Source organism: Nomascus leucogenys, chromosome 10, assembly GCF_006542625.1.
Source record: "Nomascus leucogenys isolate Asia chromosome 10, Asia_NLE_v1, whole genome shotgun sequence".
NCBI classification, from domain to species: Eukaryota; Metazoa; Chordata; class Mammalia; order Primates; family Hylobatidae; genus Nomascus; species Nomascus leucogenys.
In genome coordinates this window covers 81,388,344-81,460,432 of record NC_044390.1, presented here as the reverse complement: position 1 = coordinate 81,460,432, position 72,089 = coordinate 81,388,344, and positions in this window count along the sequence as shown.

Genomic DNA, 72,089 nt, shown 5'->3' with positions numbered 1-72,089 from the left:
CAGAACATAGGCCTGTCTATTGATTGTGTTTTTTTTTTTTTTAAGAATAAAACAAAGCAGTTGGTAAAACAGTACATGCAGCAGCCGGGCACGGTGGCTCACGCCTGTAATCCCAGCACTTTGGGAGGCCGAGGCGGGCGGATCACGAGGTCCGGAGATCGAGACCAACCTGGCTAACACAGTGAAACCCCGTCTCTACTAAAAATACAAAAAAATTAGCCGGGCGAGATGGCGGGCGCCTGTAGTCCCAGCTACTCGGGAGGCTGAGGCAGGAGAATGGCGTGAACCCCGGGAGGCGGAGCCTGCAGTGAGCCGAGATCACGCCACTGCACTCCAGCCTGGACGACAGCGAGACTCTGTCTCAAAAAAAAAAAAAAAAAAAAAAAAAAACACACAGAACAGTACATGCAGCAATATCTAGTGTTTGTAAAAAAAAAAGTATATGTGTGTGCGTGTGTGTGTGTGTCTGTGTAGACACACATTCAGAGGCTAGAGAGAAGACATCTCTTAAAATGTTAGAAGTTATTTCGGGGTCATAAGATAATAGATAATATTTTAAAATTTTCTTCTTCATGGCAAAAAATATATTCTCTTTAACATACGTAATAACAAAGAAAAAAAGAAAAAGAGTCAGACAAGAAAATGCGCTGCCTAAATGTCAAATATCTTCTGCCAACGCTCACACTTCAGACTTAATTACCAGCTAGGTTAATAAGGTTCGAAAGCAAATGTTCACTCCCGTAGAATGTGATTCCAAAAGAAAAGTGTGATGTGCCAAGCATAAGTGTGCTGAGCTTTCCAATTTTCCCCCATGGCTCATACCTGCTTGCCCATTCCTCATTCCTTCCTTGTTGGAGGTTGCAAAGCAACCGTGCTTTCTTCTTTTTCTTGGAGGTCTGTGATTGTCTCCTAACTTTTAAGAGGCCTGCTGCTTTTTATAAATATTTTGGAAGCATCTAAAGCTTTGAAAAAAAGCCACTTAGAAGAGATGCATCTTGACAAATTGAGGATTCCATGAGATCATCGTCCAGGTTTTTATTGTATTTTCCCCTACTCTAGAAAGTGGGAATACATCCAAACCAGAATGTGCACTACCCTGTTATATTTCTGGGAGAATAAAAGGAATTTGGCCGTGTCCTGCAAAGCATCTGACATTCACATATTTTTCTGTTGGAGACATTTTGCCAAACATCAATGTTACTTGTTTTTATTTTAATCTGAAAATATTACTCCTGTGAATTATGATCTTTCCCTGGTTTGGGTATTAGAGTGGGAATCAGGGAATCAGTGAAAGTTTATTCAGGCAAGGGAAAAATGAACATTTTGGAAAATGCAAACTTAAGAGGTACCCGTCAAAACATTTCTTGCAAAAATATATTACCCCTCTGCTCATTTTTAGAAACTTTTTCTTAGAGGCTTGGAGCCACCAAGGCTCTTCCTTCGGGGTTTAATTTTTATTAGAGTAAGTTCATACAGGTGGGACTGGAAATATAGGCAACTTAAGCAACAATGTGTGACAAACGCTTTGTCACATGCTGGGACGCATAAATGCACAAAGTTCCTGTTGTTACGGAGAATAGAAGTGAGCACAGAATGAACAATTTAATGATGTCATAGATACAAAGTGTTTTGGAGTATGTCCTGGGTGTTATGGGAGCATATGATGGTTTTAACCTAATCTGAGGGGTCCTGGGAAACTTCTAAGAAGTGGTGACAATTGAGCTGACTTACGTGAAAGCTGAGAGGATGACAATGGAGTTTGGGATGGACAGGTGCCTTAGGCACAGTGAATAGCCTACATGAGGGTCCAATGGTGGGAAAGAACACGGCACATGCAAGAAACTGGTTGCTTTCTGTAGGGTTGATGATGGGTAGCAATGATTAATTATCCTTTAAGAACTGTATGGCACTTAAGTATATGCATTGTAGAAAAGTGTGTGCACAGCTGTAGATTTCACAGCCCAGGTCATTCTCTGTTTAACATCCAAGAGGGGGAAATCAAGCATCTTCGTGAATTTTGATTTATTCCTATTTCAGTTTCCAATGCTAATGAAATAATGAGACATTGTAAAACAAAAGCTGTAGATTTTTTTTTCCTAAGAGGAAGTGTGAACTCCATATAAGCTCCATGTGTTTCTTCTATTATTTCAAAAGCTGAGGGAATCACTGTAAATCGGAGAAAAAGACACATGAATTGGCATTCTTGCTTGGGAAAGAGCAATTCTTTACCCCCACATGAATCTTAAAAGACCTGACTCCCCCATGCTCAGACTCTGGCCTCAAGATATTTAGGACTGAAATCAGAGAGTGTAAAAAGAAATATTAATTGAGCACCTACTATGCACAGAAGCTTAATATACACATCCCTCTTTAATTCTAACTACTATATTAAGAAGCTATTCTATTACGAAGATATTATCATTTCCCATACATATTGGAAAACAAACCTTGGGCTATAAAGCTTGTGTGTTTTTTCCCCTCCTTTAACTATTTGCCTCTCCTTGATTGGATTATCCATGAACCACCCTGAGCCCCAGGAGTGTTGATCTTCCCTGTATGCATCTTTGAATGATGTCTTCTTTTATCTCCTTTTCATCCCATCTCCTCCTCACACTAGGTTCTTTCTGAAGTCACTGGAGGGAGCAGAAAGTGTTATTCAGGGAATGTTTCAGAACCAACGATGCCAAGAAGCAAGATCAGAGAAGTCTCAGCTTCTTCACTGCCATATATGTAGCAAGGAGATGGTAAAAAGTTTGCTTCACTTTGAGTGTAATTGGGATATCAAACAAGGCATGGATGAAGGGGTGGTCATAAAACAATTTTATTTTTGTTTCCCATTAGTCTGTAAAATGTATTCAGAGTGTGTATGTGTGTGGGGCTGGGTGGGGGAGGAGTTCTCCCACTGTCCCTAGGTGAAAGTCCATGCAGTTTGATGCTCTTCCTACCTCTTCCTTAATAATAAAATCCTCTGGTTGCTTTAAGTCACCAGACACCATCTCATTACAGAATTTAGGATGCACAGTCCCATCTAATTTTCAAACTTCAAACTGGACTTTTAAAAATTTTTATTTAGATTTAAGAGGTACAAGTGCAATTTTCTTACATGGATATATTGCATAGCAGTGAAGTCTAAGCTTTTAGCATACCCATCACTTCAATAGTGAACACTGTACCCAATATGTAATTTTTTAGCCCTCATCCTCTTCCCACTATCGTATATGTTGGAGTTTTCAATGTCTATTATTCTCCTCTTTCAAACTGGCTTTAAAATTAAACAATCTTTTTTTTTTTTCTCTCCCAGGTAGGACCTGCCAACTGGACTCTCTCTTGTTTCTCCACGTTTCGGCCCTAACTAGCTAACTTTGGCTTCTGGGTTTGAACAGGTGGGGGCCAGGCAGGGAGGAGTAAGGAAAGGAGTATGGAAGTTCTTGCTTGACTGATACTGTCTCAAGATGGTTCTAAGCTCTCTGCACTGACTTGTCCTCTCATGGGCACTTATGTAAGTTCCTTGGAGTTGTCCCATCACTGGGGACCCCTTATCTGCCTCTGTTTTGACTTCTGCTCAAAGAGCACAACCCTAGCTCATTGCTTAAGCCTTCAGGAGTCTCCAGGAATTATGCAATACTTTGGCTGCTCTCTGCTGGGACCTGTGCACCCTTCCATGTGTCCCTGTTGACTATAGGTGACCCACACCAGCCAACAGCTCTCTCTCACACAGTCCACAGTGGGTTCACAGGATACACTCACAATCCTTGGCTCCAATAAAGTCTGCAAGTGAAGATCTTTCCTAAGGCAACCACTTCTGTTTCATCTGAGCAGATAACCCATCTATTTTTTTGTCTCCTATTTCTCATATGGGAGCCAGATACAAGTTCACAGCTTATCCCATACTGTGGGGTCTTATATGAAATTCTCTGGGTAGTTTTCTTAAAGTTCCCTTTTTTGTCCTGGAGTAAAAAATATTATCTCCACCCTGCCCCTTAGGGGAGGTAAAACGTCTAGGATAAATCTCTAAAAATAAATATATTCTCCTTAGTTCTTCTTTTCTGACCCTTACATATCTTTGATGAGGTGCATGGTATTAAGAGTCATCTATTATATTATTAGTTAATTATATTAGTTAATTATTAGTTAATAATATTAATAGTTAATAACTAATAGTTAATTCTTGGACAGTTGCTTTGGGATTTTTGTGGCACAATCCATGTGAAAACCACCTTGTTTTATATGAACTTTAAAGCAGTTTTTTCCAATTCTGTGAAGAAAGTCATTGGTAGCTTGATGGGGATGGCATTGAATCTATAAATTACCTTGGGCAGAATGGCCATTTTCACGATATTGATTCTTCCTACCCGTGAGCATGGAATGTTCTTCCATTTGTTTGTATCCTCTTTTATTTCATTGAGCAGTGGTTTGTAGTTCTCCTTGAAGAGGTCCTTCACATCCCTTGTAAGTTGGATTCCTAGGTATTTTATTCTCTTTGAAGCAATTGTGAATGGGAGTTCACTCATGATTTGGCTCTCTGTTTGTTATTGGTGTATAAGAATGCTTGTGATTTTTGTACATTGATTTTGTATCCTGAGACTTTGCTGAATTTGCTTGTCAGCTTGAGGAGATTTTGGGCTGAGACGATGGGGTATTCTAGATATACAATCACGTCATCTGCAAACAGGGACAATTTGACTTCCTCTTTTCCTAATTGAATACCCTTTATTTCCTTCTCCTGCCTGATTGCCCTGGCCAGAACTTCCAACACTATGTTGAATAGGAGTGGTGAGAGAGGGCATCCCTGTCTTGTGCCAGTTTTCAAAGGGAATGCTTCCAGTTTTTGCCCATTCAGTATGATATTGGCTGTGGGTTTGTCATAGATAGCTCTTATTGTTTAGAGATACATCCCATCAATACCTAATTTATTGAGAGTTTTTAGCATAAAGAGTTGTTGAACTTTGTCAAAGGCCTTTTCTGCATCTATTGAGATAATCATGTGGTTTTTGTCTTTGGTTCTGTTTATATGCTGGATTACATTTATTGATTTGCATATGTTGAACCAGCCTTGCATCCCACGGATGAAGCCCACTTGATCATGGTGGACAAGCTTTTTGATGTGCTGCTGGATTTGGTTTGCCAGTATTTTATTGAGGATTTTTGCATCAATGTTCATCAAGGATATTGGTCCAAAATTCTCTTTTTTGGTTGTGTCTCTGCCAGGCTTTGGTATCAGGATGATGCTGGCCTCATAATATGAGTTAGGGAGGATTCCCTCTTTTTCTATTGATTGGAATAGTTTCAGAAGGAATGGTACCAGCTCCTCTTTGTACCTCTGGTAGAATTCGGCTGTGACACGTATGTTTATAGCGGCACTATTCACAATAGCAAAGACTTGGAACCAACCTAAATGTCCAACAACGATAGACTGGATTAAGAAAATGTGGAACATATACACCATGGAATACTATGCAGCCATAAAAAATGATGAGTTCATGTCCTTTGTAGGGACATGGATGAAACCGGAAACCATCATTCCCAGCAAAATATCGCAAGGCCAAAAAACCAAACACCGCATGTTCTTACTCATAGGTGGGAATTAAACAATGAGAACACATGGACACTGGAAGGGGAACATCACACACCGGGGACTGTTGTGGGGTGGGGGGAGGGGGGAGGGATAGCATTAGGAGATATACCTAATGCTAAATGACAAGTTAATGGGTGCAGCACACCAACATGGCACATGTATACATATGCAACAAACCTGCACATTGTGCACATGTACCCTAAAACTTAAAGTATAATAATAATAAAATAAAATTAAAAAAGAGAAAACCACCTTGTTATCTGTGATAACGCACATTAACAGCTTCCCCTCTTCATGCTCCCCAGTTTTCATTCCCTTTGCCAAGTGACTTTGAAGATGCCCTCACCAACAAGGCAGAGTCTATTTCCTCAGCCCTGAAGCTGGGCTGGCTGCATGATCTGCTTCAGCCTACAGTGAGAGCATGTCAGTACTGAGCCTCGACATCAAAAGGCCTTGTATGTTTCCTCTCTTTCTCTCCCTCTCTCTCCCCTTCTGCCATCACTGTGAGGACATGCCCAGGCTAGCCTGCTGGAGGGTGAGAGACAGGTGGAGCAGAACTGAGTCCTCCCAATTGCCCAGCCAACAGCCAGGCATCCCCAGTCATGTGATCAATCCCAGCCAAGATTAACAGAGTCATCAGGCTGCCCACCCCAGACACATGAGCAATGGGCATTCAATAGGCCACTAAGGCTTTGTGGTTCTTGATCACACATCACTGAGTCGGCATCAGATAACTGAGAAGTATCTGATATCTATATCTTAATAGATGTATTTTAATATATCTTAATAGATATATTTTAATCTAATATATTCTTAGGACTCCATTTGAAATGTTATATAGTCACAAATATTCTTAAAAACTCCAAATTAAAAAGAAGTTTATTCATTTCCTCTCTTCTTTCCTTCCTGATACCTGAAAAACAAAACCAAACTCATGGCATTTTGCTTATTTTAAGCACATGTAATGATAATACAGATTTCACAATGTGTGCTCCATGTAAGCACAATTCCCTGAAATGTTCCATGATGTGAGAGTCCCAAGGTTATGTTTCACAGGGTTAGGATGAGGGTGTAGGGAGGAAGGCGCTTGCCCAGGGCACAAAATTTGCAGGGGTACCAAAAATGTCAATAATCAAGATGACTAATATTTTAATGAGCTATTTTTAAAAAATCAAAACTCATATAAACATCCATAACAAATATCAAAATTTTAAATAAAGACAAGATCATTAACTGTGCCATACCAAGCCACATTAGAGCCTGAGGCAGAAAGGGTGATACCTCTTAGAAATACATGTTGCCCCCCAGGAAAGTTCAAGCAATTGACATTCCCTCCAGCAGTGTATGAGGGTGGAGGGTTCCCACATTTGTACCATGCTGGCTGCTATCACTACTTTTCCTCTTGGCCAGTCTCACTGTTTTAATTTTCAGCCACAAGGTTTGCAGTAGGGTGTGCCATTTAAAAGGTGTGTCATTTAATAAGTGGCCACAGGTCACCTCTTCAGGTGGGTGGGTTCCCTAGGATCAGGTTTGGCAGTGGCTGACTATGGAGCTGAGACTCCAGCTCCTGTGATTACAGCTCATGATGAACCAACCCTGGAGGGCTCAAAGCCTCTTTCTCTCCCTCAGCAGGCTCCATAACAGGTGGAGACCAGAACTGGTTCTTGTGCTAGATTTGCTACTAACTTGCTGTGAGACCTTGAGCAAATGACTTCCCCTCTCTCAGCTTTAATTTTTCCAAGTGCAACATAAAAGAGAAGAATAGATCTCTAAGGCTTTGCCAAGTCATAAAATTCAGTTTCTATTATGCAGGTTCCTAACTTACGTGCTTTCATGTCCTTAGAAGCTGAAAGAGATAGAAACCTAATGAAGAGGGAGATAAACTCCACCGTGTGAAGGATATGTTGTTCTTTTCCTTTTAAGACAGTGGTTCTTAAAGTGTGGTTTCCTGGTCCAGCAGCATTGGCACCCCATGGAAACTTATCAGAAATGCATATTCTCAGTCTCTACCCCAGAACCCATGAGTCAGGAGCTCTGGGCTGGGGTCTATTTGTCTGTATTTTAAAGAGCCCTTCTGGTGATTCCAATGCACGCTTAAGTGTGAGAATCACTGTTCTAAGTCGCCTGGAGCTCATTTCCAAGAGGGTCATTGTCGATCATCATTAGTTATTGTCAGCATCACTGTGTGCTGACCATGTGAAAAACATGTGCTGAGACTTTACATACATGTCTAAATGAATCACCACAGACCCTATGAAGAGGGTGCTATGATGTTCATCCCCATTTTACAGATAAAGAAACTAATGCACAGAAACATTAATTTGTCATGTGTTCCTCTGCAATTAAGTGGCAGAGCTCCAGACTAGAATTTAGATCTCTCTGTTTTAAAGCACGTCATCTACCTGCCCCTCTTAGGGAGATCTAATTGCCAGCTCCATAGCACAAGGGAAGGGGAAATAATTGGATTTAGCAAGATCATGAGACTGGTCTTGGAAACTCACTTCTGTTTAAGCATCAGAATCCCCTGGGGAGCTTTTTAAACTTCCTCATGCCCAGGCATCACCATCTCTGGACAGGGGACCTCAACGCTGCTTCCAATGTGCAGCTAAGGTTGAAAATCACAAATATAAGAGTTTCCTTCTCAGTTGGAGACTGGCTTCTATTTCCTTTCATTTCTGCTCAGTGCTGTACCCACCAGTTCCTTAGAGGGTATTTCCTTCCATGGGAAGAACCCACAGAAACAGCCATACATTCATAAATAGATCCTCTGCAGTTAATAGAACTCTAACCATAAAGTTCACCATCATTTTACAAATTGGGAAACAGAGGCTCAGAGCGGGCCAGTAGATTTCCCAAGCTTGTACAGCAAGTTCTTGTGGGAGAAGGTCTCTTAATACCCCATCCCAGCAATTGAATATTCCTCAAGCTAAACAGCCCCCCAAAGCCTTAAACCCTTTCACTTTGAGAGAAGCTCTCAAGTCCTCTTGCGGTTTTGATTCCTCTTTTGCAATAGCACTTTGCATTTTCTCCTAAATTCCTTCCAGCTGTCAGGTAGGAGAGCCCCCTGATAAGGATTTCCCCAGTGTGGGAGAGAAACATTTACCAGAGGTAACTCAACACACCAGGCTCCCTCCCAACAGTTTGCAAGCATATGGAATATATTGTGGTCGGAGGGAAATATATTTTAAGAATTTCTCCTGCATCTTTTCAGATACATTCCATCAAGGATTACTACAGGTGTCATGAAAAGTAGGCTTTTGCTCTTTCCCAGTAAGGAGGGGGCAGACTTTGGCAGCAGTCAGCTCCATGGGTATGGGAGCCAGAATCAGCCTCAGCCAAATGCTGAGCCCTAGATCTAAACTCTCTCAAGTTCCAAGGTTGGGTTGCTTCTCTGTTTTCCCTGGTGGGTGTGTCAGGGTAGAATATTAGTGAGAATGATAAACATTTATTGAGTGCTATAAAATTAGCATCCCCCTACTCTATCCTCTTACCATATATTTTTTCCTTCTAACCTATTATGCATTCATTTGGATTTTTCTTTCTTTGTGGTCAGCCTTCCCCGATGAGGGCAGCAATTTTCCTTGTGTTGTTCCCCCAGCTTCTAGAATATCTCCTTTCACATAGTTGGTACTCAATAAATATTTGATGAATGGATGGGCTAACCTTTTGACATTCAGTCTATCACTTAATGTTCACGACAATCCCATAGGGTAGAAACTGTTCTTAACTTTCATTTTATAGGTGGGAGGAATGAAACTCAGAGAGGTTAAGTAACTTGGCACAGGTCACCTAGCCTATGTCTGGTATATCCTAGATGCAAACACAGGTCTAATTCCATAGCTCATCTTCTTAACAGTTCATGGGAGAGACAAGAAAAGCTTCAGGAGGCCAAGCCTGTGGGTAGATAATCTAATGCCCAGTGTATGTCAAAGCCCAGGCTGTGTAATGGTGAATAAGACACAGTTGCTGACTACAACGAATTTACTATTAATGGAGAGAAATGAGTCAGTAAGTAATGGCAATGCAGTGTGATGTTATGATAGGGGGATGTTCACGGGACCAGAAGAGTGCAGAGCACACATCTTTGTCAGAACCAGAGAAGGATTCCCGTAAGAAGTGGCATGTCACCATCATCATCGTCTTGTCTGTCTTCATCATCATCATGGTCCTCAAAAGTTATAATTTACTGAGGTCTTTCTTTGTTGCACACAGCATGCCAAATTCTACACATTTTTTTTTTTTTTTGAGATGGAGTCTTGCTCTGTCACCCAGGCTGGAGTGCAGTGGCGCGATCTCAGCTCACTGCAAGCTCCAGCTCCCGGGTTCATGCCATTCTCCTGCCTCAGCCTCCCTAGTAGCTGGGACTACAGGCGCCTGCCAACATGCCTGGCTAATTTTTTGTATTTTTAGTAGAGACGGGTTTTCACCGTGTTAGCCAGGATGGTCTTGATCTCCTAACCTCGTGATCCACCCACCTCGGCCTCCCAAAGTGCTGGGATTACAGGCTTGAGCCACCGCGCCCGAGCTCTACACATTTTTAAAACATAATTCTCCAAATAACCTATCAAAGATGAATAAACTGAGTCTCAATGAGGTTACATAATTTGCCCAAGTCCCAGAGTAAGAGGCTGGACTGGGATTGGATCTCAGTTTTTTCAGTGCTACAGTCATTGCCACCCCAGTGTGTTGTGGGGAGATCTCCCATATAAAGGGGAGGAAATGTGTCCTATGCAAAGGAAATGGCACAGACAAAGGTTGAGAAGTAAGAGAAGTAGACCTCTAAGGCAGAGGTGAGAAGAAAGTTTTAGAAGCCTCACCCCAAGGCCCAGACTACAAACTTGGGTGACCTCACCTGGGACATAATAGACTCTCAGACATGTGCATGGGCTTCTGCCAGGTTTAATCAACAGAGGTCATGAGGTTGGCATTCCATGGCACAAAATTCGGTTGCTCAGATAATAGGAGTTATGGGCAAGGCTATTGCCTGCGACCAGAGTGGGCAGAGGCAGGCAGTGATAATGCAACATTTCATTCAACCAACTTTCCAAGACCCATTCCAGGTTGGACCCAGAGGTTACATCATAATCGCAGTCTTAGATCTCAGACCCTGTGAGTCTTACTGGTTGGAGGCCCTTCCACCAGATAGATCTATCTTATTATAGGAATAATCAAGGGGCCCTGATATTCAGATGGGGGTATAGCTTTCTTTTTCTCACTGAACCTTACAGAGCCCAATTCCCTGTTCCCCTTCTCTACCTCCAGCACTGTGTCATCATCCCTTATTGATGCAAGATCTTTGTAATGGCTTCATTTTTCATTTGTCTGGGGTGGGGGAAACACTCCCTGCTGGTTCTGTCCACCTCTTCAGATGTATTCAGATGCTGAGCTCATAGCTCCTGGAAGAATCCACATCCACATCTAGGCTACATGGGCAAGGAACCATGTGGTGTCTTTCTAATGGACCAGCTGATTTGATCATGTGATTCCTCAACCATAGCTGATTGGACCAGCTGATTTGATTATGGTACAGCTGGTTGGGTCGTGTGATCTTGTCAGCCACATGGATAATTTAAAGGACAACAGTCCACTGTTTGACAAGATACCTATGTGGACAGGCTAACAAGAATGAGTTGGTTCTTCTGTTACCACCTTCTTTTGTGTTATATAAATATTTTAAGTGTAACTTTTAATTCCTCTGTTGTTATTTTTACTATATTTTTCAAATTATTTTCTTAGTGATTGTTTTGGGATTATAATATAACCTTGATTTGTTATAGTCCACTTCAGATTAATAGTAATTCAATTCTGGAAAAATATAAAAAGCTTGCTCCAATATAGCTCCATTTTGTCCCCCTCTTTATACTCAATTCTCTGAAATCTGCTTGTTATACAATGAAAAAATATATATAACACAATCATAAAGTCGTTAAAATATACTGAACATTTCTATGATTCAGTTTCTATGCTAAGCACTTATGTGCAATATCATCTAATCTTAAAAACAAACAAAAACAAAATCATAAGGTGATGCTATAATTACCTTCATCTTAGGCATAAAAAATAAAGCGTAGAAATGTTTGAGTGATTTGCTCAAAAACGCATTGCTAGCAAGTGATAGAAATGGAATTCTAAGTTATCACTTTCAACAAACTTGGTAACAAACAAAACTATTTCAGGCCAGATTAAAAGATGGTGACTGCAGATTCACTTTGGGGGTAAGAGATGAGAAATTCAAGGTTGAGTTATAGAGCCTGAAGCCCAGAGCTATAGTGTGTCTAAGATTCGTTAACTTCTTTCTTTTGAGCAGCATTCAGTTTAAGAGTTGATCAACACTTAGTGAACCTCCACAATGTCACCAGGGATGGCAGAGTGATGTCACAGATGCATCTGTCAGAAGCTCACTGTACCCTGACCACTTTTCACTTTATATCCTCTACTCTCAACCCCTCCCCCATGCATTCATTTGGAAGACATTGGATTGTCCCAGTAAGGGAGCATTAAAAATGCAGCCAAGTGCAACTTGCATGTTTTCCACCTTCTCAGCGAGCCTGAATTAATAGGTCAGTCCAAAGTGACTCAGAGGAAATCAATACTCTTCCCCTGGTCCCTGAGCTCCACAATGGACCTGACTCAACTGCCTTCTTTTGTTTAACCCTTCCCTGTAATGTTGGCAACAAAACGTATATGATGACTCACTAAAAGTCCTTTCTCATGTGGCAGAAACTCCTGTGTTTACTCTCCCCAGAACTCTAGCTGAGACCACCTCCCCCTTTTTCATTCCCCTAATCCCCAGGCATATCTGCTTTGAATCATTGCCAATCCAGGGAGCAGGGATTCCGCTTTAAAAAAGGCAGAACTTGACTTCAGAGCTGATTCAAGCCTTGGGGTAATTTCATCCCTCCTTACTCACTTGAATCTAGTGGAAGTCAATAAATAGAATGGTGAGGAAGGTGTTGATGGCTCTGACCACCATCCTAAGGACTCTTCACACACCCCATCATCTTCTCCCGTGAGACAGATCTGTGTCACTTAGCCAGCTTTCACAATTTGAAAGCACTTTCTTCTCTGGCTCTTAAACCATTGTTTCAATTACTATCAAACAGATCCCACCAATCTCTCTGGAAAGCTAGTATGTGACTGAGCCAGGATTTGAACACGAGGTGTCTGACTTCAGAGCTCAAGTTGTGTCTTGCTGGTACCCATTACAGCCCATCATGGGGCTACAACACCTGCCCCTGCATGATGCTGATGACTATTCTGCCAAGAACAACCCTGACAGCAGGAAGATAACTGCATTTTACAGAGGGACAAAGTGGAGTGTACGAGGGAGAGGAATCTGAGCCAAAGGATTTTAAGATGGAAGAAATAGAAATGGAAGTTGATGTTCCTACTTACTATCCTCACCACTCTCCACACACAGATGCTTTGAGAACTTTCCTTCCTATTTCCAAGCAAAAACGCCCCTGACTTAGTTTGACATCTGAATTAATCAGGATACAGTTTCAGCTGCTGATACAAAGACCCAAATTGCCAGTAACTTAAACAAGATAGTTTGTTTCTCTGTCCTGTATCAGTCCATGTCTAAGCCATCCTGGGCTGAAATGGTGGCTCTGTGTTGTCATGCACTCAGGCTTGTTCTCTCTTCTTACAACTCATTGGCCTGTACTTAGTCACATGACCCAACCAACTGCAAAGGAGGCTGGGAAACATGTCTTTAGGTAGAAGACCACTTTCTTAGCTAAAATTTGAGAGATTTCTTTACTAAGGAAGAGGAAGAGAATGGATAGTGAGAGGCAAATAGCAGTTTCTGTCATAACATTTCAATAGGTACAGTAGTTACCCCTTATGTGCAGCTTTATTTCCCTTGGTTTCAGTTATCCATGGCCAACTGCAACCTGAAAATATTAAATGAAATATTCAATAAATAATACATATGTTTTAAATTGTGCACTGTTCTGAGTAGCATGATCAAATCTCACACCATCGTGCTCCATCCTAGATGTGAATCATCCCCTTGTCTAGCATATCCACTCTGCGTTTGCTACCCCTCCGTTAGTCACTTAGCAGCGAGAGCCACTGTCATGGCATTGCAGGGTTTGTGTTGAAAAGTAACCCTTATTTTACTTTATAATGGCCCTGAAGCATGAAAATGGTGACACTGGCATATTGCTATAATTGTTCTATTTTATTACCAGCTAGTGTTGTTAATGTCTTACTGTGCCTCATTTATACATTAAACTTTATTGTAGCTATGTACAAGAAAAAAGCATAATATATATCTATATATAGGGTTGGCAGCTATCCACAGTTTCAGGCATCGAATGGGGGTCTCAGAAATATATGCCCTGTGGATAAGAGGGGACTACTATATTCAAGTAATTTTCAGTGTCATATGTACCTCTGTGCGTGTGTGTCTGTGTGTGTCCTATGTATTTACATTCACACAGATAATCATAGATGATATATCAGTCCGTATTCACTCAGGAAAGTAGAACCACTACGAGTATTATAGAATAAGAAATTTATTACAGCAGGTAGACCTTACACCATTGTGGCAGTTGCTGGGGAAAGTAAGGTCTGAAAGGAGAGTTAAAACAGCAGAGATGGGTCACTTACTAGTCCTGAGTGAATGAGTCGAAGCTTGCAGGGAAATCTTAAGCTAGGTCGTTCCCATTGCTAGAGTGGAATTGCAAAGGAAGATCACTGTAGAAGTCTATGGAAGGTTGTTGGTTCTTCATGGCTACCATTTCTATGAGTCTACAGCAAAACGTTTGGCCATGGGCTTGAGGTGGTTTTTGGGTCAGCAGATCCTTTGAGAAGGAGAGCTGGACACAGAACAGAAAAGAAGGAGTATAAATTGGAACCCATGGGCACCTCTGTGTCTGTTTCCTTCAGCCTCTAACCAACAATGACATTCAAAGGGTAATGGCTGCCACCTCACTTTCACCTCCCATATCTTACCCAAGTTCTAATCTAGAAAAATATGGGAATAGAATTCTGGGAAATGTAGTTCCTAGCACAATCAAGTTGACAAAAGAACAACCCAGCACAAGTGGGGAGCCATTATCACCCCCGATTCTGAAGTAGTCAACTAGGACCTGGAAAGACAAGCTATGTGAAGAGGGACACGTCTGCCAGGTGTCACTTGTCAACTATAGATGGAGAGACCCCACTAATCAATAGCAGCACTGCAGTGAGGAGGCTACAAGGCTAGGAGAATTAACACCCTGATTTTATTTTCCTCCTGTGCTCTGAACTTCTGCTGGTATCATGCACTGGAAGAACTCAACAGGAAGCCAGAGGGCAAGGAAGCATGTTGATGCAGTCCATAGAGTCAGCCCCTGGGACACATGGCAGGATGAGGAGATGGGGAGAGGCTCTTCAGGGGCAAATGGGAAATTTTCAGTACACAATATACATGTATAGACACTTATTAAGTATCAGCACTTATTTGAGCCTCTATGGTAAGCAGGCCTTTCCAGCAGTCTATAATGGTATTATAATCAACTGGAAGGGGAAAAATCCTGAAATCACTGTGAAAAAAGGAACTGAGTCTTTTGAATCTCTCCCAAGCCCTCATCCCTACTGCCCAGCTGCTGCTCACTGCCAATACAAACGTACTGGTTGTTTTGCTGCAAAACAACTATGGTGGTGTTTGTGGGTAGTAACACGGATTTTTTTTTGGAGTCAGACAGGCTCCTTCATTCATTTATTCAATCAGGAGCCACTTGTTGGAAGAATGGGAGAACAGCATGTACAAAGGTCCTGAGGTAAGAAACTGTGTAGAGTATTTGGGGAATTCAAAGAAGACAAGAGGTTGAGGTACAAAGGGTGTGGGAGGTATGTTTAGGGAGAAGTGGCTACAGGATGTTGGTGCGTAGTCAGAAGCCACATAATGTGAGTCCCTGCAGACCAAGGTAAGGAGTTTAGAGTAACTTACACGTCCAAGAATAAAGGAGATTTGAGTAAATTCTTCTAGAATCAAGTGATTAAACTCAGGGCAATCATTCAAAATCATGTGATAGAAAAATATTTAATAATATGAGAAAATGTTTACAGTATATGAAAAAGTGAAAAGACCAGCAGTAAAACATTATGTGCAATTTGATCTCATTTTCGTAAAAAAAAAATATTGCTTGTATAGCCATAAAAATATCTTGGAAGGATATTTTACCATTGCCATTATAGAGTGAAATGATTATGGATCAATTGCATTTTTTTCATTGTACTTTTCTGTGTTTTCCAAGTTTTCCATTTGGAACGTACACTTTTGTAACAAATCTATATTACCTATCTGGATGTATGTATATATGTGCTTATATATATCTACAGAAGAAAAATGTGTGCATCTTGTTTAAGTGCAGTGATTATTTTTTGTTTGTTTCTCTGTATGCCTGATTTCTTTTGGGAGTGGATATGAGATAGATCGTTTTGAAACTAAAGACAAGTTTCAATCTTCTACTCTCACTTATTTGCTGTGTGATCTTGGAATGGCCACTTAACCTCTCTGAGGTTATGTTTATCTGTCAAGTGGGAATACTTCCACCTGCCCTTATTTCCTCTGAGAGCTCTGATGGGAAAGGAATGACAAGAAGAGGGGAAATGTTTTCCCGGAGAACAGAACACTCTACAAAATGGACACATATTGGTGAAACCCAATCAGGGATTCGTAATCCAACATGCCCTTAGCGCTTTCCTCTTCAAAGTTAGCAACTTCTACAAGGTCAGCTTAGCCAGGAACCAACTATGTATTTGGCCCTGCCCCAGGCAGAAAAGTCACAGCAGGCTCCTCACTATGCCCTTCAAGGCCCCATGTGAATTAACCCTTGGCTACCTCTTCAGCTTCATTTCCCTTGCTTCCTACCCGCCAGCTACCATGGCCTCTTTCTAGTCCTTGACTAAGCTGTGTTCATCCCCACCTCCGGTCTGTTGCACCAGCTTTTCCCTCTGTCTAGAGTACTCTGTCCCGAGTACTCTGTCCCCATACTTCCCATGACTGGCTCTGTTTTGTTTCATTTTGTTTTGAGACGGAACCTCACTCTGTCCCCAGGCTGGAGTGCAGTGGCACGATCTTGGCTCACTGCAACCTCTGCCTCCTGGGTTCAAGTGATTCTTCTGCCTCAGCCTCCCAAATAGCTGGGACTACAGGCACGTGCCACCACGCCAGGGTAATTTTTGTATTTTTAGTAGAGACGGGGTTTCACCATGTCGGCCAGGATGGTCTCGATCTCCTGACTTCGTCATCCTCCCTCCTCGGCCTCCCAAAATGCTGGGATTACAGTCGACTGCCTCTTTTATACTCTTTTAAGAGGCCTCTACTTAAATCTCACCCTCCTCCCCTAGAGAGACTTTCCAGGAACACTCTGTCCAAAATAATCCCTATAACTCTCATTACTATATCACCTTGTTATGTAATTTTAGCAGCACTCATAATTCTTCTTTTAAAACCTTGTTCGTTTGATTACTTTTTTTTTTTTTTGAGACAGGGTCTCACTCTGTCACTCAGGCTGGAGTGCAGTGGCACAATCAGCTAACTGCAGCCTCCACTTCCTGGACTCAAACAATCCTCCCACCTCAGCCTCTTGAGTAGCTGGAACTACATGTGTGCACTACCACGCCTGGCTAATTTTTGTATTTTTTGTAGAGATGGGGTTTCACCATGTTGCCCAGGCTGGTCTTGAAATCCTGGGCTCAAACAGTCCTCCTGTCTCAGCCTCCAAAAGTGCCAGGATAGCAGGCGTGAGCCACCACACCCAGCCTGTTTGTTTACTTTTTTAGTCCACGCAGTAGGGTGTACATGCAATAGAACAGGGACTTTGTTGCAAGAATGGCATCTGGGACCTGTTAGAAACTAAAAAATATATTAAATGAAAGAATCAGGATGCCTAAGAAGTGAGGGGAGCAAAATATGCATTATTAGCTGGTGGGGAAGGACAAGTATGTATAAAAGATATCCCCATTCAATTACCATAGCAGAAAATGTTCGATCTCTCTAAACACCTCTCTTCCCTTTCCTTAGTAATAGACCCTCCAGATTTAGCTAGACACTTGGCTAATTAGAATAAAGATGACATTCTCTAGCCACCCCTGCAGCTGGATGTAACAATGTGATTAAGTTCAAGCAGAAACGATGCCTGCCACTTCAAGATAATGCCCGTGAAAGGAAGAAATGTGTGCTGACCTTCCTACTTTGCCCTTCTCACTGGCTGGAATGCATTCTTGATGTCTAAACCCGGGGCAGCCATGTTGGGTTACAAGATGGATGCCACACATTAGTGATGGCAGAGCCACAGATGGAAGGAAGGCATAGACCATGTAGCCAGGTTTCTACTTTCATAAAGAATAAACTTTTATCACGTTCCAGCCACTGTATGAGGGGTCTCTTTGTTAAAGTGGCTTAGTCTATATCTTACCTACCTACTTTCCCTGTAATTTCATAGTCGAATCATTTATATTGCTATAAAATATTTCACACTTGAGTTTTCCAATCTCCTTTTGATCATAGTCCTAACAACAGCTGGAAAGGCCCCAGTTTTGGAAGAGTTATTCACAGGACCTGATCCTCCTCTCCTCCACTTTTAGCTTCTGACAGAGACAAATTTTTTTGAGGTTTGGTTTCTCCTGGGATTTTTGAAACAGAGTTAAGAGAGATCTTCCCTCCCAGTTATCTGTGATCCCCTCTTTGAAGCAAGATGCTGGTTTTTGGTTTGCTACCTTCTCAGTGATAATTTATCTCCTCTGTTTATGAAATTCAGGAAATAGATTCTGCGGATGTTTCCTAATCCTAATACACACTTGGTGTGTATTTTCCCCTGCAACTTTCAAATTCCCATCAGAGAAGACAGCATGTAAATTTAAACCAGAACTTGAAATCTCTGTGCCTCTGAAGTGGGAGGCGGGAGGACTTGCTGGCTCTGGGATAGGTTTCGTTGGAACACATTTGGAAGTTTCTTTTAATGAGATTGTTTGGTGTATTAATTTTTTTCTTTATAAATGGACACATATATATTTTCCATGGGGATTCCTGGAAGCCAGAGCAGAATTCCTTTTTTGCATAACCTTGATTTTATTGCAAAGTGTGGGCTGCTCATATTTAATTTCCTTGGAAAAAAACAGAGCCTGCCATGAAACTGGATGCTATTCCAGGGTGGAGCACAAAGTCTGGGAGTCTAGGACTCCTGTGCCAATGCAGCCATTCCTTAGTGCACACATATAAGGGGCTCGACATTGTGGAACACAGGTAGATTTACTGGGTTGCACAGACGTCAGAGTCCCCAAGACCCATAAGTCCCTTTCTGTGCTGGGGAGGGCCCAGCAGTGTGTGCTCATGGCCATATGTTTTGTAAAACTTGTAAAAGGAAGAGTTAAGACCCTTTTCTCTTTCTACTCCAACTTCCTCTTCCTCTTCATTATACTTTCCCTCCTGTCAGTTGTGGCCTCAGGCATTTTGGAGTTCCATCTAAAGGGAAGCTGAATTGGTAATATGTTTAGTTTTGGTTTAGTGGTATATTTTTCTGTGGTTTGCAGTTATTCTGTGTATAGTTAAGTTATTGCCAGGCTGTCTTAGTGGCTTCTAGGAATATGCCTATTGCCCAGTTTGTGGTATGAACATGTTCTGTGTCACCTCACCCCAGAAATACATGGGGAGTGGAGGAAAAATCTTGTTAGAGGAAAGGTTAAATTCTCTTGCGTGAATGATGTTAGAAAAGTAATAATTGTTATAGGAAGAGGCAGAGTATGCAAACCTCCAAAAATGTAGAAAAAATTAAACAGTGTGTCAGGCAGTTCATTAATAAAAACTTTGTGTTATTTTAATGGATTTTGTGCCATTTATGAGATTTGTGAGGTTTCAAAAATTTGTTGTAATCTCTTTTCTCATGCTAAATAAATGGTTACTTTTATACCTAATTTCGCATCCATAATTTTGTTTTCTTTTCCTTAAGTAGCCTGCTGAATAGTATAAACTTCAAGCCCCTCAACCCAGAATATGACCTTGGGTATGAGGAGGGCACAGTGGTACATGAAGATAAGACAGTGAGACACATTATTAAGAATTGTATTTAGTAGAATTTTTATTTTACAGTAGAATGGATTGACACTTTAATTCTCTATGACAGGAATTGATAAACTATAGTCTTTGGGTCAAAGTGGTCTGCTGCTTATTTTTGTAAATAAAGTTTTATTGAAACATGGCCATGCTCACTGGTTTGCATGTTGTCTATAACTGCTGTCACATTATAATGGCAGAGTTGAGTAGTTGCAAACAAAATCATTTGGCATACAAAGCTTAAAATATTTACTATTTGGCCCTTTACAAAGAAAGCTGACCCCTGCTGTATACCATGGACTCCTCACAGAGGGCTAATGACAGGTCAAGCCCATAAGAGGTTTGGTTAGTGTCTTGCCCATATAGCTGTCATGAAGAGTCATGAGGCTCTCTCATGGACCACACCAAGCCAGGAAATGTCCCACTAAAACCACTATTTTCCATTCAAGCCTTGGTTATGTTCCTCGTGTCCTGTTCAATAACTTTTGATGGCTCCCCAGTGCCCACAGGACTTTAGCCAGGCATTCACACTCTTCTCTGATCAGGTGACATCCCATCTCACCAATATCCTCCCCTTACCCTCCCACATATTCCCTCTCCTGACCCCAGGGGTCACGGTGGGTATTTCTGTCTCAGTATCCATTGATCATAGGAAGAAAGTTGAGGAACTGGAGTCAGACCCTGGACTGCCTGCCTCCAAAATCTACACTTTAAACCACCATATTAGACTGCTGCACTGGCAGAGAGTTGCTTACAAAATCCTAAGCAGCAGGTGGCGTCATGGCCACCCAGATAAAAACTATATTTCCCATTGTCCCATGCAGGTATCCATGGCCATGTGACTAAATTCTGGCCAATAGGATGTGAGAAGGAATAACATGTATAACTTCTTGGTTGTATTACCAAAGAGCAGGGGTGTAACCTCCACTTCCTCTTCCCCCTTCCCCTGAGTGAACATCAACCTTCCTAGACCATGGTGGGGAAGACATATGTTGAGTTTGGCAGAGAAACTTAAGGCAAAGAGCCTGAATCTCCCACTCTGAAGAGCAACCCCAACACTGGATCACTATATTCAGACTATAACAGGGGAGAGAAATAAATTCATATCTTATTTAAGCCCTATTTATTTTGGGCTTTGCAATAACAGCTGAACCTCAATCTTGAACAATTATACCCAACAATTTTGTTTGTTTTGTTTTGATTTTCTGAAGCACGTTCCAGGAGAGGCTGGTACAATGGTCCCGTGGGCTACTAAGTCTTCGATGTTACTTGCAAGGCAAGGACATGAACACCCCAAACTCTCCCAGTGCCATCCACTTTCACCAAGTAGCCACAGTTGCATTCTCAGATCTCAGATCCAGATCTCAGGGCAGCTGCCTCTGGAACACACCATTTTATCCAGTGCTCATTCCCTTGGCCAGGGCTGTATTACAGGCAAAATAAACAGGGCTGACTGTTTCCATCGCAACTTCACGCTTTACAGGAAGGAAGTTGGAACTTGGACAAGGGACAGGTTTTCCTCAAGGGGAAGGGAACAGCCCGTTTTGGACCCTTCTTGAAGTGGATTAGGTTGGCTCCATCTCAGCTGAGATTAATAAGTGTCATGCTTCAGGACAAATAAACTTGGGATTTGCCTCATGGACTCTGCTTCTACTTGGCTGTTCTGGGGTCCTTCTTCCCCACTGGTATCAGTGAAGTGTGGCAATAAGTGGAGTTGTGCAGGAAGGCTGTACTCTACCACAAAATATTTTTTCCAACCCAGGGGTTACACTGCCTAATATTCTACCAGCAAGAAATGAATAACTTTGGCTTAAGCATTACTCTCTTCCTCCCCAGTCTTCATTTATGGGGAAAGAACAGCTGGCCCTGTAAAAATAATTGGAGCTACAATTTATGTTGACTAGGTTTCAACTTCTAAATTCTGCACAGTGCTTGGTGGAGAAAGCCAAGAACAGGATCACTCCTGTTCCCCAGCAGAGTTTGGGAATGGAAATGCCTTTGAAAGAAGCAGAATGTGGGTAGCTCATTAGTGTCTCAGTGTGAATTGAACTAACAGACCCAGTTTTCCCAAGTAGGTGAATTTGCTCTTCTGGCTCAAGCCTGGGGAATTTGAAGACTATCACGCTATGGCATTTAAAGATTGACTTGATTTAAGCCCATGAAGACGTTCAGCATATTGTTTAGCCCACAACACAGGCTAAGTAAATTTTGTTGAATAATCCATTCAGGATTATTTCCCAGAAGAAAAAAATGCTGTCACAAATTGGATAATTTGAGAAGAGTTTAATAAGAAGACTACTTAATAAAAGTGTGAGCAGGATGTAGGAGTGCTATAAGTGTTACGGAATGTTTTGTGAATAATAATAGCAAATTTGTGAGGGGAAGGGTGTCCTATGTTTAAAGAGATGAGAGGAAGTAGCAGTTATTGGAACTCATGGAAAAATTCATGTGAAGGTGGCTACTTGAGAGGAGCGATGACCCTTGGTTGAGGTCACATTCAGCCCAAGGCAAACTCCCCAAAGTAAACATCCCAATCTAACTCTATTCCTATTTTCCTACTTCCCACTGGAGGTTCCTATTGGCTGAACCCAACCAGAAGCTGGTGTGTGTGGGAGCCCATTGGTGCTATCTACACAAGTTCACCTCCCAGGCACAGAGCCAGATGGAGAAGGGTAGGGAGTAGACCTAGAGGGCACATGGAATATATCTGTCCCAAGGAGATATGAGCAATGCTCAGATATTATTAGAACTTCTTGAAATGACTACCATTCAGCAGAACCCCTCCCACCATGATGTGTTCGGGGGTAGAAAGCCAGTCAAAACAATAATAGGTAACAATTATTGAGTGCTTGCTGCATGTTAAGCACTGTGCTAGACACTTTACATATATTATCTCAGTTAATGTTCACAATAAGCTGATGAGGTAAACCCTCTTCTCACCCCCGCCTTACAGAAAAGGAAACAAGGCATAGAGAGATTAGGTAAATTGTCCAAAGTCAACACAGTTAGTCAATGTTGCTGGTTGGGCTGCCTGAAAAGCCAATTCTAAGACAGAGTTTGTCATGCAGAAGTTTGTATGAGAGGATATTCTTAATGTCAGTGGGAGGGAAGAGGCAGAGGATGCAAGGGTAGGTAGAAGTTGAGCTGTGCCTAAGGCTCAAAAACTTACTTGACTGAATGAAGGCTCTGGAGTAAAATGGCCCTTTAAAGTTGTCTCAAGTTGGGCCCAAACAGCCAAGCCTTTATACTCCATCTGTCATTGATTATTAGATGCTGGTCACTCTCGGAAGAGTGTGATCATAGGCTCTCTGAAGCTGATGGGATCCCAAAGGGGCTGGCAGCTGAAGGCTCTCTGTAGCCTTTGCTCCCAGCATCTAATCATCGCAGCACCCACCATTGCAAGTGACAGAGCCAGGGCCCCCACTTCATAGAAGCAGTGCTAAGCACAGTGCAGCACTTTCTTTAGAAGAAGATGCCACACAGTCACACCAAGCCTCACGTGTGTCAGCTGCAGTCAGACGCTGACAATTACTTCATGAGGTAACCTCATCTGCAAAATCCATTTCCAACTTGGCAACCATTGATGGTTTCTTCCCGTTCCTGGGCTGGCATAGGAGACTCTGGGGTGCTGCTGAATGCACTGAGTCATTCTAGGGATTATACCGAATATATTGCATCTTGGGGTATCCCTGAACATTTTTACAAATCCATATATAGTTATCTACCATCTCTTCCTCTTCATTAAACCTGTTTAGCAGTCTCTTTGAATGCAATGGGCACCTTCTAAAATCAACATGACTCATGGAAATTTCTTAGAAAGTACCAGTTTGGTCACCAACATATATTCTCCCAATCAGGCCTAACAGGTTATTTTTCTTCCCCAGAGTTGGACTATATTGCTTTTTGTGTGAGCATCAGTGAAGCAATAGGCTTGATAAACTTCGGGGTCATGTTGTATTACAATAAACATCTTTAAACTCTTGAGTCATACTCAAACCCAATGAGGATCACAAGAGGAGAGGCCCGTGCAAACAGAGAGCTCATCAGGTCCATCCTCACTCTTGCCCACTCTGCTCTCAGAAGTTGACCACGATGTCCTGAGAAAGCTGGACTCCCTTGACCTCTGGCTTCTGATTAAATTTGGCCAAAAGGAGTCACCAGCAGGAGACCAGATGCATTAAGTAATTCCTCTCTGTCTTGGAGGGTGGGAGGGAAGAGGAAGAGGGATATTTATTCCCTCTATTCCCTGCCTGGTGGGCTGCGGTTTGGCAGTGGCCGCCTTCCAGCAGCTCTGGCTCTCTGTGGGTCCTGGTATCACTGTTCCTTTCCTGCCTCTTCCGACTGAGGGTAGTAACTGCTCCCCACTGTTAATAATCCCAGGGTGCATTACCTCCCTGTGTTGTTTTCCTTAATCCTGCTCACTTTTCTGCAAACCCTTCCTCATTTTAACTCCTTTCAAACAACCCCTAGGTTTGTCATTGGTTTCTTGCAAGGACCCTAATTGATACATCTCCCCTCTTACCTTCCCACTGGGTGGACACTCAGTAAATAGAGAGGTGGGAGGAACCAACTGTACTATTCAATCTGCTTTTCTCTCTCTCTTTCCTTAACCACACACAGGAGAATTCTTGTAATGCAGATCTGATCTGATTCCATTTAACTTTTTCATTTCCCACCTTCCTGAAAATGACAGTGGCTGCCTGGCTAGTCTTCTCTACCCAAGGCAAAGCCATTACAGCCACCTTCACACATATCACAAAAGAATTATGTAACTGAAAAAGAATATTTCACCCCAAAATATGCTCTTTTTTTAAAAAACATATTTTGAGACAGCTGGTCAGAGGGCCTGCAAACAGAAGAAGGCCTATAAACCTGTCTTCTGGGAGGGGACATTTGCACTTGTACAGAAAATCTGCATTGATGCAGCCGGGTCTTCTCTGAGGTCTTCCCTTCTCTGAATCTAGGAAAGATGAACTGAGAGTCTGTATTAGTCCATTCTCACACTGCTAATAAAGATATACCCAAGACCGGGTAATTTATAAAGGAAAGAGGTTTAATTGACTCACAGTTCTGCATGGCTAGTGAGGCCTCAGGAAACTTACAATCATGGCAGAAGGGGAAGCAAACATGTCCTTCTTTACATGGCAGCAGCAAGGAGAAGTGCCAAGCAAAAGGGAAAAAAGCCCCTTATAAAAATATCAGATCTCATGAGAACTCACTATCACAAAAACAGCATGAGGGTAACTGCCCCCATGATTAAACGACCTCCCACCAGGTCCCTCCCACAACACGTGGGGATTACAGGAACTATAATTCAGGATAAGATTTGGGTGGGGACACAGCCAAACCATATCAGAGTTTGACAGCTTTTAAAGGTCTGAAAGGAACATCTGCCATCCATTTTCTCTGAGACCTGCTAACTGTGAGGTTTTATCTAAACAGCAGGACCACCTATGATAGCCAGGCCTCCTCTTCTTCCCCTCCCATAATTTGTTGTGCCATAATCCAAGCCCCCATTCTTTCTATAACCTTAAGATAGTATATAAGCTACTATATCCTATTGGGGCGTTGTGAGTAATTACTCTGCATTTCTCCCCTGTGTTCATGCTAATAAATTTGTATGCCTTCTCTCCAATTAATCTTCCTTTTGTCAGTTGATTTTTCAGTGAACCTTCAGAGAGCCAAGGAGAAGCTTTCCCTTGGCCCCTACATAAGCAATGGATCTAGATGGGCCACATCATTCCTTTCTCAATGATAGCCAAAGTGTAATTTTGACATTCATAAATTTCAATGTTTATCTTGGTTTAAAAGTCAAGCTTCCCCTTCAGCAGAGAGGTGGTATAAGGTGTTTTAGATCGAGGTTTCTTGAGCCAATTTATTTTGTGGATCTGGATGAGTTTTATAATTTATCTCTGCCTTGATTTCTTTGTCGGCCACATGGATATTATGGTGATACCTACATCATAGGCTGTCCAGAGGATCAATAAGACAATGCTTATCAATCTTAGAACAATTTAAGGGCCAAAAAAGTGATTGATACTTCTTATTAATCACTAGTTACCCCAATGAGGCCTCTTTCTTCATTCAGTCCTCCTCCCCTAATAATTAAATTAATATTTGCATCTCTGCTGTGTGCATTGTTCCTAATTGCCTCTAGTGATTGGTACCTAACATTTATGCAGCTTAGGCCAACATTGTTTGGACAGGAAAGTTTACTCCTACAGCCCCTGAAGAAATATCTTGGGCTCAACACAGCCTTACTGTGGACCACAGCCTTGACATGTGTTTTCTCATGGAACTGTCACTGGAAGGATTTGAGGCAGGAGATAATACAACTAATTTATGGATAAAGAAACTCTAGCTCTAATTGCAAGCATTGATGAGAATCTGAAACAACAAGGGGCTCAACCAGTGCTGGTGGGTTGTAAATGGATACAATCCACTTGGGGAACAGGATGGCCTTGCCTGCTGAGGCTGATGGTGCACACACCCTATAAGCCAGCAATCCGAGGCCTAGGCGTGTGCCTGAAAGACACTCTTTTGTGTGTGTTCTGGGAGACACACAGGGCAATGCTCATAGTAGCATCATTTGTAAAGCAATGACTGGGAATCAATCCAAAGGTCTATCATCAGCCGAATGGACAATTAAAGTGTGGCATATCCACATACTAGAACACCAATCAACAGTGAAAAATGAATGTATTACAGCTGCATGCTTCAACAGGGGAAGACTCCTAAAGACATAATGTGAAGACAAAATGCAACTAACAGAGGGATGCATAAGCCTGTTTCCATATATATGAACTGCAGAAAAGCAAAATAAAGGCCATACATTGTTAGGGAACAGAGATGTGTAGTAAAATGAGAAAGAAAAGTAAGAGAATGATTGTTACACAAAAAAATCAGGGTAGCAGTTCCTTCTCAATGTGGGTGGGGAGGAAGAAGAATGCAAGGGAGGAGGGGCCCAGAGGGACATCTGAGATATTTCAGATGCTGCTGCATTGGTGTCCATTTTATCATTGCTCCTTAAATTGCTTGTTTATACTTGCTATACTCTTGAGAAAGGACGCTCTATTTCAAAATAAGACTCTAACCAAATCCTGAAGCTCAGAGAGGTGAAGCTGCTTGCCTTAAGTCAGACAGCTGTTGTGTAGCAGATCCCTGGTTCTGGAGGCTCAAAGCTGAATCACTCCCTCTTTCATCTCTTGGGTAGTGTAAATACAGAAGGACAAAATAATTGCTAAAGAAAAGGGACCCATAAACAGATGATTTATTTTTTATACAAGAAATATTTATTGAGTAACTACATTGTGTCGGGCACTGTCCAAGGTGCTGCTGATTTAGAGGTGAAGGAAATGAACCGGGAATCTGCCCTCAGGCACTTGGCATTCTATGGTAGACGGAGGCTAAACGAATTTCATAAGTATGACACATAAGCTTTTAAAAAAGATATAACTCATTGTAATACAATCATATGTTGCACAACTTTTAAGCACCTGGGAATCTGATTTGGGGGTACAAATGTATGTAGGTTTCTAGTCCTTTCTAAGATCAGTGTTTTGTTTATTAACTTCTTTTGGTACAGGTGATAAATCTACTTGTTTTGGCAGGTATCACCTGTATTATTTGTGTGTTTATGAGCCTTCTGGCAATTTTAAAATGTCAAAGTAGGACTCATTTAAAAGCCATTTTAAGTTTGTAAGAAAAAAAAAAAGTATGTTTTACCCCACAAAATGCACAAAATGCCGTTATAAAAATATATATGTATTTTTACATATATTATGTAAAGGAAGGATGAAAGGAACTCAGAAAACACAAAAAATACATATATTATGTATTTTCTGAGTTTCTTTCATCTAGTTTCAGGTCCGAGAATGGTGCTTATTTTTTCTTGCATGATTGATCCCTCTCATGCCCATGACATTTCATTGCTTATGGCTTTATCAGTTTGGGGCAGAAGCAGATGATTTTCAGGGAGGAATCTCCCTGGACCTGGCCTTTACTCCCACCTGCATGTGGCCAAACCTGACTTTCCTGGGTAATCCAATGAAGGGGCTGCAGGACAAAATCAGTGATCTGTCAGCCTGGCTTAGTTGGGCTTATAGGGCTACTGAAAGGGATTCAGGCCCCAGAGAGCTAAATATCCTAACTTTCCTCCCTAGAATGCCAAAAAGTAAAAATTAAAAAAAGGATGCAGGATGACAAAGAACCCATCAGACTTATTGTTAAACACATCTTGCTCACAAAATCTCATATGTTCTAAGATGGGCCCATTTTACCTACTGAGAAAATTGAGTCTTGAAGAGGTGACTCAACTTGTGCAATGTCACATGGAGGTACAATCAGCATCTGAACTCATGGCCATTGGCCTGCAGATTCAGAGCTCTTGGATGGGCATCCCCAGTGAAACAGCCAAGGTTCCAGGAAAGATCGGGACAGTCTCAGGAGAGAGATGGAAACCATGCCCTCTTCTTCACCCCATCCCCAGCCCTGAACCTGTTCCTGTGGGGCCTGGGAATTAGGTCAGACAAATCAAATATACAAAGTGTAGCCTTTGTTTGACTGTCTTATCTAATGTGCCTTCTCCCCCCATGGACAGCTGTGTCCTATCAGATGGGTGGGAGCTAGGGAGCCAGTTAGGGTCTGCCGCACTGTGAGACTCTGCCTGCTGGTCTTTGAATCTGCAGAAGATCAGGAGAGCATGGGACATGGGGGACTTAAAGATAAAGAGCAGAGAGAGTGCTGTGTTGTCAGCAGCCTGCCTTGGACATCTTTTCCTCCATTAAAGCCAAAAGGATGAATGTGAACGTCTTCTAGAAACAGCTAATTTCCTGGAGATTAGAAATGAACATCATGACACATGATGAGCACCATCCAGGTGCCAGCCACCATGCCAACTGCATTTTCAAGTAGTGGCTTTGTAAACATCCGGATGCATATACTGTTATTACTGCCTTTGACCAGAAGACTAAAGCCAGTTGCCCAAGGGAAGCTACCCAGTTGGCTGTAGAGCATGGAATTGAAGTGGACTTTCTAAAAGTCCAGGGTTTCATCCCTCCCTCCCAGCTAGTGGGCGTTCCTTCAAGCCTCACCCAAAGTCTCTTGAAGGACTCCCCCCACACACAATATTTTTAGCCACCTGTGGTGTGGAGTGAGTCCCCATCTGAAGAGAAGACATGGGAGCTCAGGCACAAATTGAGAGCAGAAGGGAGGAAGGAAACAAGAGAATGCACCTTATTAATAATGAATTTAGATAATAGAAAAAAAGATAATACAGAAGTAGGAAAATTTTCCTATATCTCCTTCTGTTACCCTAAAGTAACCACCATTAACAATTTGTTCTTTATCCACCCAGGCCCTTTTCTCTACATCTATATATATAAAATGAGAGAGACCCCCAAACTATATATAAAATAGTTTATGGGTATTTGAGCTGTGTAAGACCTTTAACCCAGAAACTATACTAGGAACCTTATTCTACAGAAACTCTCACATGTCTGTGAAAGGTACAAGCATATTCATTTTAATATTCTTTGTTGAAAGATAAAAAATTAGGACAAAATATACCTTTGTCAATAGAAAACAGCCTGAACCACACCCCAAACTATATATCCATAGATATATCTAAATGGAAAGATAGATATATATACATAGATGTATCTATATGGATAGATATATATTCATAGATATATCATATAGATATATATCTATCTAGCCTATGAATAACTACGGATGTATAGTTTGGAGGGTTGGTTCAGGCTATTTTCTATTTTCTATAGATACATCTCTATGGATAGATAGATATCCACAGATATTTCCATATAGATACATATTCATATGGATATATCTATTGATATATCTATGGGTATATAGTTTGGGGGGTTAGTTTAGGCTATTTTCTATTGACAAATATTTTTTTCTAATTTTTCATTCTTTCAACAAAGAACATTAAAATGAACACGCTTGTACCTTTGCACCATATATCCACTAAGATACACAGCTTAGGGGATTGCTTTCCCTTTCATTTCTACGTTTTTACATAAAAGAAAATATCCTGCACATATAGTTTTCCTTTTTTCTTCTTCATTTAGCTCTATGTGCTGGATTCGTTCTTTCTGCCCATGTATATCTATTTCTACCTTTCTCTACCCCACTCTGCACCCTGGGGAACTGCATCATTACACTCCCTTGCTCTCTAGTTTCTGGCTGGGTTTGGCTAATGAGGCACCCCAGCTCCTCTTCCCCCTCCAGCCTACAGTGGTAACAGCTCCCTCATGTTGCTACACTGCCCCTTGTTGGTTTCTTCAAACCCTGCTCACACCTTTACAAATAGACCTTTTGTTTAACTCTTTTTAAATGACTCAGCTTAAATGTGCCATCAGTGTCCTTCTGGGGCCCTAAAGAAAACACTATATAATCTGAACATCTTCTCAGATTGGAACATGCAGGATGACCTCATTTCTTTAATGACTGCCTACTAGTCCAGAGCATGGATGGAGCAGAGTTTAGTCAGGCTATTTGCTATTGACGAAGATATATTTTTTTCCTACATTTTCATTCTTTCAACAAAAAATATTAAAATGAATATGCTTTTACCTTTGCATAGACACGTGAGAGTTTCTGTGGAATAAGGGTCCTAGTATATTTTGTGGGTTAAAAAGGGCTTACATGGCTCAAATACCCACAAGCAAAACTCCTCTTCAAAAAGAAGATACAGGCTTACATTTTTAGGGGGGTCCCTGGCATTTATCCAGAAACCCCAAGATTTTCAGAGATTGAACAAGAACAGGAGGACTGATCCCAAAGATGGTGGGAAAGAGGGTTCAGGGGATGCAGATGCCAGGGAGGTAACCCCAGCCTGGCTGGCTCTCATCTCTGGGGGCTGCTCCTCCATCGTCGATGCAGACAGCAGCACTGAGCATGGGGAGAGAGGTTGAAAGGATAGAGATAAATGCTAATCTCTAGTGTAAACAGTTCTCAGGGCTGGACACTCTCTGGACATGCCACAATCCCCCACTGGGAAGGAGATGAGATAGCTCGGGAGGCCAAAGCTGGATTGGGGTAAAGGAAAGGGAGATTGGGAGAGACGGGAAGAAACAGGGGCCAAGGAACCCATCATTTATGTGTCTGACAGCCATGGGAGCAGCCCGACTGGAGACAGAGGGAATCCTCGAACGGAACCAGGGGTAGAGGAGAAAAGCCGGTCATGGTGAGGCATAAAGGGCAGCGGGGACCCTACCTTCATATATCACGGGGAGGCCCGGTCAAGGTACTGTTCAAGGGTGATGTGCAACCCATAAATCGATAAGTAATTTGAGCCAATGACCTTGAGTGTGACCTTAGCAAGTTACTTTCCTTCTATGGCCCTTGGTTTTCCCATCTGTCAGATTGGGGTTGTATTCCCTGCTTTAACGATGAGAGTAGAGACAATGCTCTTAACTTCCATGCTGCTAGGTGAAATCAGGTGAAAATAAAGAGCAGGATATTTCTTGAAAGACAGAAGAATTTCTCAAGGACAGGCAGAAAGGGGATAGGGTGGAAGAGGAAAAGGGAAGTTGTAGGCAAAACAGCACATTATTAAGTGTGTCTAGGCTCATGCAGGCCTGGGGTTGAATCTCAGCTCCTTCATTTGCTAGCTGGGGGACCTTGGGCAAGTCACTTACCCTCTTGATTTTCTATTCTACATTGTTATAGGAGTATAAAGATGACAGCTGCCTCATTGAGTTATGAGAATGAAATAAGACCATTCATATAAACTGGTTAGCTCTGTGCTTGCCGCTTAGTAAATTCTCAGTAAGCATTGGGTATTGTCTCTACCCTAGGTATGATGGCAGTACCTGGGCACCATGGTTAATAGCATTTTCCAATGGTGCCTGCAATAATATTTCTCATTCATCATTCTCTTCTGCAATGTTACTTTGTCACTTCCCCACCAAGAGGTGGAGTCTAATTCCTTTCCCTAGCAACTCATGTATAACCAGTGAAATGCAGCAGAAGTGATGCAGCATAATTTCTGAGGCTGAATCAGAAAAGCTTCTGCAGCTTCCTCCCCATTCTCTTGGAACACATCTTCTCTAGATGTTCCCTCTTGGGATATCTGGAGCCCAGCTGCCATGCTGTGAGAAGCCCAAGCTACAAGAAGAGCCCACATGTAGGTTTCAGCTGAGCCTGGCATTCCAGGTATCCCAGCCCAGGCACCAAAGAGATAGATAACAGGCAGGTGGATTACCTGAGGTCAGTAGTTCAAGACCAGCCTGACCAACATGGTGAAACCCTGTCTCTACTAAAAATACAAAAATCAGCTGGGCATGGTGGTGGGTGCCTGTAATCCCAGCTACTTGGGAAGCTGAGGCAGGAGAATCACTTGAACCCGGAAGGCAGAGGTTGCAGTGAGCCTAGATTGTGCCATTGCACTCCAGCCTGGGTGACAGAGCAAGACTCAGAAAAATAAAAAAAGAAGAAGCTTCCAGAGGCTGCCAGCTCCCACTGTTCAAGTCACTGCTAGCCATGTGTCTTCCAAGCTGAAGCTCCAGATACCATGGACTAGAGACAATTCATTACCCACCATGCCTTGTCTGACTTCCTGACTCATGGAATCTGCGAGCTTAATAAAATAATTGTTGTTTTACACCATTAATTTTGGGATCATTTGTTACATGGCAGCAGATAACTGGAAGGTGAACTGTGAGCTGATAAGGTTCAAGCCCCTTATAGTACAAACTCGTCTAAGACCTCTTATCCCTGTTGTTGCCTTGCTCAGTTCTAGGAGCATAAATAGCCCCTATGTCTACCCCAAAGTATGTTGGGGATACCAGGGCTTGCCACCCCACTGGTCATATTCTAGGGGTCCTGCCAAAAGGCTGGGCATTTTGGGAATTTGCCTGGCAGGATAATGTCTCTTCTTCTTCCCTTCTTAGTCATGTTAGACCAGAGTCCTTAGACATGTTTATGGTGTAGCAGTGTTACTGAAGGCAAGAAACACCACAAATGATACAAACTACAAAGCTGGGTGGATAATATGACATTAGAATAACAGATCCCAAAAGGCACCATCTCAGAGGGAAGTTTCATATAATAGGAACAAAAATAGGCTACTGTAACTGACAAGCGATAGTAATAATAATGGCAATAATAATTGTACTAGTTAGAATTTTCCCTCGCAAGTGACAGAAAACCTAACAGTAGCTTAAACCCCAAAGGCAATTGATTGGCTAAATGCAATAGATTTAGTAATGGCTTGATCCAGGGACTGGGTCTTTTTTTCACTTTCTTTCAGGAGTGGGCGTTAGTTTCTTTCTGCCTACATTTAGTCTACCTCAGTCCTGCTTTTCGCAAAGTAGTGGCTGCTGGCAAATCCAGGCTTACATTCTCATCTCCATTAAGAGAGCATGGTTCTCCATCAAAAAAGCCAGTGGAAGTCTATGACACATCTGTCTCATTGGTTCTAATGTGGCCACACATCTGCGACTCCCTAAGGCAGGAAGGAGCTGTGATTGCCCATCCTGAGTCACATGCCCATTGTAGCTGGGGGTGGACTCAGGGCACCTAAACCACCCTAAGCCAGAAAGGAGCTGTGATTGGCCATCCTGAGTCACATGACCATAGAGGCTGGGGGTGGAGTCACAGCACCTAAACTAAACCTAAGTCAGGAAGCAGCTGTGATTGGCCATCCTGAGTCACATGCCCATTGTAGCTGGGGGTGGAGTCACAGCACCTAAACCACACACTAAGGCAGGAAGGAGGAAAACCAGAGTGATATCATTAGAAAAAAGGGAGAGTTCCTGCTGAGAGGCAAAGATTTACACATGCAGACCCCAGCCACTATTTACTGAGGGCTAGATTGTGCCAGGCACCTTACCTGTACTGTTGTCATGTAATCTTGTCAAGTAAGTATTATCCCTATCTTGCAGATGAAGAAACTGACACTCAAAGAGTGTCTTGCTTAAGGTGCCACGGTGACAGAACTGAGATCAGAACATGGTCACCTGACTGCAAAATTCATGCCTTTGCCCCTCTATGCTCCAAAGTCCTCCATCTCTTTTTTATACCAGAAAAAAATACACAAAAAACCCCAAAACACGTGTGATGAATGACATTCTCACATACAACCTGTCCTGTGGGGTTAAACTCAATTCCTCTTGTGAGACCTCTATTCGACCCTTCTCTCTCCCACTCCAGTAAGCATTCGGGAATTCAAGATAATAGAAATGAGGTCATTAGAAGACCAGCCTTAAGATCTTTAATTTTTATTTTGAAAAATTTCAAACATAAACAAAGTAAACAGAATACTATAGTGTATTCCTCTCCCTGTACCTTCTGCCAGCTTCAGCAATTACCAGCATCTGTATTGTCATATCTATTCCTTCCCATACTCCTCACCTTTCACCCGACAATGACATTGATGATGGTTTTCATAGGTTTGTGTGGTTTTAAAATTTTACTTGAACTTGTGTTTGAAGTACAAGGAGTTACCTTTTGTGGGAAAGTTAAGTTCTAAAATCAGTGAGAAAGGCAAAAACCATACATGCACAAAATACTCCTTTAAGCACCATTGTCCCTTGAGTATACCAACAATTTGGTATTCGTTCATTTGAAGGGGCCAGATGAAATGGCTGCCTGACATTTGGGGGTATACTGTACAAAACACTATCATCTTAATCTCTAGACTCAATCTTAGCACACAGGGACCAGAGAGAGCCAGGAGATCCTGTTCCCATCCGGCATCTCATACCCACTTTGGGATACATGCTCATTAAATGAAGTGATAGGCAGATCAACACCCTTGCTATTTAAATTATCTTCTTCTCCCAGCTCTGTTTCCTAACAGTACAAATATAAATGGACGATACCATTTCACCCTCAAAGTCTTTCAAATTATGGTATGTGTTTGAATTCCCCTCCAGTGCTGATAGCTTGTGACATGTGCTGTGTGCTTGGACCAAATCCACATTATGCAGTAAGCGCCCCATATGCATTTCAGCTGTGACAACCCTGGTGAGAGGCCAGCTCAGAGGGAGCAGGTTGCAGCTACCTGCACCCCAAAGCCTGCAGCATCCGGGGCTCTCCTGCCTTGTGCCCTCTGGATCGTCCTTGCCTGTGGCCGTGGACCTTAAGCCTGGGAGGAAAGCGGTGAGCCCACCTCCCATGGCTTGCCTTCTGGGGCCGGCTGACTTGCTGGGCCATTAACCAGCAAAGCCGCAGCAGCAATAAAATTAATTTCCTTCCTAATATATACAAGACTTTCTGCAGGAGAATTATGGACCGATTTGATCAAAGTGTGTAAGTGGTGTGCTTATGCTATCAGTTTCAACCCCTTAATGCCCTCCTGTCAAAACAAAATCCTCAAGAAAGGCTTTGAGGGGAATCACATGGGCATAATGGCTTTCCAAAAGAGAGCCCTAAGTACTTGGTAACATATACAGAGCTGACTATTAGATCGGCTGGTGTAATTGTCCTTATATTTTAATGTAAACACGCTTATATTAGCCGGGCACTTCATCCCTCCACAGACATGGAGGTGCAGGATGAGCGGGGGAAGGGAAGATGGCTTTAGTGGGAACACCAGCCAGGGGAGGAGGCTGTCAAGGCGGAGACATGGAGAGGAGGTCAGGGGGTGTGGAGGGGAGGGGGATTCTGAGGAGGGAGGCACAGGCAGATGGAAGAGTCCTATCTGGCTTTTATTAATAACACGAATGCCTGGCTCCTGGGTGGCACTTTGAACTTCTGTTTTCCCCAGAGAGTTTTCCCATCCAGGTTTTGCTTTGCCCTCGAGGCAACCTCTGCAAGATGGACTGGGAAGGAGACGGACTCATTTCATGGATGGGTAAACTGAGGTTCAGAGAAGGCTTTTATGTCCCAGCAGGAAATAGATGCACAGTCAAAATGGGTGAAAGAGGGTGGAATGAAGGGGTCATTACAAAGTGTGGGACTGGGTTTAGGGAATTGACAGGGATGGCAGAGAACCCTGAGGCTAGCAAGGGGGAAAATTACTGCCACTTTGAGACCTAAGGGACAGGGTTTCATAGAAGGTCCAGAACCTGGTAAGGATGAGAGTTTAAGAGAGTACTCCCTGGAAGAATCTGCAGCCTTTCATAGAGAAAAGCAGCCACTGCTAAGCCCACGTAGGGCCGTCATGGAAGGAGCCAGGGAATAAATACCTTGACCTCTCTTTTTCCTCCCACCCTGTTCTCCTAATTTCCCATAGGCAAAACCCAACAGGAAGATAGAAGACAGTAGAGCCCTGATTTTGACCCAGCCTCCCAGGACACAGATGGGGTGAAGAAATCAAAGGGGCAAACAGAATTTGCAGCCCAAGTTTTGAAGGGGCAGTTGGGAGACATCTTTAGGCTTTCTGCAACCAAGCCACCGTCTTCCATACAGCAAGCGACAGTTACTCAGTGGAGGAATAAGCCTTCAGTTGCATACCACTCTGTGCATTGGATGGCAGGATTTTGAAACTTTTGGAAGTTCCATACTTTGGCTTTATTTTATGAATCCACCAGCGCTGTGCACCAAAGTTTCTCTGTGGAGGGAGAACATATTTTTGCAGAGCAAGTACAGATAAGAGGTTGGGTGCCTGAAGCCTGGATAATAATAGAATGACAGCTGATGATTCATCAGTACTCTTCAGAGCCAGCTGATAATACGTTGGCCAGCCTTTCCCCTTTGCTCAGACAGAATAGCCACCCTCACCCATGGGGATTCCTGCCCAGAAGGAATTTCCACAGCCCTGTACCAAGCTTGCTTAAAGTGGCTGCCATTTATGTGGGGTTTCCATGTGCCAAGGGGCATGCCAATGGTCCTTTACATCAACTCACTTAATCTTTATATCCTCATGACCGCCCCAGGAGATACATAATAACATCTACATTTTATAGGCAGAGACAGAAGCTTGGCTCAGCATAACAGAGAGGGAGTGTGGAGCAGTGGTTAGGAGCACAGCCAGTAAATCCAGATGGCCTGGGTTCAAATCCCAGTCCTGCCACTTCCCAGCTGTGGGCTTCTGCACAAATCACATGGTCTTCCTGTGTTGCAGCCCCCGCCCCCCCATCTGTAAACAAAACAACACTGTAAAATAACAGTGTCTATCTCATGGGGATCTTGCAAAGATCAAATAAAGAGCTTTGAAGAGCGTCTGACTTATAGTAAGCTCTGTGTGAGCATTAGCTCAGAGATAGTTCTCATGTTAAACTAAATAAGTTGCCCAAAGTCACATAGACAGAAATTAGCAGTGCTGGTTGTGCAAACCTGCATCCTGAAGTGAGGCCTTGGAACCAGGGTTGTGCTGGAGCTGGTTTGTACCAGCTTGAAAGAGACAACTGTTAAATTCTCAGGACTTCTGTGAACCAGTTGTTAAACACAGACATTATTAAAAATTAAATTATATCAAGTTTACAGTTAAATAAATTATGTTAAAGACAAAGGTAATAAATAGTCTAAATGTATCACTCCTAATGTAGCACTCATTTTCGAGGTCATTTACACCTGCTGTGTCTGTGTGGTGGAAGTCCTATATAATGAGATGCTACATACCATCTATTCCTAACTATGTCGCATGACGTCAGCCATGCTGGGATTATTTACACCACTGAAATTGGCAAATAGTACAAATCAGACCACTTTTCTCCTCCAAGAGAGGTAGTTGTTAAACATTTTACCAGTACATCGTTGCCTAGAACCGGAGCCTTTTTACATCTCATCTGAAGCTTTTCCTGTCACTCGGCAGGGCATGAGTGGTGAGTGGAAAATACTTCCTACTTCCCAGACTCAGGGCCACTCTCATTTGGAGGGTGGGTGGGCATCTTGCCCTGACATCATCTCATGCCAGATGAGGACCTGGGAATATTGTAAGGGAAGCTTTCAGTGACCCCTGCCTTGTATGACATCTGACTGTTAGGGCCAGATTTTAAAATGTTTCTTGAGAGGGCAAGAGTCATGAGTGGGGCGAGCAGGTAGCCCATTTCTGGGCACCGCCACCATCCTTCACTCAGCATCCTGCCCCCGCTTCAGGCAAATTCCTCGGCTAATGATAAGCATGGCTCCATCTCAGAATTTTCCCATCGTGCTGACAGTTTTAAACCAATGGATTTATGAACTTTAAAGTAATAGAAATATTTAAGGCAGACCTATTTGCCTTATCTGCAAAGACAGGAACACTCCTCTTCAGAGGGGGGGTGGGGAAGTAAACTCATAAAAAGGAGCGATGTTGTTGAACTCTGCCTGCAGGGATGAGAGGGAGGGGCCCTCTTGCTGCCCTGATGCTCTCATCCCTACCGTCCCCTAGGCCTACTTCACCAGCCTTCCTGCCAATCCGGGGTGCTGCCGGAAATTCTCCCAGTAATTCTTTTTCTTGTCAAGTTAGTTAGATTCAGTTTCTCTTGTTTGCTTTCATTACCCTGATGAATACAAAGATGTTGATAGAGTGATGGTTAGAATGATGGCTAACATTTATTGAGTATCTACTATATACCAAGCACTGTGTGCCAAGGACTTTATACACATGATTTCCCCCTGGAAGAGGGCTGGAGGTGAGGGTGGGGGGTAAAGGTCCAAGTTTTCTGGGGCCCGAAGCTTATTCGATTGGAATAAGAAAAAAAAACATGAAGTTACCATTTTGAAAATTAATTTTAAAGTTCCAGGGTACATGTGCAGGATGTGCAGTTTTGTTATATAGGTAATTGTGTGCCATGGTGGCTTGCTGCACCCATCAATCCATCAGCTAGGTATGAAGCCCAGCATGCATTAGCCATTTTGCCCAGTGCTCTTCCCTCCCCAACTCCACCCCACAACAGGCCTCAGCGTGTGTTGTTCCCCTCCCTGTGTCCATGTGTTCTCATTGTTCAGCTCCCACTTATAAGTGAGAACGAGCAGTGTTTGGTTTTCTGTTTCTGTGTTAGTTTGCTGAGGATAATGGCTTCCAGCTCCATCCATGTCCCTGCAAAGAACATAATCTCATTCCTTTTGATGGCTGCATAGTATTCCATGATGTCCCCTTGACCAGGTCCCCCTGCTGCTGGCGACACAGATGCTTGCTTGCTGTTCTCTGGTCCTGGACGCCCGAGGCCTCAGCCTCCCCAAGACAGCCCTTCCAGCTTCTCAGGACTACCTTGCCCTCCCTGCCCTGCCTCCTAGGTGACCCTGGCAAAGATGAGGGTACACATTTCTTCCTGCCTGAATATGTACCACATTTCCTTTATCCAGTCTATCATTGATGGGCAAAATTCCATTTTTTTCCAAAACCATGTGACCCTGTGGAAGTATCTCTAGAGCCCCTCCTGGAGTCTTGAAGGAACCTGTGAGGGTAAAGGGTCCTGAAGCTGAATTTTCATGATCTTCATTTTACAGAGGTGGAAACTGGGACACAAAAGGGGAAAGTGACTCGTTCAGGTCAAATGGTTTCCAGTGGTGGAGGGAAGATTTGAACCCAGGTCTGACTCCAGAAGCTCTGCTCTTACCCATGACTTCTTAGAGACTGCATCACCTTACCCTTTGCTACTCAGCTGGCATTTCCCCCCGGTTCTTCAACAGCTATCACTTGGATGGGGACTCAGCTTAGCCTCACCCGTCTTTGATGGTACTGTTTCCCTACTGGTCCTCCTCTGCACCTATACAAATCCTATTTATTCTTGGAGGTGCCACTCAAGTTCTTCTCCCTCTTCCTCATCCTATCTTTTCCTATTTCTCTTCCTAGAAATAAACCCCAAATATTCCAGCCCTCCCCAAGCTGCCCTTGCAGTGAATGTCTCTTGACCCCTACAGCTTAGCTTTTAGCATCCTGTGGTTTTTTTGTGTGTGAATCTCATCTCCCTCACCCCTGGTGTGTTATTAGATTGTCCAGGCAAAGACAGAGCCTTATATCTTTTCTGCATACCTGAGAGTCCATTGCTCCATTTTCCTTACCCCTTTATTTTATCAGTATTTTCGGAGCATCTCCTAGGAGTCAAGCACTTGTTCAGCACTGGGGATTCAGACGTAATTGGCACAGTTATTGTGCTCAAAGAGATGGCATATTCCATACAGCTAAAGTGGGCTCTGATGGCTCAATACTAGGGGCTGTGGAAACTCAGAGTGGGAACCTCTGACCCAGGCTTGGGGTCACGAAGGCTTCCTGGATGAGGTGACGTCAAAGTTGATGTCTGGATAAAGCATAGGGTAGCCAATGGAATACTAATAGAAGAAATAGCACAAATACCTAGAGGCAAGCGAGAGTGTGGTGAGCATGGGGATTAGATGTTCCCAGTGGCTGGGGAGGAGTGGTGGGTGGGGAGTGTCAAGGGGTGACTGAGGCCAGGAGAATCAACAGGGGGCTGGATCAAGGTGGCCTTTGTATGTTTCTCTGCAGACTGTGGACTTGATTCCAAGGGCTCTGGACATTTCAAAAGTGAGCAGTGTTGTGATCGAACCAGTTACTGTGGTTGCAGAGGATGGATTGAAGCAGTGGAAAACGAGGACAATTAGGAGACTGCTGCAGCAATGCAGGAGAGAGACACAGGGGCTTGAGCTCAGGAGCTGCAGTGAGGAGAGGAAAGGTGGCTGGGCTCTCTGAGCCCTCTCCTACTTCTCTCCACCACATGCACCTTCTCACCCGGCCTCCAGCATACAAAGCTCGCTCCTGCCTCAAGGCCTTTGCATCTTCTGTTCCCACCACCCAGAACTGATCTTCTCCTACATGTAACCATGCTCCCTCCATCCCTTACCTCCTTCAGGACTCTGGCCAAATGTCACCTCCTCAGAGAGGTTTCCCTGATCACCCTTCCTTCCTAAAGTAGTCCCTCCATACCTCCCACCTTTCTAAACTCTGGCTCTGTTTTACTCATTTATTTGTAGCCCTTGTCACTACCTGACATGTTTATTTATTTCCTATTTCCCTGACCAGAATGTCTGGGGTTTTGGTTGTGTTGTTCAGCACAGACGCCCAGCACAGGAATGGGGCTGCACACACAGTCGACATTCAGGAAATATGCGTCTGATGAACAGTTACATTCACTATATGGCAGGCAGGGCTCATGGATGAAGTGGTGGTTGATTGGATAAGGGGGTGAGGGACTGGTAGAGGGAATGCCCTTGCTGTGCCTGAGGAGGAGAATGACAGGCTCCATTTGGGACGTTTTGAAGTTTTAGGTATTGGTAGAATGTTTAAGTGGAAATATTGTATTAGTCAGGGTGCCCACTCAAGCCAACAAATACAATTAACCTTACAGACCTCAACCAGGTTCAAGGCTGAAATTGCAAGGTCTGAGCTGGAGGTACAGACTTGGGCCTTGTCTACAAATTGATGGAATATCACCCAGGGTCTAGGAAGGAAGCGTATGTTTATTCAAACTGGGCAACTGAGAAGAGTTTAATGAAAAGATGGCCTATAAGAATATGAACAGAGGAAGGAGACCCACAAAGGGGTGAAGAACCTCGGGGTTAGCAACAGTGGGGTGCCTATGCCACCTGTATCAGTCAGTGTTCTCCAGAGATACAGAATCAGTGTAGACTATCCATCTATCTATCCATCTTTCTATTCATCCATCTATCCATCTATCCTTCTATCATCTATCCACCCATCTACCCATCTATCCTTCTATCTCTGTATTCATCCATCCATCCTTCTATGTATCCATCCTTCTGTGTATCCATCCATCCATTCATCCATCCATCCATCTATCCTATCAGTTCATCTTCCCTTCTATCCATCTATGCTTCTATTTATCATCTATCCATTTATCTACCCATCTTTCCTTCTATCTACCTATCCATCCATCTTTCTATATATCTAAACTATCCATCCATCCATCCATCAATCTATTCATCCATCTATCCATGTATCTACCAATCTTATCCACCCATCATTTATCTGTCTATCCTCTACCTGTCTTTATCCATTTATCTATCAATCTATCTATCTATCTATCTATCTATCTATCTATCTATCTATCTTTCTATCACTCTATCCATCTATCTACCAATCTATCCTTCATCTATCAATTTATCCATTCATCCACCCATCTATCAAGAGAGTTATTTCAAGAAATTGTTTTATGCTATTGTGGGGGCTGGCATGTCTGAAATCTGTAGGGCAGGTGGACACACTGGAAACTCTTGTGCAGGAGCTGATGCTGCAGTCTTGAGATAAAATTTATTCTTTCACAGGGAAACCTCAGTTTTTGCTCTTAAGGCCTTTCAACTGATTAGATGAAGCCCACACATATGATCAAAGAAAATCTCCTTTACTTCAAGTCAGCTGATTATAGATGTTAACCATATGTACAAGATACCCTCACAGCAACACAGAGCTTAGTGTGTGATTAAATAACAGGGACTATAGCTTAGCCAAGCTGACATAAGAAAATGACCATCACACCATCCTGAGTTCTGAAGGGAGAAGGGGAAGGGGTGGTTACCAGGGTCTGGCAAGAGCTGTAGCTGCTCTCAGGAAGAGGGGCTGCCTGCCTTTGGAAGTGGGGCTGCCTGCCTTTGGAAGTGGGGCCTAGCGGGGAGGGAGTAGGAAATAAACACCCAGACCTTCCTATCCTCCTATCCTCTAGTTTCTTGCTGTGCCTCCCAACCTGTATCCAGAGGACAAGGGAGTCCATTGATGTGTCCATGCAGCCCAACTTTTTGGGCACAGAGCAAGGGTAGCAGGATGGGGAGTGGATCTGGAGAAGTAAATGGAAAATCTCCAGCACAGTAATAAAGAGAACAAACGGAATCAACCAGACCCAATATGCACAATGAGGAGAGATAGACCAAGGAAGGAGCCTGAGAAACTTCCACAGCCAGTGAATGACCAGCGGAAAACAACCCACAGAAGTTGGAGAAGGAATGGCCAGAGGCTTGCAGAAAATCCAGAAGGATTTAGAAGAGGGTGAGGGCATTGGGAGGCCCAGGAAAAAGAAAAAGAATCCGGAATGAAAGCATGGGTCCAGGAGTCTGGGACTGTGCAGTGATTAGGCGTGGTCAGATAAAGGACAGGCAGAACAGTGGCAGCCATATCCCGAAGGGCCATGGGAACCTAGACCAGAAATGTCCTCTAGCTCATAGGGCAAACTTGGAGCCCCAAATAGGAAATTAAGGAGATCAGGAGCATAGACACAGGAACAGAGGTTAGGAGAAGAGAAGAGAGTGGATAGGTGGATGGGTGTGTGGATGGGGTGTGGATGGATGGATGGATGGATGGATGGATGGATGGATGGATGGATGGAAAATAGGTGCATGGATAGTTGGATGGATGAGTAGATGGTTGTATGGATGGATGGGAGAGATTGGATGGAAAGAATGAAGGAAAAAAGGAAGAAAGAAAGAAAAAAGGAAGAAAGGGAGGTAAAAAGAAAAAAGGAAGGAAGAAAAAAGAAAGAAGAAAAGAAGAAATAAAAAGAGAAGGAAGGAAAAAAGAAAAGAAGGAAGAAGAGTCTTCATGTGCCATTTTCCAGGAATAATCCTCATACTTTTAGGTGCTCTTGTAAGAATCCTGTGAATTTATTTATTCCCATTTTACAAGTGGAAGTTGCAATGAACCTACATGGCATCACTGTACTCCAGCCTGGGCAACAGAGCAGGACTCTGTCTTGAAAAAAATAAATTAAAATCTATCAGATCTGTGTGGATCAGCAGGCTTGACTACACATGCTTCACTTTGGGCCAACATTCCATCCACCCCACCCCCACCAAAAATACATTAAAAAATCTTTTAGCTTCTCATTGAAAGAACTGACAACCACACAACAGCTTAAGATGGTTTTCAGAAAGCCAGGAAGGACATAACTTACAGTTCCTAGGAGACATGGCTTTGGGTCGGTAATCAATACCTACTGTATGAGTTTAAGAAAATAGCTACTAGCAGACACCCTGATGCTGCATATATTTAATAAAAATGTGTTCCCCATTACTACGATTCTCCAAACATAAAAATGCTGTCGGCACTTCAACAGGGCTTCCAACACCGAGGCTGCTGCATGATGTACGGGCTTCCTGCCTCTTTGTGGCTTCTTTGTTTGGGGTTCTTTGTTTCCTGCTTATAGGTGCCTAGAGGCTTAGGCCTGAGGCCCTAGACATTAGATCACAGAACTGGGAATCTCAAAGCCAGAAGGCACCTTCAGGGATGGGGATACTGGTGTGATGTAGAGAAAGAACACAGTATTTAGAGCCGGATTATCTTCTGGTTCATATTTGTGTCTTTAGCATTAAGTCACTTAAATATTCATGCATTCATATAATCTAGGGGTGTCCAATCTTTTGGCTTCCCTGGGCCACATAAGAAGAAAAATTGTCTTGGGCCACATATTAAATACACTAACACTAACAATAGCTGATGAGCTAAAAAAAATCACAAACAATCTCATAATGTTTTAATAAAGTTTACAAATTTGTGTTGGGCCACATTCAAAGCCATCCTGGGCCACATGTGGCCTGCGGGTTGGACAAGCTTGATATAGTTGATCATTCATCCATTCAGTTATTTATTGAAATATATGTTGGCACTGTGGCAGATAGATCTGAATAGCCCCATGATCCCCAAGCCCTGACATTCATGCCTTGCACAATTCCCTCCTCCGAGTATAGGTATAACCTATGACTTCCTTCTAACCAATAGAATACGGCAAAGATGAAGACATTTTGCAGATTAAGCTGCTAAATTAGTTGGTTTTTGTATTACAAAAAAAGGGAGATTATCCTGGGTGGGTCTGACAACCAGGCAAAAGCTTTAAAAACATGGCCTTCCCTTAGGTCAGAGGCTCTCTCTTACTGACTGTGAAGAAATGAGCTGCTATGAGTTATATTCAGCACAAGGAAATGAATTCTTCCATCGCCTAAATGAGCTTGGAAGCAGATTCTTTCCCAGTCAAGTCTCCAGATGAGAACACAGCCCAGCTGCCACATTGACTGCAGTCTTGTGAGACCCTGAGTAGGAGACCCAGCTAAGCTGTGTTCAGACTTCTGAGCCAAGGAAACCATGCAATAATAAATGTGTATAATTTTAAGATTCTAAGTTTGTGGTAATTTGTTACACAGCAATAGAAATCTAAAACTGGTACCAACTATATGTCAGGGGCTGTAAAAGATGCTGCAGATAAAATAACACACAAGATAGTCTCTATCTTATGTTCTGAATAGGTTTGCAGTCTGGTACCATACCAGGCACATAGTAAATACTCATTGAAGTTGTGCTGACGAGGGACCTGGATTGTCATAAAATTTTCTTTCTATGTGAACTTGAGCAAGTCAAGTGACTTCTCTGAGCCTCAGTTTTCTCAGATGAAAAATCAGGTCAACAAAATCTGCCTATGTGGTCATTGTGAGTATGCTTTGAAAATCTAAATCACTGAGTAGAGGTAAGTTATAATATTCTAATGGAATTATTTTTCTCTGACAGTGTACACTATACTTGAGCACATTAATGTTATCACCCCTTGTTTACAAATAAAACATAGGAGAGATTGTATACTTCCTATCCACAATGTCTGTTTTCTTATTCTTCTTTTGTAATAAAGACTCTAATTTTTAGCAAGGCACAGGGCCATTCAGAATAAATACAACATTTTTCAGTCTCAGGTGCAGAGAGGTTGGTCATGTGACTGGGTTTTGGACAATAAATATAAGCAGAAATGTTGTGAGATACTTGGAGAAATATCCTTAAGGGGTAGGGCTGCCAGATAAAATACAGGACACCAAATTATATATGAAGTTCAAATTAAAAAAACAGACTTAAAAATATGTATGTCCTAAATGTTTATGCTAGAATTATTTGTTATTTATCAAAAATTTAAATGTAATTGGGTAATTTGTAATTGTACTTGCTAAATCTGGCAACCCTATTAAGGGAGAAGGCAGCTCTTTCTGTCCTCCTTCCCTATCCAGGTACTTGAAGTGTGATGGCTGGAGCTTCAGCAGTCATCTTGGGCCATGAGGATCAGTCCCCACTCTAGGGATGATGGAACACTGAGCCGAAAAGAATCTAGGTTCTTTAGAATGTCAGGAGTAGAACATTCACAGCAGCTCTGTGTTGATCACCTCTGGGCTTATTTACAAGAGAAAGAAATACACACGTATTTTGTTTAGGTCACTTATTTGGAGATTTCTATTTGGTATAGCAGAACCTATTCCAAATTTTTACATGGACCCTCCAACAGTTAACACAGACTAAATTAGGCATTGCTTCCACTTACTGAGTAATAATAATTGCTTTCATGTGCTGTTTGCATGTACTAGGTACTATACTAGACCACTTGCAAATATTATCTCTAAACATTACAATAATTCTAGGAAAAAGTTATTTTAATCCTTGTTTTGCAGATGAGTAAACTGAGGCACAGAGAGGTTAAGTAACCTGCCAAAAGTCATACAGCCAGAAAAGTAGCAAAGATAAGTTTTGCACCTCAGGTCTGAGTGACTTCAAAAGTCCTTTATCCTCTATCTTAAAAAACTAGATTTTTTTTCCAAGCTGTTTTCTGCAACCCTTTTTAAAACTATATTTTCTTTAAGCCAAGATCCAATGGAGAGAGAAGACGTATTTCCTCAGCTTAAGTCCCATCATCACTGAGATTAGCTGTAATTGTTTTGGAAGTCAAAAAACAATTCTCCAAACATGGCATCATTATGTCCATACCTGGAAAAGGCTGTGATCATCAGTGAGCTTTGCTGTCAGAAAGGGTAAGAGTCACTCATCAGCATGTGTCCTTGTTTTAGAGATACGGACCCTAAGGTGGAAAGAGAGCCAGGAATCTGCCTAAGGTAAGACAGTGAGAAGGTGTCAGAGAGGGACATAAACCCAGTGCCCTGACCTGACCCCTTCCCTACCCAGGACCTCGTTACCACACAGAGCCGCCTCTGTAGGAACAAACTAAGAAGACAAGAGACACCTATAACTGGGAAAGGGACTAGGACCACCATGGGAAGAGGGTAATGTTACACCCACTCACTCATTACCTCTGACATCAGACCCTTCACCTTGGCAGAACCAAAGCAGATGTGCCCACCCAAGCAGGAGAGAGACACCCATGGGAAGGGTACACCAAACCCTCCATCTGCAGATGCTCGGTGGTTTTACCTGGTTTGAAAATGAGACATATGTCCCCATATCTGAGTCCTTGAAGAAGAAAGAGCTTGCCTTGTTTTCGGCTGTATAGCCAGTGCACAGATAGTCCTAGGACACAGTAGGTGCTCAAAAAATAATTTGTCAAGATGACTAAATGAATAAAATATCCAAAACTTTCTGCTTTACATGTTAAAATTAGAGAGTACAAGCTATCAAGAACAATAATAAAAGTGCCAATACTAATAAAATAGTAGTAATAGCCACTGTGTGTTCTGCCCATATTGTGTGTTAGGCACGGCACTCAGCACATTACACACGTCTTGTTTAAACTCACAACATACCCGCGAAGTAGCTTCTATATAAGACTTATTTTATAGAAAGGGAGGCTTGGAGAGGTGAAGTCACTTGTGCAAGGTCTCACAGGAAGGAGGTACAGGATTCTAGCTCGAATGGACTGTCATACCCTGCATTGAGCTTGCGTGTTCCGTGTCTCCCATGTCTAATTCATGATGATGCTCTTTTGGTAACTTAAGGTCTGTGATTCTGCTTTGAAGACATTTCTGAATACCAGGCTTCTGCTGGGTACTGAGAGCATCTCATGCCCAAGATGATTTCCACGCCCCAAAGAGCCAAAGATAATGAAAACAGTGGCCTGAAAACCTGAATCACAGGATACCCAGGGTGTTGGAAGTTCTAATTGCCTGGTACCCGGAATCTCTGTCCTCTTCTTTCCTTCCTTCCTCTTGTATCCCCAACAATACTCACCACCTGTCCCACCCTAACTTGGATAAGGCAGTGTTTTGGGCAGATAGACCCTTGGCATCCCTAACATGAGGTCAAGGGTCACGCCTCATGCCCTCGTACCCCCCACATCGCCGGCTTCACACAGTAGGTTCAAGGTACACATTTGTTGACGGACCACTGATTGATCTGATTCTGTAAAGTGCTTCACTTGGCTACATGAGCCCAGAGAGGCTTAATAAAGGCTTTTTGAAGATGATAAGAAACAGAGCTGCCTTGTTAAGATTCCGGGGGCCTCGGATTCTTCTTTAGTGGCAGTATCTTTCCGTTTTTTCTTTTCTTTTTTAAGTGCTGGCAGATAAAGCCCGCCGACTGTCCAGTGGGTGACACTGGAGAAAGAGCTTTGGGGCCTTTTGATTTTTAAAGGACTACTTCAAAAGCAGCTAGCTCATGACATTAAAATCTCCTGGGTTCTAGCTGGGCTTGTCGGCAGAATGGCAGGGTTGCCTCCGTTCCTGGTTAACAGAACTGCGGCCGGGGTGAGACTGGGAAAGACTGACTTAAGGAGGGTGGAAAGAGCTCTGGGTAAGCACTTAGGTGGTGTGGGTCTGACCCAGCTCTGCCACCACTGACTGGAGGCATTGAAGATGCCCCTTTCTAGCCCCAGGCCTCAGTTTCCCCAACTACAAAGCCAAGAAGTGAAAAAAGAGCAAAGCTCCAAAGCCTTTTGCATCCCTGACTCCGCATGTTTGGGAGTCACTTAGACTAGGATTAGGCTTCTTGCCCCAGTGCAGGATGAGAGGAGAGGGAGCAGGAGAGGATGCTCTTTCCACAGCATGTGTGTTGTTGTCTGTGTGTCCAGGTGGACTGCAGGCCAAGACAGCATCTAAAAGACACCTCCTCCCCATCCTTCACCCTCACCCCAGCAGCTGCGGTTCCTATCTGAGGGTGCTCTCCAAGGCCATCTCCCCAAAGCCCATCTCCCAGCATCTTCATGCCACGTCTGAGTGAAGCAGGCTTCTTTCAGGGGTGTGTGTGTGTGTGTGTGTGTGTGTGTGTGACAGAGAGAGATGAGGTCCATGGCAGAGGTAAATTTTTCATATTTGAATTTCTTTGAGAATCTGAAAAAAGTCGTGGACAGGCTCCTTGGGAAAAACAGACATGTATACAAAATTTTGCATCTAAATTAAGGTGGTTCGTGGGTCCCACTGATCCTAGGTTAGAAACTACTAAAATACAGGACGTATATGTACACTCCTTATAGAAGGAGGAAGAGGAGAAGAAACAGGAGAGAAGCAGAAGAAGGAAGAGAAGGAGGAGCAGGGGGAAAAGAAGAAGAGGCAGGGGTGGGGGAGCATAAGGAAAACCTGTTTAATCCGAGTAGAAACAAGCAGACCTTTGGTTAGAACATGGGTTCCAGAATCTTAAAGACAGGATTTGATTTTGTTGTTGTTGTTGTTTGGTTTTTGTTTTTTTGTTTGTTTGTTTTTGAGACAGGGTCTCACTCTATCACCCAGGCTGGAGTGCAGCAGCACGATCTCGGCTCACTGTAACCTCTCCCTCCTGGATTCAAGTGATTCTCCTGCCTCAGCCTCCTAAGTAGCTGGGACTACAGGTGTGCACCACCATGCCTGGCTAATTTTTATATTTTTAGTAGAGATGGGGTTTCACCATGTTGGCCAGGCTGATCTTGAACTCCTGACCTCAAGTGATCTGCCCACCTCAGCCTCCCAAAGTGCTGGGATTACAGGAGCAAGCCACCATTCTCAGCCTTAAAGACAGGATTTAAATCTCAGCTCAGCTCCTTTCCAGCTGTGTGACCTTCAAATCAAGTGACTTGAACTTTCTCAGCTTGTTTCATTTTAAAAATGAGGTCATGATATGATTTGGGTCATATTACTTCTGGTTCCCATCCTAGAACATGCTCTTTGTCTTTGGAGGTTATTTTGTTTATAGGACATTTCCTCCTGGGGCCCCCATCTTTTCCTGAAGCTACCAGAGGCTTAGACCAGAGGCTGGGCCATGGTTAGTGTCTTGCTACTCAAAGTGTGGTCCCTGGGCCAGCAGCATCAGTGCCCCCTGGGAGCTCATCAGAAATGTGGTCTCGGCCCCACCCCAGACCTACAGAATTAGCATCTACATTTTAACACGGTCCCCAGGTGGCTCATAACACATTCAAATTTGAGTTCCTTAAGAGCCAGAAAAATATTTGGCATTATTTCCCAAACCCATGGATTGCATTAATAAGCAAAATTGTGTGAATGCAGAGCCCTGGCAGCAACTGAGCTTGTTTCCACCTTCTTGGGACTAAGGTTTCAGCACTCAGCTTTTCCCAAACAGCCTCCTTCAAGCTGACCCTGTCTCCCTTCCCTAAATCCCGGCAGCCAGGTTAAAGTTGTCACCAGGTACCTATGTAGCCACCAATCACTCGGCACGCCTGTAGTAAGAAGAGGCTGCCAGCCAAGATCCCAAGGCAACACACTGGGAAAAGACCAGACCTCACGAGGGGGTGCAGGTGGACCATTTGCCATAAAATCCCTCTGCCCGGAACATAAAACATGACTTGAACATAGGAAAAATCATCAACAGCAGCAACAATGATCACCTACTAAGTCCTACCATGCGTGGGATATCACTCCGGAGCTTGGCTGCGTTATCTAACTTATTCCACACAACAACCCCACAGAACAAGTCCTAGCTAAGGACATTGAGACACAAAAAGGTTAAGTAACTTGTTCAAGGTCACACAGCCTGTAGGTGGAAGAGTCAGGATGGAAACTTAAGCCCAGATTCTTAAGCATAGACTGGACAGACCTTAGCTCAGGGGTCACAAATGGGGCATGGGCAGACTGGCCCTTGGTGTGTTTTATTTTACTTGCCTAATGTTAACATGTTCTTTGAGCCAACATTTTAAAAGTTCACCTACAATATGGATTTCTGGCTTCTCTTAGAAAACCAGAATGCTTTTGGCATTGCAGGACTGCTAGCGGGAGTGAGCAGGAGTGTTCATGCATTGTTTGGATTAGAAAATTCCCACCACTCACTGTTTATGATATCTGCTGGCCCCACTGGGGATTTTAGGTTGGACACTTTCATATGAATGATAATAATAATAGCAAACTTTTTTTGAGGCCTAGCTATGTACCAAGCACAATGCTACAAGAGGAAAAGAATGGGTAGATCATGTACTCAGCTATTCATCTGATACAGGAATCTACCCCACAGCATCCCTTGCTCAGTGTTTATCCGTTGTTAGCTTAAATTCCTCCAGGCATAAGCCACTCACTACCTATGGAAAAAGTGTTTGTCATGGTGTGACTAGGAGTGTATAAATTTCTTCTTTCTTTAGAAGCCAGTCCTGCCCCTTTCATTTCTACCTGGCGACGGGGCCACCCAGAGTCTGTTGACAGCATCCCCCATATCAGACCTTCTGGAGATTTGAGGTAACTGACCTTCTTGAACTTTCCATGCTGGCACAGGGAGGCAGGTGGAGAAATTTCTTTCTGGGGCTCATGTTGGGTTCTGAGGAGGGGCGAGGATGAAGGGACTCCTTGTCAGCCTGTGGTTGCTGCTTACTCAGCTCTCTCTTATCAGGTCCAGGGACCCCTACCCCCAGATCAGTGGCAGGCTGGACCGTGTGCCCACTCACCACCTTCCCTAGCAAGAGAGGCTCATAGAAGGGAGCTCTCCAAGTCCTGGGTCTTTCACTTTCTCTATGACTCTCTCCTTTCCCTTTCTTTGTCTTGTCCCTTTATTCACAAAACCCTATTTCCCCCTCTCTCTTCTCTCACCTCTCTAGGTCTCCTTTTCTGCCACAATGCTCTGTACTGTGCCCTCTGTCCTCCATGTAGATATTCATGCCCACATATCCCCTTTAAATCACATCTTAACCTAAATCCTCCCCTTTCTCATCTTTGCTTTTCTATTCTCCCCATGGCATAGTCTGCCTATATTTCCCTGAACACACTAGCTAGTAGACTAGCAGCAATTTCTCCTTGAAAAGCAACCTTCCCCGTTTAAATGCATTTGCAGACTTTTTACAGTGAAGTGATGGTTAAAACTGTCCCTAGGGTGTGGTTTCTGGCCCTGCTCTCCTCACTCAACAGACCCTCCCTGGTGGATCTTGTTTACTTGCATGGCTTCAAATGCCACCAGCATGCTGTCAGCTCTCACACCAGTATCTCTAGCCCACACCTGTCCCAGGGTCACATAGCCACCTGCCAGCTGGGCATCTCCATCTTAGCTCACCTTGCCCGAAATTGGACTCACTGTCTCTCTCCCAATCCTGGTCTCACCTTTTTACCTCTAGCTCAGTAAATAACAGCAGCATCTACCCAGCTGTTTGAACTACAGACCTGGGGTCATCCATTGTTCATTGTTCTCCTCCATGCTCCCTGATATACAATTAAGCATCAGGTTCTTTCTCAGCTCCTTTTAGACATGCTTCACACAAACCTCACCTCCATTGATAACAAAATGAATACTTGCTGAATGAATGAATTTGGACCTTAACAATCAAGGCTTTCAGCATCTCATCTGGGTGCCACTTAAGTAGGTTCCAATGAAGTCTCTCAGCTGCCTTTCTTGCTTTTCAATCTATCTTCCATGCCATGGACATAGTTATTGTGTGAAAGTAAAAATATGACTGCCCCTTCCATAACACCTTCCATGGCTCCTCACTGCCTCCAGGCTAAAGCCCAGGCTATTGAAGATCTCCACCCTGTGCTCTCTGCTCCAACTTCAGTGTTTCCTCCTCCCTGCCTGGAACTCTGAGCTCTAGCAGCACCGAATGCATAGCAGTTTTCCACTCACCTCTCTGCTTTTGCTTACGTTGTCTCACCTGGCTGAAATGCCTTTTCCTCTTCCCTTTATCTGGTTAATTATACCCAGAATAGATAAAGAACTTAAGCAGCTCAACAACAACAACAACAAAAACCCAATTTAAAAATGCACAAAAGACCCTAATAGACATTTCTCAAAATAAAACATACAAATGGCTAACAGGTATATGAAAAAATATTCTACATTATTGATCACCAGGGAAATTCTAATAACTTCATAAGAATTTCCTGAAGCATCTCCTTTTCCTGGGATGCATGCATAATCTATTTGCTTTCACATTACAAAACACATCATTCTCTTCCCCTTTCCTATCTTAAGCAGCCTTAGTACCCACCAGTGTTAATGTTGACACTGAAAGCTAAACCATTATTTAATGCACCATTTTGCCATTATTATTATCTATGTTGTTTGCAGTTTTTCTTTATTATAAATGGTGCTGCATATATCGGTGTGAAAAGCTGTATTACTCCACACTTAGAATTATTTCCTTTTGCTAGATTCTCAGAAGTAGAACCATTGTGGATGAGCACGTCTTAGATGAGGTATTCTGCCAAATCACTTTTCCAAACAGGCAGGCCCACCTGCGCTGCAAGCAAATATATGGTCAATTCTAGAATTTAGACTCCCACCTGGGGCTCCCTGGGGTACAGAAAGAAGAGTAAAATGTGATGTTGGCAACAGAGCTGAGTTGCTATTTAGAAATAACAAACCTATTGGAAGAAGGAATTGGATCTCCACTTAGAGTGAGTCAAAATGGTTTAAATATGAAACCTGAGGAACAATGAAAAGCAAAATGAGAAGGGAGATGTCTAAAGACTCAACTGAGTGACTGCTTGAATCCATAATCATTGGGAAAATAGATCGATTTTATTGCATGAAATGGATGCATCTCAAGGGATGCCTTAGGTGAGAGCCGAAGAACTGATTTGGCAAGTGTAGAATTTCCTTCAGATTCATGGCTTGGGTTTTCCGGCACAACACCCCCGCCCCCAGCTTCACTGTGTTTGAATTCACTTACCCAGAGCAAAATCCAACTGAAAGTAAAAGGAGACTTTAAAACACTTATTTTTAAGATCCTCATAAGGTGTTTTGAACATCAAATAGCTCTTAAAAACCACGGCAGTACTTTCATGATTTAAGTGTAAATGATTCTGAAACATATGGATTACATTTTCCTCAAATTCCTTCTCGTTTTAAAAGTGAAAGGAAGAGGAGGAAGAGAAATTGTAGATTGCCTGGACTATTTAGAGATTCAACTTGTAGGCAAACCTTGTGAACCCTGAGGCTGGGAAGTAAATTTGCCAGATTTCTGGAGAGGGCAGTGTTAGAAGGGCCTTAAGGGAGGATTGTTCTGTGTAAATCCTAAAATAATCTTTAATTTGGGGTTCCTGTCTGGGCATAACAAGGACCAAAAGCAACAGTTTCCAAGTTCTGATTAGTAAATCAAAGTGTCTTAAATTCCTAGTTGGAAATACAGATTCCAAGGCTAAATCTCAATCCTTCGGAGCAAAAACCTCTGCATTGGAATGCCAAGAATCTGTATTTTTTTAAAAGTTCCTTAGCCACCAGATTGGGTTACACTGCTCCAGGTCAGGGCTCCTAAACCTGGGCTCTATTGACATCAGGGCTGGATAGTTTTTTGTTGTGGGGGGCTGCCCTACACATTCTAGGGTGCTTAATGGTATCCCTAACCTCTACCCACTAGATACCAATAGCATGCCACCACCTCCAAGTTGTGATAATTAAGAATATCTCCACACGTGGTCAAATATCCCCTAGGGGGCAAAAGAGTGGTGGTTGAGAATGACTGATGTAGATGACTTAAAAGTGACCAACCATTCAGAGAGATGTACAATTATTTGCTGGTGTGTGTGTGTATTTCTGCTCAGTGTGAGTTGCAGAGGACATTTCTGCATAAACACAGAGACTGAGAAGTCAGGCAGGCAGAGATAATACCATGTGTTCTGTATTTTTGTACCTCCACCTCAAATAATATTCCTTACATTTTTCTACTTCATGGGTATGTGGGTTGGTTATTGTTCCCCATTCTTCACTCCTTTGATGTTATAGAACTATACTTCCCTATCCTTCCCCTGGCTTCATGGCTATTGGGTGAATGTCCCTATCTTGACTTTGACCAGTGACTTGCTTTGACTAATGGGATGCTAGAGGCTGTGGGCAGAGCAAAGATTTCTGATGGGTCCACTTGATTGGGCTTGTTTTCTTTGGCTTCACTGTAAGAAGTCATGTGCACCCCAAGTCACTGCTGTTCCTAAATCTTGCACCCCTAGAATGCACTTATGTAGAACAGAAAGGCCTGAGCCCAACAAGAAGCCTGGAGCCAAGCCCAGCCTACATCAGCCAAACCCCAGCCAAACCACAAACCCCCCAAGCATGAAAATAAATGTTTATTGTATGCTTCTGGGATTTTGAGGCTGTTTGCTACAAACAGAAAAACATTTTTTAAAACCATTAAAAAATATGTGTAGGTACCTCAGTGTTTACATCAGAAGACAGTTTGGCACAGCAGCTAAGAGTTCAAGATCAGAAGCCAAAAAGATAAAGTCTTCGTCCAACTTCCAGCCCTGCCACTTCCTAGTGAGTAACTTAATTTCTCTGAGCTCTATTTCCTCATCCATTAAAAGGGCATACGAAATAATACACGAGTCTCAGTTTCCTAGTCTGTTGAATAGGTTTGTGTGACACTGTGTACCTCATAGATTTGAAGGTTAGATGAGATGATACATGTAAATTGTTTAGTGTCAGTGCCTGACCATGGTAAACACATGATAAATGCTAGTCAATTTTATTATGCTGAAGGGTCAAGGGCATGAAATATATGTTTATCTCTTTCTTCCTTCCCTCTCCTCCTTTCTCCCTTCCTTCCTTCTTTCCTGTTCTCCTTTTCTCCCTTGCTTCCTTCTTCCCCTCTTAACTATCACAAATATCTATTAAACGCCCACCATACACCCCTAAACTTTGTGTTTGGATGAATAGAATCCAAAACCCACTGTGCATGAAAACGTGGCACCTCAGAGCCAGTAGCTCAAGAGTCCACAAAGAGTTAATCCCTGGTGAACCAGGAGCCAAATAAATTCTGCCCCACCAAACACACCCCAATCATCATTAGTCACGGCTTGTTGGACGGGAGGCTCCTCCCTGGCGCTTATCTCCCTGGCTTCTGTCCTCGACCAGGTGGCCATATTTCACCTTCTGAAAACAGATGACCCCAGGGTCAGTGAAATGAAAGCCCCATTCAACAGGTCTGCCAGGGAGTTAGCCAGCAAGGAGGGCGAGGGTCAGTCTTGCAGCTCTGTCCCTGCCAGGGCATCCCCCGAGCACATGCGCCAGGGATCCTTGCTCTCCATCCCCCAGGTCCGGGCTGAGGGACAGGATCAAGGTATCAATTACTCCAGAGCTTTGTCCTCCATAAAGCATCAGATGGGGGCGTGGCCTTGGGGCATATTTGCATAGTGCTCCTACCATGATGCTTTGTAGCAGTCTTGTCCAGCTGGGATCTCAGGATGGGATTCCAAGGAAAGATAGTAGGAAGATGGAATTCCAAGAAGAGAGAGTAGGCAGAATTCCAAGGAGAGAGTAGGGAGATGGAATTCCAACAAGAGGGAGCAGGAAGATGGTATTTCAAGGAGAAAAAGTAGGAAGGGATTCCAAGGAGACAGAGTAGGCAGATGGGATTCCTGCCCTCATGGGGCTTACCTTCCATGGAGAGTGTGGCCAACTTACCCACTACTTTTAGGGGCTCATCATAGTGTTTTAAATTTTTTACAATCAGAAAGAAAAAATAAAATTTTAGGGTTATTGGAATGTTTTATTTTTTCTCATATCAGAAAAAGAAAACTTCAGTGAAAAAATCAATGAAAACCGATTACATTTTGCCTAAATAGAAAAAAATAAAATGTTTAAATATTTAAAGTTTTATCAAAGATAATTTTTAATGTTGCTATAGTTATGGTGGAAGGAGCCTCATGAAGGCAAAAGTGCACAGGGTCCAGGAAAATCTAATGTGTTCCTGAGCCAGGGAGAGAAGCCATGAATATGCCAACAAATCAACAGATGTGATGCACTCAGATCCATTCATGCTATGAAGGGAATGAAGAAGGGTGGCACTAAAATATAACAAAGGGCAGAAAAATGACTTGAGGGAAAAATTACTTTTTTTTGCTACATCTATTAGAAGTAGTAAGGATGATGAGGATGATGACAGAACAATAGCAGCTACATTTATTGGATGCATATTAAATAAGCAATGTATGTAAACGGCCTGGCATTTAAGAAGAGCTGCTACTATTCTTTTCTTTTCTTTCTTTTTTTTTTGTTTTTTTGTTTTTTTGAGACAGGGTCTTACTGTATCATCCAGGCTGGAGAGTCTTGACCTCCCAGGCTCAAGAGATTCTCCCACCTCAGACTCCCAAGTAGCTGGGACTACAGGCATGTGCCACCATGCCCGGCTAATTTTTGTATTTTGGGCTATGTTGCTCAGCTGGTCTTGAACTCCTGAGCTCAAGTGATTCTCCCACCTCGGCCTCCCAAAGTGCTGGGATTACAGGTGTGAGCCACTGCACTGGGCCTGCTGCTAGTATTCTTATTTTTATTATTCTTATACAGCCTGCCAGGCAGTGGGCTAAATAGTTTATACATGGCATTTTCTTGATGTGGGTTTTCCAAAACAAAGCTTCAAAGCAAAGCTTGAAACAGGGACATAGATGTAAGTGGTTTATTTGGGAAGTGATCATGATCCTCAGAAGCAGAAGTATGGAGAGGGAGAAAGGGACTAGAGTAAGGGAGGAAAACAGCAAACACTCAACCACGCAGCTCAGTCCCCTTGGATTTCCACTGGGGAGCTTCATAGAATGCACCCTTGAACCATCCCAAAGAGAGACAGGAAGGCAGTGCAGGCTGCCATGAGGTGGGGCAGAGCCCTTAGGCAGAGAAGAGGAGAGACTCTGCCAGCAAGCCCAGGAACTGTCCTCTGTTCAGGTAATCTGCCTCTGCTTCATTTGCTCATGAAATCACTGTGGCAACACTATGAGGCGGTGGCTGTTAGGATCCCCCTTCTGCAGATGAGGAAATCGAGGCACACAGAGGCCAAGTGACTTTCCCAGGATCCCACAGCTGAAAGCAAAGCTGGAACCCAAGTGTCTCCATCTCCTACAGCCTGGACCTTGGAACACGAAGTAGTATGCGTCCAATGTGGGAAGTACAGGCTCTGGAGCCGACACTCCAGACTCCGATCCTGATTCCACCAGGTACGAGGGGCATGACTTGAAGATGCTTTTTAGCCTCTTGGTTCCTCCAGGGTCCTCATTTAGTTATTGTGGGGATTAAATGATGCCATATTTGAAAAGAGTTCAAGACAGCTCTTGGTATAGAATAAGTTCTCAATAACTACGTATGATTCTTTTCACCCAGTGGTTCTCAAAGTGTGGGCCCCAGACCAGTAGCATCAGATCATCAATACTAGTCAGCACTGCCTGAGAATGTATTAGAGATTCATATGCCCAGGCCTCTCCTTGGACCTACTGAGTCAGAAAATCTGAGGGTAGGGCCCAGCAATCTGTGAGTCAACCATCTATTGCCCAGGTGATTCTGTCACATGCTCAAGTTTTTGAGCCACTGTTTGCACCACTCTGCCAGCTCTTACCCTCTCCAGAATGCAGTCTGACATCATTTTGCAAGTGGCTGCAGTAACTTCTGCCCTTGAAGCATGATCGCAAGGTACCTGAAAAAGCTTCTGCTTACAGTATTCTGTCCTGTTGATATGAGAGCTTGATGTCTGTGGATTAGAGTTGGATTTTGGTTCAAACACAAAGATTCCTAGAAGGGGAAAAGAAGAAAACCATTTGTGGCTTACACCTTGGTTAGAATCCGCATGCCTGTGGTCCCAGCTACTTAGGAGGCTGAGGCAAGAGAATCTCTTGGGCCCAGGAGGTTGAGGCTGCAGTGAGCTATGATCACACCACTTCTCTCCACTGTAGGTGACCTATCTGTAAGAAAAAAAAGAAAAAGAAAAAAGAAAACAGAGCAGAATAATATAGTATATAATGTAGATAAAATCTGTTTTTGTTTCTAGCATTATCCTACCTTCTTTTTACCATCATCTCCCACTTCTCCCACTTTCCAAGACCCTCATTTTATCCCCACAGTGCCTAAATTCTGAACTTCTTCCATTTTTTTCCTCAAATATAACTTGTTCTCAACTAAGCTTCATCCCATTAATTAATTCTTTTTAAACATGGGGTCTTGCTATGTCACTCAGCCTAGAGCACAGCGGCCTGATCAAAGCTCACTGCAGCCTCAAACTCCTGGGTCACCACATCCAGCTTTTCTTTTTTTTCTTTGTAGAAATGGGGGTTAGCTATGTTGGCGAGGTTGGTCTTGAACTCCTGGTCTCGAGTGATTCTCTCACCTCAGACTCCCAAAGTTCCGGCATTACAAGTGCGAACCACCACACCTGGCCCATAATTTTAAAAATTGATTTAGTGAGACCATAAATACCAGTCAGAATCTAGTCAAGAAAACAAAATAAAACAAAACAGTCCATGATTTTCAGGCAGAGGGTATTTAATACAGGGAATTGGTTACACAGTTGATAGAGGAGCTGAGAAGCCAAACAAGAAATGATGATGCTACCCAGAGATAAGCAGCATCCAGCAGCTGCTTCTGCCCCTAGGACTGGAGACACAGAAGGAGGAGGCGGTAGCACTGGAACCCAGAACCATCCAGAAGGAGCTAGAACCATAGTGATGGCTACTTGGTAGGAGCTGAAACCATGGAGGGGGACTTCTCTGGTAGGAGCTGGAGCCACAGAGGAGACCCAGTCACTGCTGGAGATGCCATAGGAAGGAGAGAGAAAGCGGGGAGGAGAGAGGAGGGGGAAGGAGGGGGAGAGAGAGAGAGAGAGAGAGAGAGAGAGAGAGAGACTGACTCTGGATTTGCCTCTTCTTCCACCCTCCAGTTTCCTACAAAGCCCTCCCAGTGTCCAAACCTACCCAGAGGGCAAAGGAGCCTAGGAAATGTAATTCTCTGAGATACAGGCCAGAATACAGAGAGGGCAGGAATATATCTGAGATCCTTCCTTCCTCCTCCTTCCCATTCCTCACCCGGTTCCTTTCTTCCTTCTTTTTTTCTACATCCCCATCTTTCTTTTCTCCCTTTATTTTCACCCACTCTCCCTTCTTCCCTTTCATTCCTCCCTCCTTTTTTTTCCTTTCCTTCCTTCCCCCATTTTCCTCCCTCCTACTCTCCCTCTTTCCTCTTTCCTTTCCTCTCTCCATTTTCTTTCCCTCCTTTGGTGCCATCTACAATGGTAAATAAAACAATGTGTGTAAACAGAATGGTAAGCCAGAAGGTTCATGGGGGTTATAGCCTACATCTGTGGGGACGTTCTTTTTGAGCCAACTGAGAAAGTGGATGGTGGAAAGGATGTTAACTATCTGCACTTCGGGCACCAAAGGTGAAGGGCTGGTTAAAAGGCCAGCCCATCTCTCTTGGGATGGGGCTTCAGACTGAGGTCCTGCAGAGCCCCTCTCGTTCAGCCCAGCCTGGCTTTTCTCAAATGACGAGTTTCTCTGATCTCTAAAGACAAATGAAGCCAACTGGGCTTTGGCACGATTGTCCTGCTTCAGGCCGACCATTCCACGTGGGAAAAAGAGATGGTTCAGCCCTCACTGTTAACCATTTTCTCTAAAAACATCTTTTCTAGTCTGCATGTTTATAACATAAATCAATCAATTCATTGCTAGAGATCAATAGAAAACACAATTTCTGTTATTACTGTAATAAGGTAGGCATAATAGCACCACAGATAAAGAAAAAGCCTATCGTGTATAAAGCCTAGCAACACAGCTCTGTGTGTGTGTGTTGAGAGAGCCTGACCTTTTTTTGTTCACAACCAGCAGTTGCGAACAGCTGCTATAAATTATTTTGATTGTCCAGCAACTTGCTGATTTGAGTCTGGCTTCCATGCTCAGCAGCGCTTCTCTGTGATGTTTAGCTCGGGTCTTGTCAATTTGGATCAACCACTTATTCAGTTCCTCAAACAAGTATTTATTGAGCACCTACTATGCACCAGGAAACATTCTAAGCACTGGGGATGCAGCTGCGAACCAGCGAGCCCAGGATCGCCTGTCTTCGTGCATCTGAAAGTTGAGTGTTATGTTTTATTTTTGGTTTACCATGCCAAGACACACTTAGAGCTGTAGGAAAGATCTTTATTATAGAGAGTCCAGCAGAAAGAAGCATTATATAACTGTGAGTCTGCAATTATTTTTTATAATACTATGTACGAAAATACAGGTGACTTGAAAACACAAATAGCTAACTGCATCATCGCGTACTGAATTCAGTCGACTCTTACATAGTTGACCCTTAAACTACGGCAAGGGAATTCAATCCCTGATGCTGCAATTAGCTATTCAGTGTACTCTCGCCCTCCACCTTCCTTCCATGTGAAAGGACCTGGCCCTTTCGTGATGTTGTTTCTCCATCCATTCTCCCCAGATCTCTGTATCAACTGCCATATATACTCTACCCCCTGCTTTGTGCTTTTTCTTTCATAGCAACCCCCTCGGTCTCTTTGTAAGCAGGCTGCCCTCATCTGCCAGAATCCACTTTTCCTGAATCTCCAGAAAGCAGAAATGCCTGGAAACTTCCATTCCCCAAGGAAGTATAAGAGATAGGTCTGGAGTGGTGCCTGAGATGCTGCATTTCTAAGCAGCTCCCAGGGGATGCGGGTGCTGCTTGTCTGGGGATCATATTTCGAGTAGCAAGATTTTAAGCAAACGCCGGGTGCAGTGGCTCACACCTGTAATCCAAACACTTTGGGAGGCCGAGGTGGGTGGATCACCTGAGGTCAGTAGTTCAAGACCAGCCTAGCCAACATGGTGAAACCCTGTCTCTACTGAAAATATAAAAATTAGCCAGGCATGGTGGCGCACACCAGTAATCCCAGCTACTCAGGAGGCTGAGGCAGAGAATTGCTTGAACCCAGGAGGCAGAGGTTGTAGTGAGCCGAGATCATGCTACTGTACTCCAGCCCAGGAGAAAGAGTGAGACACCATCTCAAGAAAAAAAAAAAAGCTAAGCAAAGCATAGCATGGAGCATGATATTTAGCAGACGCTCAATAATTAGAGTTGCTATGATTGCTGTTGTTATTGCTATTGTTTTTGTAATATATCTCTCAGCCTCACTGCTCTTAGGTGATAGTAATGAGGTCTATCCCTGGCAGGATGTGGGAAATGAGAACTATAGGGTGAAAATCAGGAAGCCAAGAATGGGCAACACCCACCCTCACCCTCCCTTTCCCAGCTGATGATAACAATAACTAATATTTATTGAACAAAATTCATGCCAGGCCCTGAGCTTTGTTTTATCTCTGTGAATCCTAATGGTAACTCTAGGAGGTAGGCAGTATCATTAATCTCATTTTATATATGAGGAAGCTGGGGCCAAGAGAGGTGAAGTGATTTGGCTGTGGTTCCCCAACTAGAAATGAGCAGGGCGGGGGGTTTGAACTCAGCCGCTTTGATGGCAAAGACCAGACATACAACCATTTCTCCATGCTGCCAGAAAAAAGATGTGACAAAGAGCAGCTACTTAAAAGCCCTGGATCAGGAGTACTGTAAAGACAAAGTCAGCACACTTCCTGCATCGCTGCTGAGCCTGACACATGGCAGAGGCTCTGTAAGTATTTGAGGAATCAATGAATTGGGTAGATAGAGACATATACTAAATCTGCCCCCAAGAATTCCTGGCCATGCACTGGGGTGAGCCCTCTTCCGATAGACCTTCCTGGGTTCCCCTGCTCATAACTTGGGTTGCAGGAGAAGAAATTCTGTTTGTCCATGATGTTGTCCTTGGTGAGCCATGTCTGCTATCATTAAGCCTGGACTTTATCCTCCCTATAGCCAACAGGAACGCTGACTTCAGGAGAGAACTTCAGCTTAGGGAGGAGAATGTCACCCAGGGAAGGGATGAACAAAGCCACTTCTTAGTATTCCCAGCATCCAATTCATTTCTGAACTTCATTTCATTTACCTATGCGTAGAATGGACGCATCACTTTTATTTTTTTTTTTGGCTGCTCAGACTCTGAATACCCTTCCTGTTTGAGGAGTTCTGCACTTCATAACTCTTGGAGAAGGCGGAGACCACCTTGCTCTACAGAAACCGAATGGCAGGTTCTTGTGTTCCAAGCATCTCTTGCAGCTTGGATGCACTCCCTATGCACCCAAGCTAAACTTCAAATGGGAATAGAAGACATAAGAAGTTAAAGCGGCCATGGTGTTCTCCTCCCCATCTCCTCTCTTTCTCTTCCCTGTAGCAGTTGGTGTGGGATGGAGTGCCAAATTCAAAAATAGCAGTTGCATAACTAACTCAATGCTGCATGATGTGGCAGCACTGTCCTCAGCAGGCAAGTTCTGCGGCTTGAGTTTGGGCCTCCCTCCGGCTTGCTTATACATCCACCTGACACTCTGGCCTTGCCAACAATTCTAGCACTCAATGGGCAAATCCCTGTTCTGCTTTAATCATCTGAGATTGACTTTGGGGCTGGTGACCAAAAGCTCTGCTTGATAGAGTTAGGATTCTGGTTCATACAGATAAGGGTCGCATGTAACAAAAACTTCAGAAAAAAATTTCTTTGTAGTAGACAAAGAGATGCTGCTCACTTCCCCCTTAAGAGAGGATATTCTGCCTAGCCATGCAAAGTGTGGTCAGCAGGTGGCCACCGTCTGCCACCTTGATAAGGGCCTGCCTTAACTGTGAACAGCTGCTGTACCCAAGGTTATGCCATCCTGTATGCAGTGACTGAGCAAGGAAGAAGCATAAGGGTCCAATCATTTTGCTCCAGCATGAGGCACTGTCATAGACAATACTCAATCTAGAGATTTCTCTGGGTTGGCCAAAGCTTTGTTTGGCCAGGAACATAGTTCAATCCCTTCCTCTCTCCAATTCTGCTTCCTCTCTCTTTCATGAGTGGCTGTTACCTAATAAATGTCTTGAACTCTAAATTCTGTCTCAACATCCTATTCCAGAGAACCCAATCTATAATACCTTGCAATCTTGGGACAATCTCTAATCAATCAGGGTAGGCTAAGCTTTGCTGCAGTAATGAACAACCCCAAATCTCAGTGGCTTAGTATTACAACAGCTTATTTCTCATTCACAACACAAGTGTAAGGCAGGTCAACAGGGGACTCTCTTCTCCATGGTCCTTAGTCCTGGACCTAGGAGAACAGAGGAACCACTCTCAGGAATATTGCCTCAGAAGAAGAGCCAGCAGAGAGCATTGGATGGATCTCATTAGCAATAAAATGCTCTGGCCTGGAAATCATAGCTCATTGGCCAGAACTCATCACAGGGCCCTACTCACCCAAAAGGGGATCAAGTATAATCCTACCATCCCTGAAAGGTGGAATGTGGAAGTATTTCACAAATGATGCAAATGACTATCACTCTCTTCATTTAGACAATCATGGCAGGAGATGTTTTATGCCCAGATCCAAAGAAAATGAGGCAACCTGACATAATTTGGATGTCTCTTATTTGTTAAAACCTGACATATACCTCCTTAAAAGTGAATTTTTTAAACTTATGGTTTTAGAAACAGGAAAAATTATTTAAAAATGAAACCCAAAGCAATATCTGTATGACCCCTGAAGCACCTCCTTTGATATCCTAGGTTCTGACAAACACAATATCAAAAGCACAGATTGTAAAAGCCATCAATTCCTGGGTCCAAATCTTGGTTCTACCACCAATTAGGTGAGTGGCTTTGGGCAATTATTTTGTCCCTCTAAACCTGAGTTATCTTATCAGTTAAGTACATAATAATATCTGCTTTCCAGGATACTTTTGAAGATTAAATTATATAATGTATTTGGAGTGCTAGGTATCAGGTAGTTTAACAGATGTTGGCTGATTCCACTGAGAATTTGGGAGTGTTCATTACTTCAGCAAAATCAAACCTGTCCTGACTAATGCAAAGATGACAAGATACTTATTGGGCATGGACTCATGTCTTCCTGACCCCACCTGTAACTCTCATGGCTACAGCAAACCTCAAGCCTGTGTTCTGTGTCACTCATTTCCTACCCTGGGTTGGTCAAATGCATGGCATGGGATTGCTAAAAAAACTGTATGTCACTCACACATGCAACAATCTGGAAGTGTGTGAAAGGTTAAGCCCCATAGGGCAGCCCTTAACCAATGGATGATAGAAACTGATGATTACATGCTTCTTCCTTTTATCTCTTGAAGGGACAATTCCAACAAGAATCCCATATGGTTCTTGGAAAGTCCCTATCAGTTGAACATCAGTCAGCCATAACAGGCCACCTCCATAATGCATCCTTATATCAGCTCTCCCTCTCCCCCTAGTCTACTCACCATGATCCCTCACTCCTGCTTTCAGGGATCACCTCCTAAATAAACTATCTGTCCACAAGCCCTTGTCTCAGGATCTGATTTGGTGGGGAATTCCAGCAAAGACACCTGTTAAGCCTCTTCTCTACCCCAATGATTGCCCTATTTCCAGATTAGTATTGTTACAATGCTTCTGGAGACCAGCTCTGAGTTTCCATCCTTTCTGTGAGCAAAAGTTGTGAAAATTCATGCTCCACAAGGCAAGAGATCTTGTCCATTGTGTTTGTTGGCATAGCCACAGGGTTCAGAACAGGGCTTCACACATAGGAGGCACTTTGTGACTGTGAAAGCAATGAACTCATCAATAGCTCTTCACTTCTGTTTATTTGCCAAAAATGGAGATTATGATATTGACCTACCAAGGTTGGCATGAAAATGAAATCAAAGTCATGAGAAGGGGGCAAATGAGTTAAATTTTCAGTTGTTATTCTCATCTGTAATAAGAAGTGATAACAGGGTCTGGCTCGTAGGATTGTTATGAGAATCAAATAATGCAAGGCATATGAAGAGCATGTAGTAAATGTTCAGTAACTGCTGGCTCTTCCTTCTTTCCTTCTTCTATCATCACCACCATCACCACCGTTATGAGAGCCTAGGGCAATTCTTGGATATTCAGCAGGCCCAGGATAAACTGCCAGTTGACTCTGAATCTTATCAACAAAGAAATGGCCCCTTCCATCTTTCCCTTGAGAAAAACTGGGACTAATTGTCCAGGTGTATCCTGAACAGTTTTCCATATGAACTGTCAACATGTGCCCCAGTGACCCCAATATCTGGCCAGGTTCCTTACAGCCAGGACTGGGGATTAGGCTGTCGGTCCTCACCAGTCCTGACAGGTTGATTTTGGGATGTAGGTGGGCTAGATAGAATTCTGCGGGTAATGAAATTCCCCCTCTCCAACATCTCCATAAGCAGAGATGGGGCCAGAAGGGAATTGGTCCTCCTGTGAGCAGTGAATCCTAAATGGTGCCCAGCGGAGAACATGATATAGCTGTGCTCAGCCCAGTAAATTCTAGGCTTTGGGAGCCAGACATTTACAACAAGATAATTTGAGAAGTGGGACATCACCAGGCAGGCTCCAAACCTTCCCTATGGGAGAGTTCAGCTAGCAAACCATCTTGCCCAGGCTTGTTCAGCAATCCCTTATTTATGGTAACATGCATTACAGGAAATTTTTATATAAGGCATTAAAGTGGAGGTAATTTAGGACATTTGATCATCTTACTTCTCCAACTTCCTAACCCCCCTCATGCATCCCCACTCCCATCATCCCCCTTCTTCAGTCTTTGAATTTCAGCTGAATGCGAAAGCTGATAATAGCTAAATTACATTGCAAACAGGTGCGGGCCTCTTCTGCCCTGGACAGCTGCCATGGTTATGTGATTCCTCAGCTGGGGGCATGTGGTTTGCCTGGCTTATGAGATTTGGGGTAGATGGTTGAGGGTACTTTTCTCCTCCACATCTCTCCACACCCAGCCCCCCTCTCCCAAGCCAAGCTGGGCCCTTGGGACATGTATACAGCTATCTCACCAGCCAGGCAGAATTTCCTCTGCTTTCTTTGTTCTGTGCTCCAATATGGTATCCATTTCACCCATCCATTTAGAGAGGCATTGGTTACCTGGGCAGCTGGGCACAATACTCATGACAGTAATAACATCACCAAACAACAACCACCACAAACACAGTCACTGCTACCATTTGTTGAGTGTTTGGTAAGGTTTTGGTCTATTCACATGCATCATCTCTGTAGGAATAGTTGTTGGGGCCATCCCAGAGCTTGGCAGTTAAAATTCTGACTCCATCACTGAGTAGCTGGGGGACCTTGGGCTAATGACTAAAGCAATTTGAGCCTCAGTTTCATTACGTGTAAAATGGGGTTGATGACTCGCATATAGGGTTGCAGGTATTTAGAATGTTACCTATTGTTTATTACTCTGAATAATCTTTATATATATATTTTATTACACTTTAAGTTCTAGGGTACGGGTGCACAATGTGCAGGTTTGTTACATAGGTATACATGTGCCGTGTTGGTTTGCTGCACCCATCAACTCGTCATTTACATTAGGTATTTCTCCTAATGCTATCCCTCCCCCAGTCCCCCATCCCCCGACAAGCCCCAGTGTGTGATGTTCCCTGCCCTGTGTCCAAGTTGTTCTCATAACAGTAAGGGATCCTATCACAATGATCCCTATTTTACTGAGGCATAGAGTTGTTGGGCCACTTGCCCGAAGACAGAGGGCAGTGAGTCAATTTTCATTTTCATTGGTTGGTCTCATATAAATCCAGGGTGTTTATTCACACATTCAACGAGTTGTTGAGCATCAACTATGTCTTAGGTGCTGTGCTAGGGTTGGTATGGAATGCCCCAGGGGAAACAGACATGGGCAGGTATGAGATGCACATGAGAGCTCAAGGAACTAGGAATCAGAGGTGCCTGCGAGGATGTGGCTTCCAAGTCTGCAGAGAAATTCTTACCATGGCTTGCAAGCCCCTCACTGCATCATTCATTCAGTTCTCATCACTCTCCCCATCACTTACAGCCACAGATGCCTCCTTTCCATAGCCAAGACAGAAGCAAGCTCCCACCTCCAGGCCTTTGAACTTGCAGTTTCTTCTGTCTGCTGGAATTCCCTTCCCTCAGATAGTTTGTCTAATGTTTCTCTCTCTTCCTCCCTCCTTCTGGATTCCTTCTCAAATATAATTTTGTCAGAGACCTTCACTGACCACCATATATAAATCAGCAATGCAATTCTACCCCCATTATTCTCAAGCCTGCTGTGATCTCCTCTCCTCCTTTCCGTAACACCACAGCACTCGATATATTTCTGTGTTTTGTTCTGTTTTCTGTCTCCCAGCACTAGAATGTAAGCCCTATGAGAACACAGACTTTATCTCTTTTGTCCCTTGCCACATTCCAATGTCTATAGGATTGTCTGGCATGTAAAAGGTACTCAATAGATAATTATTGAATGAAGGAACATAGGAAATTCATTGCTTGAAATTTATATTTTTAAATAGACAAAGTTTCAACTACAGAGGAAAATAAACAGGTTAACCGGTTGGATTAGGATAAGCCCTTTCTGAGCATTCTCTGTTCAGGAGAACAAAGGGATTATCTCTCAATTAGGAATGCTTATGGCTACAAGTAGTGGCTTAAACCTAAAGGATATTTATTGCTAACTGAAATAAGATCAGCAATGAACAGTCCAAGGCTGGTACAGCAGCTTAGCAATAGCATTAAAATCCTGGTCTCAGTTTTTCTTATCCTGTTGACTCTCATTTCTCATGTTTTTCCCCTTACAGTCTTGAGATGGCTACCACAACTCCAGGCATCACACCAGCATTCCAAACAGGAAACCTGAAGCTGGAGCACAAAGTTTCCTTTTAAAGCTCTGCCTTCTTATCCTTCCCAAAACGGGATAACACAGCTATCCCCAGTAGCAAGGGAGGCTATGAAAGACAGTCTCTGGCACACTAGAATAGGCTAGCAATGATTTGCCTAGAATGAGGATGATTCATCCCTTGGACCAGGATTATTGTTGCCCCAAACAAAATTGTCATTCTAATAACAAGAGTGATGGGGCAATGGATATTCAACAGGCAAAGCAATACTTGCTATAGATTCATTTCCAAGAGTTTTTGAAAGGGTTCCAATTTCATCTCCTCTATACCAGACTCCTAGGGCCTTTCTTAAAAAAAAAAAAAAAAAAAAAAAATTGGTCAATCTTCCCTATACCAGCCTTGTCCCTTTTTACTAAAAAACAAAAACATAAACAAAACAAAAACAAACAAGCAAAAACTGGCTAAAAGCAGAGGCTTGGAATTGAGACCAAACTACCTTTGAATCCCATTATGGGGAAAGTGACTTTACTCAAGTCCGGCCAGAATTGGAGGAGAGTGAATTTTACTACCAGGAAATTCCAAGAACATTATGGCAAAATGTCCATGAAGTATTGCATTTTGTGGTAAAAGTTATTTTGATATAGTCAGTATGAAACAAAACTCAGAATCCTGCCAATTAATTTACTTATATGCATGTGTCAAAACATCCCCCTTTCCCAAACCCTTCAGTAAAACTGAACCTCTAGGAAAATTTATTCTATTTAACACACGGTTTTAATTAAATGTCTCCTGTCATAACTCAAGGACTCCAGGGGTAAGAAAATTCACATTGAATATCAGAGACTTACTCTGTCTCTGCTAACTCCTCTGAAAAATAGGGATAATAGAGCATATGTTACTGGGTTTGGTGCGGATGGATTAAAAGGGCCAATATTTGTAAAGTGCCAAGTGTAGACTCCGGGGAACAAAAAGATGCCCTTAGTATTAGATAAACAATTGGGATAGTACCTCCTGCAAGACACAGTGCCAACCTCCACTCATTTTATGCCACTTTTTATAAAGCTTAATGCTATGTTTAGCACAGAAGGTGCATTTCAGTAATACATGATTAAATTTATTTAGCAAATTTACCTGCTATGTGCTAGGAATCTAGAAATTTTAACAAGGCAAAATCTCTGACCTTAAGGAACTCATGATCCAGGTCAATGTCTCCCAAAGTGTGGTCCCTGAACAAACACTTCAACAGCACCTGGGATCTTGTTAGAAATGCAAAGTCTTGTTCCCATTCCAGAACTATTCAATCAGAAATCTGTAGGCTGGAGCCCAGATCTATGTTTAATAAGCCCTGCATGGGGTTCTGACTCAGGCTTCAGTTTGAGAACATTGACCTAGTGGGAGAAAGGCAAACTGAAAGACACTTATGATTTACTGTGATGAGTGTTGTGGTGTAGGGAAATCCAGGGGCCATGGGAACACAGAGGGGAACAGTTAACTCAACTTGGGGGGTTCATAGAGTAGTTGGGACATGAGCTGAATCACAAAGCATAATAACAAAAAGACCCCTTTCCTGGAACCAGGAGGGTGACTTAATGGTCTCCCATGTGACTACTAACTTTAAAAGAGTTGTGATTGGTGGGAAAAATGGACATGAACATTTGGTCTATCCGATGTCAAGTCATCATTAGGATGTTCCATGGGGTCTTCCCTACTGGGGAGCAATAAACAAGTCCAGTTCAGAGGAGCAGTGCTCCAGTGCTATGTGGACCATCTGGAGCCTTGGGCTCTCCTGGGAGTTCTTCTAAAGTGTCTGAGTTTCATTTAAGTTGGGATGGACCATGGCTTCTCTGAGAGTTCAAGGTTTGGGGGCACCTGCTGGGTGGTATCTCAAGACTGAATGAGAAGGTTGAAGACGTCAGTAAAGAACAGCTTTGCTTGTAGGGAGAAAGAGACAAAAATAAGAATTCAGGCCAGAGCAAGTGAAAAGAAAAAAGGCTGATAGTTTTACATTTTGCTTAGAACACAGAAGTTTTACATTTTCATTAGAACACTTTCAGTAGGAAAGCAGGCTGGTAAGGTGTGGATTCTTATTTGCAGGGCTTAGATACAGTCTCAAGTGTCCCTGGAACAGCACAGCACTCTCTAGTGTCCAGTGAACTATAAATCCAGGAGGGTAAATAAAATACCACATCCCTAAGCAAACAAGAAATAAGACCTTTGTCAATTAAGCTATGATGCAACAGTCATTGTAAGACACCTCCTGATTTTAGAAATAAAAGGATATTAAAAAGGGGCATGTATAAACAAACTACAGTAATTGAGCTCCCTGGGAGCTAGATCAGGAAATTGTATCCCTTTGGGTACAGTTTCCCATCATCCATTGGGTGAGGGCATAATTGAATTGGAGGTTTTTAGAGCCGAAAGAAGTTAAAGCAGGATCTCTCAACCTCAGCTCTATTGGCATTTTAGACCAGATAATTCTTGGGGGTGGGGTGCTGTCCTGTGGACTGTAAGATGTTTAGCAGCATCTCTGGCCTCTACCTACTAGATGCCAGCAGCACAGCCCTCTCCCTAAGTTGTAACAACTAAAAATATCTCCCCAAATTTACAAATGTCCCCTTGAGAGCAAAATTTACCCCCTGGTGAAAACCACCTGATTAGAGGCCTCCTATGTCACTTCTTTCTAAATTCCCAGCTCCTCCATTGGTGATTTTATAGATGGAGAAACTGATGCCCCGATAGTTGTAGTAAGTTACCCTGAATAACTTCCACGAACCGAACCAAACACCAAAGTACTACCATTGGAAGTTTTCTTTATATAAATGCATTTATTTATTCATTCATTCATTTATGAAATATTTTTGTAGAGTACTGACTACACATTGGGTATCATGCCAGGTACTGGGGAAATGATGATGGCTTAGTTTGAATTTCTCCAGAAATAGACCCTGAGAAAGGGGGTTTGAATACAAGTCGTTGTCTATGATCATACCATCCTGAACACGCCCAGTCATATCTGAATATAAGTTGTTTATATGGGAAATGACAGAAACATGCATCAGGAAATGGGGAAGTGAAACCAGGAAAAAACGATAAATAATCAAGGATGTATTATCAGGCCAGCTACCACCATGAACAAATAGAGCTTAATCCCACTGGGAAAATTCTGAGAACCAGTGTAGAACACACATGTCAGGGTTATCCTACCTAAAAGGTAAGGGAACTGTGTATTCATACACCAATTCCCACCATCCACTGGGTAAGGGTATAAGCCTGCATACCCTACAATTCTAGCCTTCCCTGTGGGCAAACACTTTGGTACCGGAGTGTCTTAGTCCATTTTGTGTTGCTTAGAAGAGAATATCAAAAGCTGAGTAATTTATACAGAAAATAAATTTATTTGTCTCACGGTTCTGGAGGATGGGAAGTTCAACATCAAGGTACTGGCATCTGATGAGGGCCTTCATGCTACATCATCCCATAGTGGAAGGTGGAGCAGCAAATAGGGTTGAAAGTGAGAGACAGAGAGGGCTGGAATCACTTTTATAACAACTCACTCTTCTGATAATGAACCCACATTCATGATAACAACATTAATCCATTCACGAAGGTGGAGCTTTCATAGCCCAACAGCCTCTTAATGATCCTACCTCTAAATACCATCACAGTGGCAATTAAATGTTAACATGGGTTTTGGAGGGGACATTGAAACCATAGCACAGAGTGAACCCTAAGATACCTAAACCTTAAACTGTGCTTGCTCCCCACCCCCCGGCAACACCCTACAAAAAAATTCAGGACCTGATTGTTGGAAGTAGAGCCAGCCTGACTGGGATTGGCAGGGAATATAGTTCCTTTTCTCATGAATCTCCTCATTTGTGAGGAAGGAGAGACATCAATCACTCCATTAAACATAAACCATATAAATGGCAAGTGCTATGAAGAACAAGTGTATGGTACCATAAGCAACAAGATGTGTTAGTCCATTTTTGCATCCCTATAAAAAACACCTGAGGCTGGGTAATTTATAAAGGAAATAGGTTTAATTGGCTTCTGGTTCTGCAGGCTATATAGGAGGC